This window comes from Triticum urartu, chromosome 6A (assembly GCF_056163025.1).
Source record: "Triticum urartu cultivar PI428250 chromosome 6A, HENAU_Tu73, whole genome shotgun sequence".
Lineage (NCBI taxonomy): Eukaryota > Viridiplantae > Streptophyta > Magnoliopsida > Poales > Poaceae > Triticum > Triticum urartu.
Window position 1 is genome coordinate 314,103,877 of NC_141878.1, and position 72,089 is coordinate 314,175,965.

Here is a 72,089-nt window from a genome sequence, read left to right on the forward strand (position 1 = left end):
ATCGAGCTATGAATGAAGCAAGATGTGGGGCATATGAAGACCTCTACTAGAGCTTAGGCATGAAGGAAAGTGAAAGGGACATCTATAAGATGGCCAAGATCCGAGAAAGGACGACGAAGGATCTCAACTAAGTCAAATGTATCAAGGATGGAAGATCAACTCCAGGTGAAGAACAAGGAGATTAAGCATAGATGGCGGAAGTACTTTGACAAGTTGTTCAATGAACAGAATGAGAGCTCTACGATTGAGCTAAATGACTCCTTTGATGATACCAGCATGCATTTTATGCAACAAATCCAAGAGTATGAGGTAGAGGGGCTTTAAAAATGTAGAAATGAGGTAAGAATATGAGCCCTAATTGTATCCCCATTGAGGTGCGGAGAAGCCTTGAAGACATAGTGTTACTATGGCTAACTAAGCTTTTCAACCTCATTTTTCGTGCAAACAAGATGCGAGAAGAATGGAGGCGGAGTATATTAATACCGATCTTCAGGAACAGGGGGAATGTTCAAAGTTGTACCAATTACCGTGAAATTAAGTCGGTGAGCTATACAATGAAGCTATGGGAGAGAGTCATTGAGCACCATTTGACAAGTGTACCAAAAATCGGTTTGGTTGCATGCTTCTGAGGTCGACCATGGAAGCCATTTTCTTGGTACGACAACTTATAGAGAGATACATGGAGCAAAAGAAGGTCGACCATGAAAGCCATTTTCTTGGTACGACAACTTATAGAGAGATACATGGAGCAAAAGAAGGACGATATGGTGTTCCTTGACTTGGAGAAGGCCTACGATAAGATATCATGGAATGTCATGTGGCGGGGCATAGAAAAACACAAAATCCCAACAAAGTACATCACCCTCATCCTCATCAAGGAAATGTATGATAATATTGTGACAAGTATTCAAACAAGTGATGCCGACATTGATGACTTCTCGATTAAAATAGGACTGCAGCAAGAGTCGGCTTTGAGCCCTTATCTTTTTGCTTTGATGATGGATGAGGTCGCAAGGGATATGCAAGGATATATCACATGGCGTATGCTCTTTGTGGATGATGTGGTGCTAGTCGATGATAATCGGGCGAGGTTTAATAAAAAGTTAAAGCTATGAAGGAAAACTTTGAAATCCAAAAGTTTTTGGCTTAGTAGAACTAAAACTGAGAAACTGGGCACACGGGGTGCGGTTTCAATACTATTGGGCACAAGGAGGAGGAGGTTAGCCTTGATTGGCAAACAGAACCTGAGAAGGGCACCTTCCGATATTTGGGGTCAATGCTACAGAAAAAATGGTGATAACGACGAAGATGTGAATCATCGAATCAAAATAGGATGGATGAAGTGGCGCTAAGCATCTACCATTCTCTGTGACAAGAGTGCCACAAAAGCTAAGAAGCATGTTTTATAAGACGACAATTCGCCCACAATGTTGTATAGCGCTAAGTGTTGGTCGACTAAAAGGTGACATGTTCAGTAGTTAGGCATAGAGGAGACATGCATGTTGAGATGGATGTGTGGCCACACAAGAAAAGATAAGGTCCACGTCCACAATGATGATATGCATGAGAGAGTTGGCATAGCATCGATCGAAGATAAATTTGTTCAATATCATCTAAGGTGGTTTAGACATATACAACACATGCCATTAAAGTGTGCTGATAATGTGAAGTGAGATCCGATAGACCAAATTTAACATAGGACAAGTCCATAAAGAGAGATCTGAAGGACTGAAATATTACCAAAGAACTAGTCATAGATAAGGATGCATGGAACTTAACTATCCATGTTCCAGAACTATGAGTTAGTTTCGAGATTTTATGGGTTTTTAACTAACTTGTTTGGGACTAAGGTTTTGCCATTCTTTTTTAATACAGTATAGACGTAAACGCTCATACATACGTATATTCACTCACTTCTATGAAAGCAAGCACGTATATTCTACCCCTATGAGCACCTTCTAGACTAAACCGGCACATCATCTTGAAATTAACGAAATCATCACAGATGTCTTCATAGTCGACGGTGTTGAACATGTGTACATGTACGTAGGTCTGGGTTTTGTATGCCGCACATGTAGTGTCTCTCTCCCCCGGTATGTACGTGTATCTTGGGAGACAAGACACCGGTCGCACCCCTTGTACCTATATATATGTGCCTAGTGCACGATCAATAATTATTGATGCACCAAATCATTCTCTACATGGTAACTATCGCAAGTCGATCCTCCCGCTTCCGCTAACCCTAGCCGCCGCCTCGAGCCCCCGCCTCACGCCACCGCCCCTCCTCCCCACGTGCCTTCTCCTCCCCGCACGCCCTACCCTCCACGCCGCGCCGCTCTCCCACCGCGTCGCCCGCCCTCCATTGTCGCGCCGCTTCTCCCCAAGCCGCGCCGCCCGCCCTGCACCGCCGCGCCGCATCTCCCCAAGCCGCGCCGCCTCCCTCCCCACGACCTCGCAGCCATATCGTCCAACGCCTCCACCTACTCCAACCCCTTCGTCGTCGACCCTGCTGAGATCCGTGACATCAACGTCCATGCACGCATCTCCGTGGTCCTCGACGCCTCCAACTCCACGTACTTCACGTGGAATGCGTACTTCTCGCTGTTCTTCCGCGAGAACAACCTCGTGGATCATGTGGATGGCACCGTAGACTCCCGCGCCATGGTGGACGACGCCGAGTGGACCGCGATCGATGCCACGATCATTCGGTGGTTCTTCACCACCATCTCCAAGGACTTATTCCACACAGTCGTGAGCGCCGGCGACGACGCCCGTGCCTTGTGGGTCAAGCTGAACGGCCTCTTCACCGACAACAAGCTTCGGCGCCGCGTTTTTTTGCAGCAGGGATTTTTTGATTGTCACCAGGATGAACAGTCCATTGATGACTACTGCCGCCGTCTGAAGACATTGACGGGATGAGCTCTGTGACATTGGAGCCAAGGTGGATGACGACCTCCTCCTCAGCACGCTCACCGCCGGCCTCAACGAGGACTTCGGCAACGCCGCCTCCAACCTCACCTTGATGCCGGAGCCCTCCTTCCCCAAATTTGTGGCGTACTTGCGGTTGGAGGAGCGCCGGATGAAGGGGGTCAAGAAGCGTGTGCAGCATCACGCCCTCGCCGCCGGCACCTCACGTGGTGCCCCTCCACAGGCCGCCCCACCCGCGCCGCGCTAGCAGCCCCCCCCCCCCCCCCCCCGCGCACCTCCGGGGTATTTCCCCCTCCCGCCCCTCCCGCTGCCCCCAGCAGCCGGGCGGCGGACGCCGCGGCAACCGCCGCGGGGGCGGCCGCAAGCAGCAACAAGCGCCGGGGGGCCCTCGTCAACAGCAGCAGCAGGTGACTCCCCCATGGATGTACGTCACCAACCCGTGGACCGGCGCCGTCCATGCGTACTCCATGCCGGTTCCTCGGGCTCCTGCTCCGGGCGTCCTTGGGCCTCGCCCGGCGGGCCATCAGGCTCTCTTCGCCGCGCAGAACGCCACTCCCTACAGCGGCTACGGTGCCCCCCCCACCTCGCCTGCGCCCGCCTACGGGTCCGCGTCGGCCTACGGGGTCGCGCCCGCCTACGGCGCCACCGCCGCGTCAGCCTTCGGTGCAGCTCCCGCGCCGGCCTACGGAGGGTTTTACCCTCCTCAGGTACCGCCGCCGTGGGACTCGGCCCTGCTCGCCGCCTGCACTCCGCCCCGTCACTGAGATCTTATGGTGGCGGTGGTGACTGGTACATGGACTCGGGCGCCACCGCTCACATGACTGCTCATCCCGGTAACCTCACGTCTGCCACTCCGGTTCATACTCCTACCCGTATCACCATTAGTAACGGTTTCTCCCTACCCATTACACATGTCGGTCATATGTCTTTTCCGTCTACTTCTACTCCTGTCCATATGTCTAATGTTCTTGTGTCTCCTGACTTAGTTACTAATCTTGTTTCTGTTCGTCGCCTTGCTCGTGAGAACCCTATCACCGTTGAATTTGACGATATCGGTTTTTCTGTGAAGGACGCCCGTACACGGAAGGTACTCCACCGATGTGACAGCCCAGACAAGCTTTACCCAGTGCACCCCTCCGGCGCCACCACCACCCGTCGTCCCGTCGCCTTCGCCGTCAGTGTCGATCTTTGGCATGCCTGTCTTGGTCATCCCAACTCCACCGTTATGCGTCAGATTCTTCAGAGTTTTTCTTTCTCATGTAATAAGGTCGACAATCATACTTGTGAGGCTTGCCGTCTTGGCAAGCACTTTCGTCTTCCCTTTAGCGAGTCTACAAACATTTCCACCTTTCCGTTTCAGCTATTGCATAGTGATGTTTGGACGTCCCCGGTTGCTAGCAACACGGGCTATTTATACTATCTAGTGATATTGGATGATTTTTCTCATTATGTGTGGACATTCCCTCTCCGTCGCAAGTCCGACGCTCTCGCCACACTCACAGCCTTTTATTCATATGTCACCACACAGTTCGGTCGTCCCATTCTCGCCTTGTGTAAGTGCATCTAGTGCCACCCCTAGTTGGTTTTGGAGTATTGACGACAAACCTAGTTGAGGGACTAATGTGTCTGTGAGAATTGTAGGATAACACAGGTAGAAGTCCCTCATTGATTCGGTTTTCCTACCAGAGATGACCCCTAAAAATGTATGAAGACATTGAAGTCAAAGGTGGTATGTGAAGATATTCACATTGAAGTCTATGACAAGAGAGGACATCACATGAAGCCTATGGAGCTCGAAGACTTAGATCTTTCGTAGTGATTTTTCTTCTTTATTGAGTCATAGGAACCACCGTACTGTTAAGTGGGGTCCAAGAGAACCAGTCAGAATGACTGAAGTGATGCCTAACCAAAACCTATGTCTTCGAGTGAAGACTATGAGAGCGAATCTTGTCCAGAGTCGGACAAGTCAGCTTTGCTTGTAGCCCAAGTAAAGTTGCCGTGTGAGTTTGAAATCTGACCGTTGGAATACGTGTCAGTTCCTTAGTGACCCAGGGTCATTTCAAACAAATCAGGTCGGGTTGCCTAGTGGCTATAAATAGCCCACCCCCTACAACCATAAATGGTTGGCTGCTCAGAGTTAGTATACGGCTTTTGTCGTTTGAGAGCAACCCACCTCGAAGCCTTTGAGAGAGAATTCCTTGCGAGGATAAAGCCCTAACCACCCAGAGCCAAAGAGAATTGGGCATCACTTAAGTCTTCTTGTCTGTGTGATCTGAAGACTTATTACACTTGAGGACTGTGAATCCTCCAGCCGGTTAGGCGTCGTGTTCTGAGCATCCAAGAGACATTGTGGATCGCCGGTGAACGAAGTCTGTGAAGGTTTGGGAGTCTACCTTGAAAACTTACCAGAGTGATTGGGCGAGGTCTGTGTGACCTTAGCTCAAGGGGAATACGGTGAGGACTGGGTGTCCTGAGCTACGTGTTCAGGACTGGGTGTCCGGGACTGTGTGTCCTCGGGTTTAAATACCTAGCCGCCCCAACCAGACGTACAGTTGTCACAGCAACTGGAACTGGTCCAACACATCATTGTCTTCAACGAGTCACTGGTTTCATCCTTCCCTTCTCTTTACGTACTGTTACTCCTTGTGAAGTCATTGTATGATTGCACTATCTTTTATCTTCACTGAGTGACTGCGTGTTCTGTTTGGCTTCATAATATCTTCCTACCTGATCCTTACTACATTGGTGCTATTAGTCATTGTGCTTTTACTCTATTGAATACTTGACTATGGCTTGCCTAGTGTAGTCTACCTTCCGCTGCAGGGTAATAGGTTTATTTCTATCGTTTGTCTTCATAACTTCCACGTTTTGAAGACTTTCATAAAAATCGCCTATTCACCCCCCCTCTAGTCGATATAACATACTTTCAATTGGTATCAGAGCAAGGTACTCCCTTGTTCTATGTGATTCGGTTTAACCACCTGGAGTTTTAGCTATGTCGACTGTAGGGATAATCAAAGTCTCCGCTGCGTGCCCCGTCTTCGATGGAACTGAATATCCCTACTGAAAGAATAAGATATGCATGCATCTTGAAGCCATTGACGTCGACCTATGGTATGTCGTCAAGAACGGCGTTCGCAAGGCCGGAGAAGGTGTCACTGCTGTTGACGTCAAGAAGTTCGTTCAACTGGACTCTGCTGCCAAGAATATCATCTGTGGTCATATGACCAAAGGACAGTATGGCCGCGTGAGTGCTTTGGAAACATCTAAGCTAGTCTGGGACTGGCTCTCCAAGGTCAACGAAGGCGTCTCAATCTAGAGAGATCAGAGAATCAGTGTCTTTCGCAACCTCTTCAACCGCTTCAAGAGAAATGACAATGAGAATGTCCAGCTCACATTCGATCGACTCACTGACATCACGAATGAGCTTCAAGCCCTTGGCGCTACTGAGATCACCAAGCATGAAGTCGTCAAGACACTACTGAGATCACTTGACAGTTTGTTTGACACCCTAGCCCTGATGATTCAAGAACGTCCTGATTTCAAGACACTCGATCCGTCTGACATACTTGAGAGGCTCAACACGCATGAGTTTCAGCTTTCTGAGAAAAGAGATATCTATGGTCCAAACTATGGGCGAATTCGTGCCTTGAAGGCAAAAGCTGTCTCCTCATCTGAAGAAGAATCTGACAGCAGTTCTGATGATCCTGAAGACATTGGAAGGGAACTTGCTATGCTTGTGAAGAAGTTCCAAAAATTCACCAAGAAGAAAGGCTTCAGAAAGTCTTCCCGATCAAGCTCAAGGAATGATGAAGTTTCTGCTCATGACTACAAGAAGAAAACATGTCACAAGTGCAAGAAACCTGGCCACTTCATCTCTGAGTGTCCGCAGTGGGACAATGAGAACAAAAAGAAGAAGAAGAGCAAGGAATATGACTCTGACGACAAGAAGAAGAAGAAATACTCAAATTCTTCTTCCAAGTCTTCTTCAAAGTCTTCATCACACAAGAAGAGCTCATCTGGCAAGGCACGTGCGTTTGTTGGCAAGGAAATGGATTCAGAGGAGGAGTCCGCTTCTGAGGAGGCGGAGGTGGAGTCTGAGGAGGAGTCTGATTCTGGCGTCGCAAGTCTGGCTACAGCATACGTTGCCAAGTCCATCTTCAACACTGAAGACAATGACCTCATCACCGACGCCGATGCAAATTACAAGGACTACTCCGCTCCTACCTACTGCTTCATGGCACGCGGTGCCAAGGTAAACACACGCACTACTCACTATCAAACATCTAGTGACGATGACTCTGATTGTGGTTCAAAACCCAGCTACAAAACACTTGCTAAAATTGCAACTGAACAACAGAAAGCCATGGAACATATTCAAAAACTGTTAGACAAAAGCGATGATCTGTTAGGCGCTGAAATGACTCGTTCTGAGTCCTTAATTGAAGACATAAAAAATCTTCACGTTAAGTATGAGGAACTTGAAAGTCGTCATGAAACGCTCTTAACAACTCATGAAAAGCTTTCCTATGATTATCTTCAAAGGAAGCAAGATCTTGAGAAATTGAGAGCGGCTCATGAAGATCTTCAAAAGGAAAATGAGTCACTTCGCTCCAAACAGATCAGTTCCGCTCAGGAAGGATTTGAACCACCATGTCTTAAGTGCATTGAGCGTGATAATGCTACTACTATTGCTGAATGTTCTACTGCTGCTACTGTTGCAATATCTTCAACTGTTGATGTGGGAACTAACCCCTCTGCTGAGGATTCCATTGCTATTGCTGATGAGAATGCTAGGTTGAAGACATTGCTTGAAACAGGGATGTACAAAAGTCTTAAAGGGCATAAGACACTATGTGATGTCCTCAAAAAGCAGATCTTGAACCGAAACCCGAGGAAAGAGGGTGTTGGGTTCGTAAGAAAAATGAATGCTGATGGCTCTTACTGGAAACCTGAGCAGTACCCCAAAACCACATGGGTTGCTGCAAAGGAATCTTCAGCAGATCTATCCAATCTATCTAGCTTCACTTGTGCAAACCCCATTGTCATTGATGATTCCTTTGATGCAAACTATAAACTGTTTAAGAATCAGAATGGTGAAGTGTTTGCCAGGTACATTGGTACTAACTGCAGGAATGGACCGCCTATGAAGAAGATCTGGGTTCCAAAAATGTGTCTGGAGAATCTTCCTGTGAATGTCATCATGACACCACACGTGAAGAAGACAAACCTTAGACCACAGGCTTCATACGGTCCAAAGGCTTCATACAGATAGAGGACTCACCTGAGTCGCACTAACGCAAATGTTTTGTAGGGAAACCATACTCAGGCCTATGAATATGAGCGCGGTTCATCAAACCGCCATGTTCATAAGACCAAGAACTATTCTGCTTATCCTTATGAGTACTATTGTCCGCCTGCAAGACTTTTTGCTAGGGCTCCAAAGCCAAAGTTCTCAGACGCTGCACTTAGACTTATTGCTTCTAAGCCACCCTTGAAGATGTGGGTGGCTAAGAAAGCTTAACTCTCTTTTGCAGGGAAAGGTCTCCAGCAGAAAACCAAAATCGTCTGATGCTATTGCTCGGGACCTTAAACATCTTGTAGGGCGCAAGATCAAATGCCCGAATGGTCTTACTATGTACTTCGTTCCTGAATCGCTTGCTACTCTTCCTATCAATCCTAATCTGGATCTAAGCTTTCATAACCCACTGGTTCGTCAAATGTTTTTGCTTCACAATTCTCTTCGTGAAGCCTATCCCCCTAACTGCACTGTAGGGTACGACACCAGCGTCTTCAGAATGGATTATTGATAGTGGGTGTACCAACCACATGACTGGCAAAAGAAGCCTTCTTATGGACTCAACCTTACATCCATCCGACAAGAGTCACATCACATTTGCTGACACTGGTAAAAGTAAGGTGTTGGGTCTAGGTAGAGTTGCAATCTCAAAGGATCAACACATGGATAAAGTCATGTTTGTTGAATCCCTTGGCTTCAACTTAATGTTTGTCTCAATGCTTTGCGATTTGAACATGATCGTAATATTTGGAAAATATCGCTGCCTTGTACTAATGGAATCTGACAAGTCTCTAGTGTTTGAAGGGTATCGAAAAAATGATTTGTACGTGGTAGATTTTTCGGCAGGACCACAGCTTGTCGTATGTCTTCTAGCAAAGGCTTCAGAATGCTGGCTTTGGCATCGGAGGCTAGGGCATGCTGGCATGAGGAACCTCCACACCCTTGCAAAGAAGAAGCATGACATAGGCATCGAGGGCATCAAGTTCAAGAAAGATCACTTATGCGGTGCCTGTGAAGCAGGGAAGATGACAAGGGCCAAACATCCCTCGAAGACAATCATGACAACCACTCGACCCTTCGAACTGCTCCACATGGATCTTTTCGGTCCCACTCATTACTCAACTCTTACTACTACTGCTTGCCTCTATGGCTTTGTTATTGTTAATGATTATTCTAGATATACTTGGATGCACATAATTCTCTACAAGACTGAAGTGCAGGATGTCTTCAGACGCTTCGTCAATCGAGCAATGAACAACTATGGCGCCAAGATAAAGCACATCAGAAGTGACAATGGCACTGAATTCAAGAATACTGGCCTTGATACATATCTTGATACCTTGGGCATCACACATGAATTCTCAGTCCCATACACGCCACAGCAGAATGGCGTCATCGAACGCAAGAACAGAACACCATTGAGATGGCCCGAACGATGCTTGATGAATACAAGACTCCAAGAAAATTCTGGCCTGAAGCCATTGATACTGCATGCCATACAATCAATCGTGTTTATCTTCACAAGCTTTTGAACAAGACATCTTATGAGCTCCTTACTGGCAAGAAGCCAAACGTCAGTTACTTCAGAGTATTTGGTGCTAGGTGCTGGATCAAGGATCCACATCACACTTCAAAATTTGCACCAAAAGCACATGAGGGTTTTATGCTTGGATATGGAAAGGATTCGCACTCCTACAGAGTCTTCAATCTCTTTCTCTATAAAGTGGTTGAAACAGTGGATGTGCGATTTGATGAGACTAACGGTTCACAAAGAGAGCACCTGCCAAATGTGCTAGATGAAGTTCCATCCAGCGAATCAATCAAGCTAATGGGAACTGGAGAAATCATACCCTCTGAAGCTCAACCTGAAGAAGAGGAACTTATCATCTCCGCACCTGATCAACCTGAAGACAATGCTCAGCAATCCCACTAACACTGACAATGATCAGCAAGAGCAAAATCTTCGCCCTGTACATCCTCGTGTTGCCAATGAAGTGCAGATTGAGAGAATGATTGGTAGCATCAATGCACCTGGTCCGCTTACTCGTTCAAGGGCGACTCAGCCGGCAAATTTCTGTGGGCACTTCGCATTCGTCTCAATAACAGAACCCAAGAAAGTTGAAGAAGCCTTCATGGAACCTGAATGGATTCAAGCTATGCAAGAAGAGCTTCAACAGTTTGAGCTGAATAATGTATGGGAACTTGTTAAGCGTCCTGATCCTCGGAAGCACAACATAATTGGCATCAAATGGATATACCGCAACAAGCAAGATGAGCATGATCAAGTTGTCAGAAACAAAGCTCGTCTCGTTGCTCAAGGGTATACTCAAGTGGAAGGCATTGACTTCGATGAAACATTTGCTCCTCTGGCTCGACTTGAAGCCATACGCATACTGCTGGCCTATGCAAATCATCATAACATACTTCTATATCAAATGGATGTGAAGAGTGCTTTTCTCAATGGCAAGATTGAAGAAGAAGTGTATGTTGCACAACCGCCTGGCTTTAAAGATCCAAAACATTCTGACATGATATACAAGCTCAACAAGGCACTGTATGGCCTCAAACAAGCCCCTCGGGCTTGGTATGACACACTCAAATACTTCCTGAAGAGCAAAGGCTTCATACCTGGTTCCCTCGACCCCACTCTCTTCATGAAGACATATGATGGTGAACTGTTTGTGTGCCAAATATATGTGGATGACATTATCTTCGGCTGCACCAATCAGAAGTACAGTGAAGAGTTTGGATATATGATGCAAGAGCAATATCAGATGTCCATGATGGGAGAGCTGAAGTTCTTCCTCGGTCTTCAAATACGACAACAACACAACGGCATCTTCATATCTCAAGAGAAGTATCTCAAAGATTGCCTGAAGAAGTTTGGTATGCAAGACTGCAAAGGCTTCACGACACCAATGCCAGCCAAACATCATCTGGGTCCCGACGACAATGGTAAAGAGTTCGATCAAAAGGTATACCGCTCCATGATTGGTTCTTTACTATATCTATGTGCATCTAGGCTAGATATTATGCTTAGTGTTTGCATGTGTGCTCGATTTCAAGCGGCATCAAAGGAGTCGCATCACTTAGCTATGAAGCGAATTCTTCGATATTTGGCTCACACCCCAACTCTAGGATTATGGTATCCAAAGGGCTCAGAGTTTGATCTGGTTGGATTCTCGGATGCTGATTATGCTGGTGACAAGGTGGATCGCAAGTCTACATCGGGCACATGTCATTTTCTGGGACGATCACTTGTATGTTGGTCTTCAAAGAAGCAGAACTATGTATCTCTCTCCACTGTTGAATCTGAATACATTGCTGTTGGATCTTGCTGCGCTCAGCTTCTGTGGATGAAGCAAACACTCAAGGACTATGGCATTCATCTGAAGCAAGTGCCACTCTACTGCGACAATGAAAGCGCCATCAAGATTGCCAACAACCCAGTTCAGCACTCGAAGACAAAGCACATTGAAATTCGTCATCACTTTCTCAGAGATCATGTTGTGAAGGAAGACATTAATATCATACACATCAACACTGAAGAGCAATTGGCAGATATCTTCACCAAGCCCTTGGATGAGAAGAGATTTTGCAAGTTACGGTGTGAGCTAAATATCTTAGAATCCTCAAATGTCCTGTGATCAAGCACAAATCTTAACACTTATGCATATTGATGACTTAGATGTGCAACACACGAAGTAAAGTATATCTTCAATCAATGAAGACATACATTCTAAGTGTGAATACATTAATGTGGAATTTGACTTCGGAGCGCCATGATAATTGTGCGCCGTGTCTGGGTCTAATACTTCCTATACGGTGGGTAACGCCACCACCAAATGTTCTGTTTGAAGTGTTTCACTCATGGTGTTACATTTGCTATGTCTTCACATTTGGTTTGGCTTAAATCTCGACATATCTTCATGATTATCTTCACTATGTTGAATATATATAAATATACTAGTGTTCTGTCCTCTACAGCATTCACTTATAGCTATGTCTTCTTGTTGAATCTTTTGAACTAAGTGAATGTGATCGGACCCTAACCTCTCTATGCTTTCTATCTCAAACTCTATCTCTCCAAATCATATGCATTCTATTGAAACTGTCAAATGTCTTCTCTGCGTCCTTGTCAGCAGAAGATACAGAGACAACCATTAAGTCCGTTTTCAATGCTCATTCCTCCACCTGAAACCCTGAGAAGTGGGAATGACCACCCGACAATCCAGGCGTGTGTGGGACGTGGAAAAAATCCCAATATGTTGCATGATGGCCACGTGTTCCTCAGAAGCGAGTCGCCAGGGGCACCTGTGTAATAACGCAGTGCCGCCCCTGTACCTATAAATACACACCTCACAGCAGTCATTATCTCTTCTTCCACTCTCGCACGAACCCTAGCGCCACCGCTAGCCCTCGACGACGCCAGCGACGAAGCACTTCGCTGCCGCAACCTCTCCGACGCCGTCTTCACGCCGACCGCGGACATCGCCTTCTCCATCGTCGCCGTAGGTGTCCTCCGTCGCCAAGTTAGGGCACGGACGATCGAACTGCTCGGCCTCCTTTTCCAGTCCGTCTAGCAGTTCTTCGTGTGGTAAATAAAACCTCCTTTTTACGGCCTCTTTGATCCTATAGCTTTATCACTTTCTACCACAAGCAGTTTCTATTCACACAAGTTGGATCTCTTTCATACTGCATCTCATAACATGCCTAGTATATTCACTTATGCTTCACAAAGTAGTTAGATTCCTCACTTGTACTGATCTGTGGATTCGTATAAATCTGGAACCAACTCCTTATCTATGAGTGAATGTCTTCGCATGATGAGGTCAATGTCTTCTAAACTGACTTATCTTCAAAATCTTCTGAGAATGCATATGACCTCTTCCCCTTCCCTCGCACCTTAATGCTGTCACAGGTACATGTCCGTGGGAGAATCCCTTGGTTCTCATAGTCTGCATTCATTTGCAGAATTCTTACAGCATCACATAAATTCTCCCGAAGCCAGTTCCTGTTTGTCCAGCAAGCGAAAACCTTTGAAGCCTCTGAACGTATTGAAGCCTTTCAGATTAAGGTTCATGGCTTCAGAAAAATCAGCAAGGAAGAGTGGCAGAAAGCGTCGTGGAGAAATTTCAAGAGATCTGCCTGATGACCTCTCAGAGCTGTACAAGACAGATCCTGAAGAGGATTACAATCAGCGCAAAACGCGAATCCAATGGATTCGACGCTATTGGGCAGAACAGTGGTTCAAGTACAGATTTGTGACCAAGGAATATGCTGAAAAGAATGCCATCAAGCGACCATGGGGAGACATCCTCTACAAAAATCTTCAACCCAGGACCAGAGATGAAGCCATTGAATAAGGCTTCTATCCCTGCATGGTCCGTGGACCACAGCCTGTGGATGCTGACCCATCGTCCCTGCTATGGTGTCGTGACGACATTCTGTTCAAGCGCAACTTTCAGTTTGCCCAGAACTCAGCAAAGCAGAACAAGAAGACATTGGGACTAGACTTCAAACCTGGTCCTTCTGCTCCAAGGGATGACGGCACACGTGATGCAGAACCCAATGTCGTCGGTCCTTTCTACAACCTTGAAGGTCTCATCACCCATATCTTGGTTCAAGGGACAGCCGTGAATGAGCCTGCAGATGATGCTGAATTAGATGAAGCGCCTGCAGCGCCGAAGCCAAAGAAGCAGCCTAAAGCTTCAAAGTCTGCCTCTGCTCCAAAAATCTCACGGGCGAAGCCTCTGGCAACTGCACCTCCTGAAGACAGTGTGCAGTCTGAAGAGTTGTCACGCATCTCCAAGCCTCAGAAGGTCAAGATGCCTCTGCCACACACCAGCCAAGAGCTAACAGCTGCTGCCATTCTGCGCAATGATGCCATTGATCTGTCAAGTGATGAAGATCTTGTAGATGACGCTCTTGAGCAACTCATCAAGAGTAAAGAAGAAGCAGAAATCTTCAATGATCTGCCTCTCTTTGATGTAACAATCATCCACAACTTCATTGATGAATGGTTTGACACGCCAAACATCAACTTCGAAGATCTGCAACTACCCATTGGCCTCAGTGTCGCCTTCCATGGCGCCATTGCTTCAGAGCTAGCTATCGCCCAGCGCATTGTTGAACTGAAGCAGAAGATTGACTTTGAAAAGGCTCAGTTCAAGAAGCATATGGCCAAGCTCAGCGTGCAAGAGGTGAAGAACTTCAAGATTATGCTGCACGAACTCAAGGAAGCCTTTCTCAAGAAACGTGCAGAAGCTCAGGGTTCTCGTGAGCACATGAAGGTTCTGGCTGACAGATGTGTGCAAGCCTATAATAAGGCTGAGAAGCGCAAGGCCCTTGGGCGTCCTGGCATCGACCCCAGAATGGCTGCAAAGAAGAAGAAGAAGCCCGCTACGGCTGAACCTGACGCACCAAGGCAGGAAGCAGATCCCATTGTCTTCCCAATTAGAATGACTGGCTCGAAGCCAAAAAGCCGGTCAACCGCTTCAGAGCTGAAAAAGACAAGGACTGTTGAGGCTGAAGTCAGGAAGAGGAAACATCCTGAAGCCTCTCCTACTGCCCCCTCCAAGAATAAGAGGAAGACCAAGAAGAAACGGGCTGCTCACACAGAGCCCCTGATTGTTGAACCCATTTCCATGGTTCGTCCTGACGCTGAACGCCGACTGACAATCCATGAGCCTACTTTCACAGAGGCTCATGAAGCTAAAGACTTTCCAGCAGCTGATCCCATCGCTGCTGAAGACATTGGTCACCATGACCATGTAGAAGATGGTGCAGTCCTTCCTCAGCTCGAGCACAGCGAACTCATCAGCATTGGTCGTCCTCTGACGCCAATTGCTCAGGATGCTTCATGGGCTGATCGCCCACAAGAGGAAGAAGACTTTGAGGCCCAGCCAACTCCAACTACACAGGCGTCGCCTGTGTTGCGCAGGCTTCGCAAAGGACCAAAGCCTCAAGTCTCTGCGTCTGAAGCTGAAACTGCTGAAGACATTCCGGCTGCATCAGCCGATGAAGAAGAAATCCCACAAGCTGCTACTCCCCGTCCCACTAAGAAGCGGTTCTCGAGGAGAACGTGATTGTGACCGACCCTCCAGCTCGTCAAGTGGAGGTTGAAAATCTTGAGGCTGCCACCACCAACACCACTGAAGCCACTGACGTTGTCATGGCTGAAGCTAATGTGGAGCCCTCCCCAACAAAAGCACCAGAAGCCAGCGAAGCCACTGATCCCACTGCTTCTGTTCCTGCGCCTGCTGCCGGTCCTCAGTTCGACTATCATGTTGAGCACAGGCCTCAGGTACAGAAGCCAATCCCAAGATTGCCCAGGTTCCCAGGTCCTGCATCAGCACCTGGATCCTTCAATATCAATGGCTTCAAAGCAGACAACACATTCTTCAATAGCTCCAGGAACCCCTACTCAAGGGAAAGAATATCATCTGATCGGTTCTGGAGCTATCCGCAGCGAAGCTATTACTCTTGCATTCTCTGCAATCAAGGTCGCATCTTCCCACACAAGCGTCTTGACATTGAAGCAATAGCTGGTCTGCCCTGTCTAGAAGAAGCTCTGGATTGCTTCAAAGAAGTTGGATTGCTGCCGTTCGTCACTGACCAAGAGCATTGGAATGAAGAGTTGTTGCTCCAATTCTATGCCACACTTCACATCCGCGGGTATAACAGAGATCCGAAGATTTGGGTCCTGGAGTGGATGACAGGAATCGTTCATCACGAAGCCAAAGCCTTTGACATCATTGAGCTCACCGGTCTACCCACTCCCTGCGATCTCTACGAATCTGGCTGTCAACTTCATAGTGAAGCTGTGGAGAGCATCTTTCAGAAGTCTGAACCTAACATGAGTCAGATGCTCAGTATGATGAAGCCATTACCCCAAGATGCTGCATATCCCAAAGAGTTCTTCGTTGAAGACCTAGAGTATCTGCCAAGGACTATTTATCACATCATAAGGCGAACTCTCTGGCCCATCAAAGGGCACTCTCCACATGCCAAGCTGGAAGGTGCAATGAAGACTTTGGTCTTCTATATTCTTCATGGAAAATGCTTCAATGCACAAGACTTCTTCATTCGCCAACTTGCCGCATCAGGCTCTGATCTGTTTGGCTTGAAGTTCTACGCCTCATGGATAATGCGGCTGATCAAACTTCACTCCGCTATCTCATATCAGCCATCTGCTTGCAATCATCGGATTTTTCTGCCTGATGTGGATATGTCTATTGAAGCCATCTATCCTGAGCCTGCCAAGGAACCTCTAAATCTTCAAAATGCAGAGCATCAAAGTTTTTCTCAGAACATTGAAGGAGTTGAAGCAGTCACTCGTGTGTATCCTTTGGCTGGCACTACACGTGCACCACATCCTGCTCTCACTGAAGCCACTGACAGTACAACTGCCCCACGACCCAAGAAGCGCACTCGTGTTCTTAATGACCGAGAGCTTCTTGTGGCTCTTCATCAAAAACAGGATAGGCATCATGACTGGCTGAAGCGTCAAATGCAAAGCCTCTTGGTGGATGTTAATCGCATTCGCAATCTTGCCACCAAAAATGCCTTTGTTGCTTATGAAACTTCTCGACGCACATGGAAAGGGCTGACGCTGATGTGTTCTAAAGATGATCTTCAAGAGGATGGCTTCTCTGAGCGCTTCAAGTTTGACTCCACACCTCCTCGAAGGGCAGTGCTGCGACGAACTCCATCTCTTGAAGACTCTGAGTTCTCTTCCTCTGCTGCCACTGTAAATGCCATAGACCAAATTTAATATAGGACAAGTCCATAAAGAGAGATCTGAAGGACTGAAATATTACCAAAGAACTAGTCATAAATAAGGATGCGTGGAACTTAACTATCCATGTTCTAGAACTATGAGTTAGTTTCGAGATTTTATGGGTTTTTAACTAACTTGTTTGGGACTAAGGTTTTGCCATTCTTTTTAATACAGTATAGACATAAACGCTCATACATACGTATATTCACTTATTTCTATGAAAGCAAGCACATATATTCTACCCCTATGAGCACCTTCTAGACTAAACCGGCACATCATCTTGAAATTAACGAAATCATCACAGATGTCTTCGTAGTCGACGGTGTTGAACATGTGTACATGTACGTAGGTCTGGGTTTTGTATGCCGCACATGTAGTGTCTCTCTCCCCCTGTATGTACGTGTATCTTGGGAGACAAGACACCGGTCGCACCCCTTGTACCTATATATATGTGCCTAGTGCACGATCAATAATTATTGATGCACCAAATCATTCTCTACATGGTAACTATCGCAAGTCGTTCCTCCCGCTTCCGCTAACCCTAGCCGCCGCCTCGGGCCCCCGCCTCACGCCACCGCCCCTCCTCCCCGCGTGCCTTCTCCTCCCCGCACGCCCTCCCCTCCACGCCGCGCCGCTCTCCCACCGCGCCGCCCGCCCTCCATTGTCGCGCCGCTTCTCCCCAAACCGCGCCGCCCGCCCTGCACCGCCGCGCCGCTTCTCCCCAAGCCGCGCCGCCTCCCTCCCCACGACCTCGCAGCCATATCGTCCAACGCCTCCACCTACTCCAACCCCTTCGTCGTCGACCCTGCTGAGATCCGTGACATCAACGTCCATGCACGCGTCTCCGTGGTCCTCGACGCCTCCAACTCCACGTACTTCATGTGGAACGCGTACTTCTCGCTGTTCTTTCGCGAGAACAACCTCGTGGATCATGTGGATGGCACCATAGACTCCCGCGCCATGGTGGACGACGCCGAGTGCACCGCGATCGACGCCACGATCATCCGGTGGTTCTTCACCACCATCTCCAAGGACTTATTCCACACAGTCGTGAGCGCCGGCGACGACGCCCGTGCCTTGTGGGTCAAGCTGAACGGCCTCTTCATCGACAACAAGCTTCGGCGCCGCGTTTTTTTGCAGCAGGGATTTTTTGATTGTCACCATGATGAACGGTCCATTGATGACTACTGCCGCCGTCTGAAGACATTGACGGATGAGCTCCGTGACATTGGAGCCAAGGTGGATGACGACCTCCTCCTCAGCACGCTCACCGCCGGCCTCAACGAGGACTTCGGCAACGCCGCCTCCAACCTCACCTTGATGCCGGAGCCCTCCTTCCCCAAATTTGTGGCGTACTTGCGGTTGGAGGAGCGCCGGATGAAGGGGGTCAAGAAGCGTGTGCAGCATCACGCCCTCGCCGCCAGCACCTCACGTGGTGCCCCTCCACAGGCCGCCCCACCCACGCCGCGCTAGCAGCCCCCCCCCCCCCCCCCCCGCGCGCCTCCGGGGTATTTCCCCCTCCCGCCCGTGCCTCCCGCCCCTCCCGCTGCCCCCCAGCAGCCGGGCGGCGGACGCCACGGCAACCGCCGCGGGGGCGGCCGCAAGCAGCAACAAGCGCCGGGGGGCCCTCGTCAACAGCAGCAGTAGGTGACTCCCCCATGGACGTACGTCACCAACCCGTGGACCGGCGCCGTCCATGCGTACTCCATGCCGGTTCCTCGGGCTCCTGCTCCGGGCATCCTTGGGCCTCGCCCGGCGGGCTATCAGGCTCTCTTCGCCGCGTAGAACGCCACTCCCTACAGCGGCTACGGTGCCCCCCCCCCCCCGCCTGCGCCCGCCTACGGGTCCGCGTCGGCCTACGGGGTCGCGCCTGCCTACGGCGCCACCGCCGCGTCAGCCTTCGGTGCAGGTACCGCCGCCGTAGGACTCGGCCCTGCTCACCGCCTGCACTCCGCCCTGTCACCGAGATCTTATGGTGGCGGTGGTGACTGGTACATGGACTCAGGCGCCACCGCTCACATGAATGCTCATCCCGGTAACCTCACGTCTGCCACTCCCGTTCATACTCCCACCCGTATCACCGTTAGTAACGGTTCCTCCCGACCCATTACACATGTCGGTCATATGTCTTTTCCGTCTACTTCTACTCATGTCCATATGTCTAATGTTCTTGTGTCTCCTGACTTAGTTACTAATCTTGTTTCTGTTCGTCGCCTTGCTCGTGAGAACCCTATCACCGTTGAATTTGACGATATCGGTTTTTCTGTGAAGGACGCCCGTACACGGAAGGTACTCCACCGATGTGACAGCCCGGACGAGCTTTACCCAGTGCACCCCTCCGGCGCCACCACCACCCGTCGTCCCGTCGCCTTCGCCGCCAGTGTCGATCTTTGGCATGCCTGTCTTGGTCATCCCAACTCCACCGTTATGCGTCAGATTCTTCAGAGTTTTTCTTTCTCATGTAATAAGGTCGACAATCATACTTGTGAGGCTTGCCGTTTTGGCAAGCACTTTCGTCTTCCCTTTAGCGAGTCTACAAACATTTCCACCTTTCCGTTTCAGCTATTGCATAGTGATGTTTGGACGTCCCCGGTTGCTAGCAACACGGGCTATTTATACTATCTGGTGATATTGGATGATTTTTCTCATTATGTGTGGACATTCCCTCTCCGTCGCAAGTCCGACGCTCTTGCCACACTCACAGCCTTTTATTCATATGTCACCACACAGTTCGGTCGTCCCATTCTCGCCTTGTGTAAGTGCATCTAGTGCCACCCCTAGTTGGTTTTGGAGTATTGACGACAAACCTAGTTGAGGGACTAATGTGTCTGTGAGAATTGCAGGATAACACAGGTAGAAGTCCCTCATTGATTCGGTTTTCCTACCAGAGATGACCCCTAAAAATGTATGAAGACATTGAAGTCAAAGGTGCTATATGAAGATATTCACATTGAAGTCTATGACAAGAGAAGACATCACATGAAGCCTATGGAGCTCGAAGACTTAGATCTTTCGTAGTGATTTTTCTTCTTTATTGAGTCATAGGAACCACTGTACTGTTAAGTGGGGTCCAAGAGAACCAGTCAGAATGACTGAAGTGATGCCTAACCAAAACCTATGTCTTCGAGTGAAGACTATGAGAGCGAATCTTGTCTAGAGTCGGACAAGTCAGCTTTGCTTGTAGCCCAAGTAAAGTTGCCGTGTGAGTTTGAAATCTGACCGTTGGAACACGTGTCAGTTTCTTAGTGACCCAGGGTCATTTCGGACAAATCAGGTCGGGTTGCCTAGTGGCTATAAATAGCCCACCCCCTACAACCATAAATGGTTGGCTGCTCAGAGTTAGTATACGGCTTTTGTCGTTTGAGAGCAACCCACCTCGAAGCCTTTGAGAGAGAATTCCTTGCGAGGATAAAGCCCTAACCACCCAGAGCCAAAGAGAATTGGGCATCACTTAAGTCTTCTTGTCTGTGTGATCTGAAGACTTATTACACTTGAGGACTGTGAATCCTTCAGCAGGTTAGGCGTCGCGTTCTGAGCATCCAAGAGACATTGTGTATCGCCGGTGAACGAAGTCTATGAAGGTTTGGGAGTCTACCTTGAAGACTTACCAGAGTGATTGGGCGAGGTCTGTGTGACCTTAGCTCAAGGGGAATACGGTGAGGACTGGGTGTCCTGAGCTGCGTGTTCAGGACTGGGTGTCCGGGACTGTGTGTCCTAAGGTTTAAATACCTAGCCGCCCTAACCAGACGTACAGTTGTCACAGCAACTGGAACTGGTCCAACACATCATTGTCTTCAACGAGTCACTGGTTTCATCCTTCCCTTCTCTTTACGTACTGTTACTCCTTGTGAAGTCATTGTATGATTGCACTATCTTTTGTCTTCACTGAGTGACTGCGTGTTCTGTGTGGCTTCACAATATCTTCCTACCTGATCCTTACTACATTGATGCTATTAGTCATTGTGCTTTTACTCTATTGAATACTTGACTATGGCTTGCCTAGTGTAGTCTACCTTCCGCTGCAGGGTAATAGGTTTATTTCTATCGTTTGTCTTCATAACTTCCACGTTTTGAAGACTTTCATAAAAATCGCCTATTCACCCCCCCCCCTCTAGTCGATATAACGCACTTTCACCTTGCAAACTGACAACGGCAAGGAGTTTGACAACGTCACCGTCCGCAATTTACTTGTGTCCCACGGCACCATCTTTCGCCTCACATGCCCCTACACGTCCCAACAGAACGGTCGCGCCGAGCACGTCCTTCACACTCTTAATAGATGTGTCCGCACGTTGCTCTTCCACTCCTACGTGCCTCCTCGGTTCTGGCCGGACGCGCTCGCGACCGCCAGCCTCCTCATTAACATTCGCCCCTGTCGTTCCCGCTAGAACTACACTCCTCACCAGCTCCTCTTCGGTGCGGTTCCATCTTATGATGGTCTTCGCATCTTCGGGTGTCTCTGTTACCCTAGCACCGCGTCCACTGCTCCTCACAAACTCGCACCCCGGTCACTTCCTTGCATTTTTCTTGGTTATCCTCCCAACACCAAAGGTTACCGGTGCTATGATCCAGTGTCCCACCGCGTTTTCACTTCGCGGCATGTGCACTTTGATGAGCTGGTGTTCCCGTTTCAGCAGGTACCGTCACCTTCGACGTCTCCAGCGACGCGGTTCGCCCCTACCCCCACCTCTGGAGGACCGCCCAGGTTCGCCCCTACCCCCACCTCTGGAGGACCGCCCAGCCGCGCCCCGGAGTCGGCCCTACCCGCGCTCCCTGCGCCGGCGGCCCCTGGCGCTACAGCCCCTGCCGTGGCCCCTGTCGCCGCGGCCACTGTCGCTGCCCCCTCGTCCGCCCCTGCCGCGGCCCCCGCGGGCCCCGTCGCCGCGGCCCCCCGGTGGCCCTCGTTCCCGCCGTAGCCCCTGATGTCGCGGCCTCCTTGGCCGCCCCCGCCGCGGCCCCTGTTGCAGCCCCCGCCGCGGCCCCTGTCGCTGCGGCCGCACCCCTCACCGGTGTGGTCACTCGGGCTCAGACCGGGACACTTTGTCCCAGCATGCGCTACCCGTCGGACGAGTATGCATGTGCTGCGTCCACCTCGGCACCGTCTCCGCTACCCACCTCCGCTCGCGCAGCCCTTCAGGATCCGAACTGACTAGCTGCGATGCGTGAGGAGTTTGACACCCTGCAGCGCAACCGTACGTGGCAGCTTGTTGCGCGGCCTCCCCGTGCCAACGTCATCACTGGCAAGTGGGTCTTCCGCCACAAGACTCACCCCGACGGTTCCCTTGAGCGCTACAAGGCGCGTTGGGTGCTGCGCGGCTTTCGCCAGCGTGCCGGCGTGGACTTCACCGACACCTTCGCCCCGATTGTCAAACCGGGCACGATTCGCGCTGTTCTCCAGCTCGTTGTTTCTCGCGCCTGGCCGGTCCACCAGCTCGATGTGTCTAATGCTTTCTTGCATGGCCATCTCGACGAGCAGGTGTTCTATCAGCAGCCTACTGGTTTCGTCAACACCGACTATTCGGACCACGTGTGCTTGCTCTCATGTTCTCTTTACGGGTTGAAGCAGGAGCCTCGGGCCTGGTACCAGCGGATCACGGCCTTCCTTCAGCAGTAGGGGTTCCGGTCCACACGGTCCGATGCCTCCCTGTTTGTTTATCACCAGGGTCCCACCACCACGTACCTCCTCCTGTACGTCGACGACATCATCCTGACTGCCTCTTCGCCAGCGCTCCTTCAGCAGATTACAGCTCGCCTCGGCACCGAGTTCGCCCTCAAGGACTTGGGGGCTCTCCACTACTTCCTCGACATTGAGGTTGTGCGCCGGGCCACTGGCTTCTTCCTGCACCAGCAGGAGTACGCCTACGAGTTTCTGGAGAGAGCGGGCATGCTTAACTGCAAGCCTGCTACTACGCCTGTCGACACGAAGGCTAAGGTGTCCGCCATCGAGGGTTCTCCGGCGTCGGACGCTCCCTTCTACCGCTCCATCATCGGTGCGCTTCAGTATCTCACATTGGCGCGTCCGGATATTCAGTACGCTGTCCAGCAGGTGTGCCTTCATATGCATGCTCCTCGCGACACTCATTGGGCTCTGGTGAAACGTATTCTTCGGTACATATGTGGCACCACAGCTATGGGTCTCACCCTGACGGCATCACCTGAGCCTTGTCGCCTACTCCGACGCCGACTACGCTGGGTGTCCCGACACTTGCCGCTCCACTTCCGGCTACTGTGTCTACCTTGGGCCCTCTCTGATTTCGTGGTCGTCTAAACGACAACCCACGGTCTCACGATCAAGCGCCGAGGCTGACTACAGGGCTGTGGCCAACGCCGTCGCGAAGTGCTCTTGGCTACGACAGCTACTTCAGGAGTTGCTATGCGAGGTTACCAAGGCGACGCTTGTTTATTGTGACAACGTCTCCGCGGTGTATCTCGCTACCAATCCTGTCCATCATCGACGAATGAAGCATATTGAGCTCGACATTCACTTTGTCAGGGAGCACGCCACACTTTGTCGTGTTCGAGTTCTCCATGTGCCCACTGATCAGCAATTCGTCGATGTCATGACGAAGGGACTACCCACCTCGACGTTTGAGGGCTTTCGATCCACTCTCTGCGTCACCGGCGACACTTCGACTGCGAGGGGCGGGGGGGGGGGGGGGGGGTGCGGGGGTGAACATGTGTGTACATGTACGTAGGTCTGGGTTTTGTATGCTGCACCTGTAGTGTCTCTCTCCCCCTGTATATACTTGTATCTTGGAAGACAAGACACGGTCGCACCCCTTGTACCTATATATATATGTGCCTAGTGCACGATCAATAATTATTGATGCACCAAATAATTCTCTACAAATGGAAATGTATCCTCCTGCTGAACCGACATCGCCGAAAGAACGAAAATAAATAAAAAATAATGCGAGTACCTGTTCTAATAGGCTGGGACCACCAATAATCGACATACAGGGCTTTACGGGGTTGTTACGGGCGAGCCAGTTTGTGATTCGTCAAAAATCTCTCAGTTTGTGATTCGTCAAAAATCTCTCTGCCCCCCTATTTCAGGTGGGGGGCCATCCCCCAACTAATAGCATGTCTCTAAATCACCTCCTCCGTAATCTTCTGTAGAAACAACCCGTATATGTAGCATTACTCCTGGGACCACTATCTTCTTAATCTTGTTGCCGTTGTTGAGTGACGGACCAATTACTCCTGTAATTCCCGTGGGCTCATGACTCGCGCAAATACAAGGTACGACGCTTAGCACGGGCTGCCACCAACAACCGAGTGACAAACTTACAACCCCTACGCAACAGCAGACTGAGACACAAAGAAAACCCCTTACTCCCGGCAACATTTATAGCCCACAAATATAATCCGACCACTCAGCCTGCCAAGCTGGTAGTTCAAAAATTTCTCAGACTCTATTGCTTTGTAATCCCGGATACTAAAGCGTTAAGGCTGGTGTAGCCTTACCAAGAACTTCCTCAGGGCTCTAACTAAGGGGAGAGGATTCTCAACATGCACAGCATGGCCACTTTCCGGGACAACGATCATTTCACATAGCTCCTGATTGCTACGACAATCAGCTTCACGTTCGCCGTACTCTCTTGTCTCGCTGCACATTCGCTCTGCTATCTCTTTAAATTTTACGTCCTTCTCACCTGCAATGATGAGGACAGGCTTCTCCAAGTGTTTCAGGTCTTCCCACAGGGACCTGATACATGGAAACTTACATGAGGTTGCATTTCTTCTCATGCAAAATGCAATGCAATGCACCTATGAAAATGTTTGTCACCTATGCTATCAGTGCGCCATGTTTTACTAATTCATCGGTACTGATAAACTGAATATCTTATGGCCACATGAATATTGCTAAATGGAAATCTTACTGAGAGCAGAAGCTAATCTTACTTTTGTCTCCCTATGCTCGAGTCAGCCAGAACCTTCGATAGATCCGTGATGTTACTGTGTTTTCTGCGTGTCCTCACTAGGGAATCAAACTGTGGGTGTTCTCTTAGACTGCAACAGAAAAGGTTCCAAAAAGAAAAGGCATGTCAAATACTAGTACATGTTATGCAAAATTTCTTCCTACCGTAGAGTCAAGAAATCAAATAAGTTAATTCCTCCACCTGGTCCACATTTTTCCAGAGTACCATGTCTTGATAAAACATTCCAGTCCATAAGTCAACAGGAATTGAGCTCGTGATTTATCAATAGCAGTACGTCGTCTTCTACTTGCTTCATGTCTCAATCCAGGACTCCCCGATATCAAAACAGCTCCACTAATCTGTCTTGACAAGACTACCTTAGGATCATTCAAATAAAGAATGAAACAAACAAGCTGCAATCTTGACAAGATTACCTTTAGATTTTCATTTAGTATCATCTGGAGTGCAATCCTTGCACCCATTGAGTAGCCAACAACAACCACCTCTCCATCAGTTATATTGCATATCAACTTCAGCAACAAGTCTGCAACTGATTGAATTGTAAGAGAGATTTGATTGAAATTTTCATCATCATGCTGCAGAATTTGGGACTCTCCATGGCCAGGAAGATCAACGGCGATGACCCGTGCACTGGGAGAGAGAGCTTTCATCATGGGAGTCCAGTCCTCACTTGTGCCAAGAAATCCATGAAGAAAAAGAATAACCTTATCCTACATGGGTTAAATCATGGCACTGGTTACTGCAGCAGCACTATCCTATCTCCTAGGGGGAAACAGTATATCTTGTACAACAAGGTAGGCACATAAACCACATTCTTTTAAGTAAGTTGAGCGATACTTACATTTGTACAATCACCAGCCTCTTGAACCTTAACTACATAAGAAAAATGATCCCCATCGACTTGGATAGAATATGAGTTTAGTTTTTCTTCACTATATGTTTTTTCAATCTTCTCATCATTTATATTTAAGTGGTGGAGATAGCCATGGGCATTTTCCACTGAAGCTCCCATTCCATCACCAAGCGGGGGAACAAGAATTTTTAACTTTTGTTCTGATACATCTTCTGTTAACCATTGATATGTTCCAAACCCATGAGCCACAGTTCCACATGAATCATATCTCTTTAGTCTGGAGATTAGGTCATGTTGCCTGTCAACATAATATGCAAACTGTATGTAGGTCGCCAAACCTACAGAACTCTCGTACGCACTACTGATGATAGCCATCTTATCATGCATGTGAGCCCACTTTGCTATATGAGCTGCATTCTCAAAGCCGCCAACAACACTGGGTTTTATAACCTGACCATCAAGATGGAAACAAGGTGAAATATAGAAATGAAAGGAGAAGCTTGAGAAATAGCTCACAGAGTTTATACTTACAACAGCAACTATCCCTGGATGTACAAATTGATGAAGCTTTTGGATTGGATCCCCCTTAAGGTTGTCGATACTCTCGTCCAAAGCAACAGGCAAACCACTGTTTTCACAGAACTTGATGAGATCATGTACAGAGCTCACTGGTTCCTGTCAAGTAAGAAACATGAAGATTCCCAAGAAAGAACAAGATGAATGTCGCTTGGGAAATGGGAGCTCTATAATAATAAGGTGCAGCAAAAGGAAGTCGAGTTTCACATTTTCTCTATTTTGAAGTTTCTAATACAGCAGATGAATAAAGTGTAGGTTACCTCAATGTATTGCAAACAAAGGCTTTTTACTCTGGATCCAAATTCAATTGCTTGCTTGTATGTCCATTTTCGATTTGCATCGGCACGGATATTGATCTTATATCCTACAACCTCTCTTATTTTTTGAATAACAGCTGCATCTTCAACGGGACTTGCACGACGTCCAACCTTCACAAGAGATTTTAGAAATAATTTTCTTCATATTGCTTGATTAGCAGATATAATATTTTGAAACAGAAAAAAGTTCAATTAAACAAGTGGAAGAACTACCTTCAGTTTCACTGTGGTAAAGCCTTCATCAACAAGTTTAGTCACAGCAAGTGCTACCTCCATCGGAGTACCGTCGGAGTCTAAGAGTGCACAGATATGTATGCCTGCAGAACTGTTCTGATTATATTCCACCAGACTCTGATCTCTTAGTAAGGGGTTGGAACCAGTGAGAATTTCAGATAATCTACATTTCCGCTGTGACGCCAGCAAATTAAGAATGGCCATCTCCAGGCCACACTTGACACTTGGAAATACAGAAGAAGGCTGAGAAGGAAAAAGAAAGAGAGGAGTTCAATCTCTTGAGATGTCAGACATGAATGGTCACCAAGTTTCTCGGGTTATCTTACAGGAATCCCAATGTTTGTCCATATCCAATTGGAGAAAGACCCTCTCAACAAAGGAACAACATCTAGCTCACAATCTTTCACTCTGTGAAACAGAAACCTAAGTTGCTCTTCAACATCTATTATATCCTCCTGGTGAATTTCGATTGGTGCAACCTGTTATATGAAATGTATAAAAGATACTTAAGTTTGAAGTACTCCCTCCGATCCATATTACTCGTCACAGCTGTACAACTTTAGTACAAAAAAAACTGAAAAGGCATTAACTCGAATAACCTTACTCTGTAAGATGTAAAATAGGAAGGTTGTCACATCCCATTTTATAAATTAGGATGTTAATAGAATCATTTATTGCGTACCATGGTTTCAATACATTTTGAATTTTTTCAGAATATTCAGATATTTTTCACTGAAGAAAATTAGTGAGAGAAGATAATATAACTTGTTCAAAATAAAAAGAGTTGGAAAAATGTTGGAATATTATTTGGAGTTTATTAAGACTAATTTTGGGAATTATTCAGTTTATTAAGACTAATTTTGGGAGTCATTCAGCTTGTGCCACCCATTCAAGGTGGAGACGCACTAAGCCGACCAAGCCGCTGCAATCAGCAGACTACTGCACAGAGACAGGGATGTCTCGATGCGAGAGCGCCAGTAACCAGAAAATGGAGAAAGGGAAGAGAAGTGGAATTTCCATGCGCATCTCAAAGCATTGAATGGCCAAGATAGCAGTTAACCAGCGATTGGTTGATAGATTTGTTTTCTCCTATATATATACACACACATTGATACACACCTATAATATAAGATGATCCAACGAGCCTTAACAGGCTCCCAAGACAACATTGATACATCCAATTTTACCTATATATATAAATGTGCATGTGGTAAATATGCAGGAAACCCCTCATACAGTGTGAAGAAAATATACAGGCTACATAAAACATAATATAACTCTAACATACACTACCCCAACTTGTTTGGGACTGAAAGGCTTTGTTGTTATTGCAACTCAAAATGGCAACTTAAGTTAGCATAAATAAAAGATGCCATATAAATTGTAGTGGTGATAAAAACAAACCTCACCAAATCCTACAATGTTGTCATCCATACGTAGCTTCAGAATGAAGCCTTCATGGAAACAACTGCTATCTGAAATTCCTGAAGTACGAGGCGCAGAAAGCTGGATTCTGTGCAAAAGAAGGTTTGAGGGTAATGCCAGGAATGAGTGGGCTGCATATTAATTGGTTACGGACATACCTGTACAACATGTACTCTATTGCATGAATTTTCGTTTTGTACATGCGATCTAAATCACTCGTAGTGCTAGAATACGGATCCCCGAGAAGATAATCCAGATAGTGGGTTGCAGTATTATCAACGAACATACTTATAGTTCTGCAGAACAAGGAGAAACATATAAACTCACAGGGTAGACTAAATTACTGTTAGAACAGATTTGAATGTAAACCTATGAAAGTTGGCATTCTCATCAATCTGGTTCTCTACTTCCACCACACAATCAAGGTGTTCTGCATGGGTCTTCACCAATGTATCATGAAGTTCTGCTTTTGTTTGAACCAAAAAATGCTTCACTCTGCAACACAACCGGTGACATCGGTGAGACACAAAATTTTGCAGTCAACACTAGGAAGTACTTCATCATATAACAAAGCTGACTCCGTAACCAATTATGTAAAACTGGCAGAAGTCTTAACAGACACCATTTTATCAATGTTGGTGTGTGTGTGTGTGTGTGTAATACTCTGGTTGTACAGGGTCTAAACTGAAAAGAGTTAATAAAAAGGAGAGGGTGTGCGGGCGGGCGGGGGGGAGCGGGGCAGATATTTTCCCCCCAAATTCAATATGGTATCGGAGCTAGGTTTCCAAGAGGTGGTGGCCGCAGCGGCTGTGGAGGAGTGCTGCTCCATGATGGCTGGAGGTGAGGGGGAGAATTACCGAAAAAGGCTTTCGCCCTGCTTTATAAATAAAGCAACCACCGAGCACAAAGTTATCAAGGTACCAACCGAACAACACACGCACACGCACACAACGCCACCGCAGGCAGGGTCCAACATACACGCAAACGGACAAAACCCAGATTCAGCTGTGGGCACAGCACAAGCCCAACACAAGCGCACGACACGCACAACACACAAATGGCAGTGGTGAGGTAGAGAAGATCTAATCCGGCTCCGGTGGTGGTGGGGGAAGCGGTGGGGCCATCCGGAGAGCCATCGCACGAAGCTGGGTGATGATGGAGGTGATGGCATCTTTCTCCCGGGGACAGCTAAGCGGCCGCCAAAGCTGCAAGTAACCAGACCATTTGAATACGCTGAATCACAAGCTTATTCCTAACAGTCCACAGCGTCCAGGCAAGCACCCCGATGATCAGCCACCTAATGTGGCGAACCGAGGGTGCTAATGCCTGGAGTTCGGCGAAGAGAGTGGGGAAGTTGTTGTGGTCCCAGCTTCTATTTTGCGGAAACAGCTCCATAGGAACTACACGGACACGCAGGTGAAGAAGATATGGTTCGAATCCTCTTCAGGCCCGCAGAGCGGACACCGCCCATCACCGGCGCCGTTGCGTTTCAGGACCTCCACGCCGGACGGGAGGCGGCCGCGGATCCAATGCCACAAGAATATCCTAATCTTCAAGGGGAGCCGGATCTCCCAGATGGTGGTGAGCGCCTCATGGCCCAGCGAAGGGGCGATGGCCTGGTAGAGAGATTTAGTGGAGAATTGCCCAGAAGGCTCTAGACGCCACCTGGAACGGTCATCTTCTATCTCAAGATCAGGCTCGTGTAACGCAATGCAGTCTAACAGCTCCTGCCAATCAGCGTTCTCAGCCGGGCCAAACGGTCTCCGGAACGCGAGTTGCCCTAAGTCAATAAGGGCCGTTGCGACAGAAATCCGCGGATCAACCGCGATGGTGAATAGGTCGGGAAAGCAGGCCTCGAGGGGCATGTCCCCAGCCTATCTACCGAACCAGAACCTCGTGGCGGTGCCAGATCCAACCGCGATCGAGGTTCCGATGCGGAGGACAGGAAGGAGCTGAATGATGGATTGCCAGAACTGGGAGCCCCCCAGACTGCTGGCAGAAGGCGAGAGGCTGGCCACGGAGGTATTTCTGCTGAATGAGGCGAAGCCACAAGCCACCCTCTCCGTTGGCAATCCGCCATAGCCACCGCGTCAGGAGGGCTATGTTCATGCGTTTGGAGGACATGATCCCGAGACCACCCTGGTCGCGCGGTATACAGATCTCCGACCACCGAACCATGTGGTATTTCTGCTTATCGCCCTCGCCGGCCCAGAAGAAGCGCCCCTGAACTGTGGCAATCTCATGATGTAGAGTCTCAGAAAGGCTGTAGAAGCTCATGATGAATAAGAGCAGGCTGGCAAGGGACGAGTTAATGAGCATCGTCCTGGCCACCTTCGAGAGCCATCGGCCCTGCCAGGGCTCGATGCGGTGTTGTAGCTTCTCCACCGTGGGTCGCAGCTCTGCCACCGTGAGCCTCGGATCACTAATGGGGATCCCCAGATAAGTCGTGGGGAAACACCCAAGCTGGCAATTAAGCCGATCCGCGATGTTGTGCCGTTCGTCTTGGGAGTATCCCAAGACCATCACCGCACTCTTGTCGAAGTTGATCCTGAGGCCAGACATCTGCTGGAAGCAAAGCAGGAGGAACTTCAAGTTCATGATGTCGCTCGCCGAGCCTTCCACCATGATAATGGTGTCATCCGCATATTGGAGAAGGGAGATCCCGTTCCCCTCAGCAAGATGCGGGACTATGCCCTTAATGTGGCCCGCGAGCAAGCATTCCTGAAGGAACGGCCAACTGACCGTGTCATATGCCTTGTGGAAATCCAGTTTCAGGAAGACTGCCTTGAGGTGTTTGGTGTGAACCTCATGGAGTGCTTCGTGAAAAACCAGGACTCCGTCAAGGATATATCGGCCCTGGATAAATGCCGACTGATCAGGGTGAGTGATCCGGTCGGCAATGGGGGCCACCCTAATGGCGTACCCCTTCGCGAGGATGCGGAAGATGACATTAATCACGGTAATCGGCCAAAATTGGCGGATATCCGAAGCCCCGATCACTTTGGGGATGAGGGTGATTATCACAAAGTTCAGCTTATTGAGGTCGATGGACCCAACAAAGAACTCCTCAAACAGGGACATCACCTCCGGCTTGATTACCTCCCAGAAGGTCTGGAAGAATTTCACTGGGAGGCCATCCGGACCGGGGGCCGAAGAGGGGTTCATGCCCTTAATTGCCGCCCACACTTCAGCCTCGGAGAACGGGGCCGTAAGGGCCGCGTTGTCTGCATGCGAGACACAACTGTGGGCCGGCCAAATGTCTTGCGCAAGGGCAAGACCTCCTCGAGGGGAGGCAGAGAATAGGTCTCTGTAAAAGCCGTCTACATGGGCCCGGATGTCCTCCGGCCGCTGCAGGAGGGTCTCTCCGTCCTAAAGAAGCGGGATGGAGTTACGGCGTCGCCGGCCGTTAGCGATGGCCTGGAAGTAGGCGGTATTGGCATCCCCCTTGAGGACCCAATTCTGCATACCCCGCAAGCGCCAGTAAGCCTCCTCATCCGTGTAGATGACCGTGAGCTGGTCTTCCAGGTCGTACCTAAGCCTCCATTCCTCGGCTAAGAGGCCTGCGGCATCAGTCCGCAGATCGAGGGATTGGATGGCCTCAAGTAGGGCTTTCTTACGCTCGCGGCTGTCCCGACCCGCGTTAGCACCCCATCCTTTCATGAATTGTTGTGACCGCTTAGCACAAAAGTGCCAGGAGTCGACGGCCGAGAGGGCTCGATGAGGAGCATCACGCGCCTCGCGCCATCGGGCGGCCACCGCTGCGACAAACCCAGGTTGGCGCAACCAGAAGGTTTTGAAGCGGAAGCGGGGCGGCAGGAGGGGACACTCGTTCTCCGAAGAGAGGAGAAGGGGCACGTGATCGGAACCAATCCGCGTAGTCGCCCGGAGCGATGCTAGGGGGCAATGAATGTCCCACTCAGGAGAAGCGAAGACCCTGTCTAGGACTGAGCGGGTCGGCTCCACTTGTCGGTTGGTCCAAGTGAACCTGGCCCCGACTCTATCGAGCTTGCGAAGACCCATGTCCGCGATGCAGTCATTGAACATCTGCATCCGGGGGAAGTTGACCAAATTATTACTCTTGTCTTCCTCCGTCCGGATGAGGTTGTAGTCGCCGCCCACCACTACCGGTAGCTGGGCGGCTGCCACCTTCCTACGAAGTTCAGCGAGGAAGGCCTCGGATCGGCGGTGATCGGCCGGGCCATACACCGCAATAATCTCCCATTTGAAGTTTAGGGCATGCTCGAATATCTCCATGCTAACGAAGAGCTCGCCCCGGTCCATGCTTCCAACCTCAAAGGTGGCATCCTTCACCCCTAGAAGGATACCACTCGAGTGGCCCGTACTCCCACTAGAAGGGAGCCAGTGCCAAGCAAATAGGTCGGAGCTCAAATGCTCGAGCTCCGACAGGGAAAATTCTGTACGCATCGTTTCTTGGATGGCCACAATGTCAATTCGCTCGGTCCGCATGTACTCTATCAGTTGGCGGCGTCGGCCGTCTTGGCCGAAGCCACGAATGTTCTAGAAGAGGGTCCGCATCACGAATCCATTGAGAGGTTGCTTGACCCCAAGACTCGTGATGCACTCTAGGCGCGGAGGGCTGCGGTGCGGGAGCGGGTACGACCCCGGATCTCCACCAGATCGGCCGCCGCACGCGGCTGGATGCTCGGGGTAGCCCCGGCAGGGGCACCCGAGGAGGACTGATGGCGCGCGGTGGTCTCGCAAGACGCCCATCGAGAATCTCCGGCGCGCGAATTGCCTCAATCTGAACTAATGGGGGCGCGACCTCTCCCCTGAACACGATGGCCGAGTCCGCTGCCACCTTTACGAGGTGGCCGAGCGGAGCTGACTCTAGAGCAGAGAACAAGCAAGTAGCAAGAGTGGCTAGGATGGACTGAGTACCTGCCTCAAGGTTCCAGGCAGCGGCCCGGAGCTCTACCCGCTCGGGGATAGGCAGAGCTGGGCTACCCACCGGCATGGTCGCCTCGATCCGAGCATTGCGACGAGAGGACGTCACCGGGGACGAGGTCGATCTGCCTCGCCTGGAATAGGCCGCAGTCCGAGGCGGGAGTGGGGGGCGGCCACAGGGGTGGTCACCACAGCCGACTCCTCACCTAGGGCGGTGCACGTGGAGCTCGGGGGCAGGGTTGGAGGAGCCAAGGACCTGACGATGACCAGAGCCTGCGGGGTCGGAGCCAAATCGGCACCAGGGGGGATCAGTCACCCCCTGGTCCGACAGGGTCGGCTCGGTGGGAGGGGTCGCGGGTGGCGGGTCCCGGTCCCACCCCTCCACCTCGGGGAGTGCAGAAGCAGCAGGGAGATCAGGGCAGGGGGCGGCGAGTCGATCTCCGCAGAGGGCGCAGTGGGGATGCCAGAGATAGCACCAGCGGGGGAGCGCGGGGATGAAGCCGGGAAGACCTGGAGACTCATGTCCGACACGTCGCTGCCATCAGCGGGGAGTGGAGGGGCCGAGAGACTGCGGCCGGCCCCTGTGCCACCCCTGGCGGTGGAGACAGGAGGCTGCTCGCGGCAGGGGCTGTCCTGGTATTCCTCATCGCCGTCCTCCGAGCCAGAGTCGTGGCCGTGGCGGGGATCACGCTCGCTGCAATGACCCCTCGTGCCCCCACCACCAGGGCCACCCCCAAGAGGTTGTCGTCAGGGATGCGGGGGCGGCCGATGTGGTTGGACGGCTCGGGAGAGATCCAGAGGTCAAAACCCTGGTCGTTGAAGAACACCCGGATCGTGGCACGAAGCTTGGACGAGTCAAGGGATTTGACCTTGACCCGCACTTCCTCCTCCTTGCGGAGGGAGAGCTCATCCACCACCACCACCTTGCCGAGGATGCGGGACATGTTCCGAATGACCCTCTCCGAGCGGGCGATGTCGGGGAGGCCGCCGATGAGGATCCATGTCGTGTCTAGGACGGCCACTGCCAAGGGGTCTAGGATAGGCACAGAGATGTCCACCACGAGCTTGTTGAGCGCGAGGGTGATGTCGTCGCTGCGGGTGCCATAGCCGTCACTGACCACGTCAGAGAACACCACCGAGAACTGGTTGTCAACCAGCAGAGTGACCTGCCAGTCCCAGGAGCAGTGGTAGAGGTGGTTGAGCTCGGTCTCGATCATCTACGGAGACGCCACCCCATCCCGCACAGTGACAATCACCAGAAGCGAGGGTGGCGGGGGGATGTCAGGCACCTCGATGTGGAAGAAGCCAAGGCCTTCGATCCCATGGCCATACATCATCAACTCCGACATCGGCCGTCAGGGCATAGGGCAGCCGGATGGTCGGGGTCGGAGCACACAAAGCAGCACTGGGAGCGGGTACATGCCACCTGGGAGTGTCCAGCGAGTCCGCAGTTGAAGCACTTGACGAGGTCGGCGGCGCGGTCATCTGGGAGCAATGCGGCCGACGCGGTGGTCGTCGGGTCGTGCGGAGGACAGGTGGGCAGGGTCGCGCCATTGCCGCGGCCCAGCCCTCTCTTCTTCTTCCGCTTGGGCCCCTGCCTGCCCCGGCCAGCACCGTTGGAGTTAGGAGGGAAGCTGGGTTCGCCGGGGGGGGGGGGGGGGGGCTGGGGCTGGTACCGGCGGGTGGTGGCAATGGGAGCGGGTTGCGGCTGCTGTTGGGACCGAGAATTGACTGTGCGTGGAGGTGGAGAGCTGCTCCCTGCCGTGCAGCTGGTGAGGCTGGCCAAACGGCCAATTCGAAGGCTGGGAAGAAGGGGATTTGCAGCCGAAAGACTGCTCACGACGAAATCAATCCAAGAACCGGTTCTAAACCATGATTAGTAACTGTCAACAACCAAACCAATTAGACCCACACCCACCCATACCCGACTCGTTCGAACGTAAACCAAAACCAAACTAAACTGTAACAGCCTGAGCCCATCACAACCCGAACCAATCAAGCCCAGAGAAGAAACCCAAACTATTAGCCCCAGTTAAAGAAAAACCATTGCCAGATTTACGTGGAGGCCAGAGGCGCGCCCAAAGAGCTGCAGGATGCTCCTGACGGCAGATGTGTTGCCCAACGTGGGGTGACAAAACAGGACCACATCATCCGCGTACAGCGAGACGGATGGGATCGGGCACCGGGGATGGAGCTGCCGCAGGATGCGCAGCTCAGTGGCGCGGCGGAGCAGGCGGCCTAGTGTGTCCACAACGAGGACGAAGAGCTGGGGCGACATGGGGTCACCTTGTCGTAGTCCTTGGCGGTGCCAAATGGGTGGGCCTGGCTCGCCGTTCATGATCACCTTGGTGCTGGCCGACGAGAGCAAGATCGCGAGCCAGCCCAGGAATCTGGTGCCAAACCCATAGTGGCGCAGGAGGTCGAAGAGGAACGGCCAGCTGATCGAGTCGAAAGCGCAAGTCAGGTCCAGCTTGAGCAGAACGCGTGGCGCGCCTAGTTGATGTAGCAGGCACGAAGACTGCCGCACGAGGACGAAGTTGTCATGCAGGTTTCTTCCCGGGATGAACGCATTTTGGCTGGTGCTGACGAGATCGTTAAGCTTGGGCGCAAGGCGGAGCGAGAGGACCTTGGCAAAGATCTTGGCGACAAGGTGGATGAGGCTTATGGGCCTGTAGTCGCCGAGGCCCCTGGCATCCGCGCGCTTCGGGAGCAACGTGAGGAGCGCCTGGTTGAGGCAGCTGAATCCGCGCCCTCGCAACTCGTAGAGTTGCTGGAAAACAGCAATGAAATCCTGCTGAACTGTGGGCCAACATGTGCGGAGAAACTCGGCGGTGAAGCCGTCGGGGCCGGGGGCCTTGCGCGCGGGCAAGAGCTTAACGGTGTTCCATATCTCCTCGCGTCGAAGGGAGCCTCGAGGTCGTCCAAGTTGGCAGGCGTGATCTGCGCCTCAAGCTCTAGAGCGCACTCACGGGGTGGCGCAAAGCCCAGGAGACCATCGAAGTGCGCATACACCGCTGCGGCCATGTCGCAGGGGTCCGTGACCACATGTCCGCCGACCACAAGGCTGTGGATCCTGTTCTTCTGCCGCCGATACGTGCACTGCCGGTGGAAGAAGGACGTGTTGGCATCCCTGTCCTTGAGCGAGGCGAGGCGGGAGCGCTGTCAGGCAATGGTTCGCTCGAGCGAGGCGAGGCCGAGGTAGGATGCCTTGATTTGTCGGCGCAGCCAGTCCTCATGAGGAGACAAGGCTCGGTAGTCTTGCGCGGTGTCGAACTTGAGGAGCTCCCGAGAGATCGCAAGATTTAGGCGCACATTACCCACCGTTTTGGCGCTCCAACTTGTGAGCCCGAGCGTCGTTGCTTGCATGCGCAGCATGAGGCGGCGGAAGGGGTCGGCGTCGCTCACGGACTGCCAAGCGGCCTCCACGGTGTCATGAAACCCGTCCATGCGCGTCCAGAAGTCCTCGAAGCGGAAGCGGCGATGTGCCGGCGGCATCGGCGAGCAATCGAGCAGCAAGGGGATGTGGTCGGAGACGACTGAGGCGAGGCACCGGAGGTGGCATTCACCATGCAACCCCTCCCAGTCGGCGGTGCAAAGGACAGCAGTTAGCAGATTGTCTAACTAAAGGGTTAGGACCTAGTGATGGTGCTGTAATCTGTAGCAAGATGATGGGCATGGTTGACATCTTTAACCCATCTTGAGGGGGAGTGTTGGTGTGTGTGTGTGTGTAATACTCTGGTTGTACAGGGTCTAAACTGAAAAGAGTTAATAAGAGGGAGAGGGTCTCCAGGGGGAGACACGACAGATATTTTCCCCCAAAATTCAATAATCAACTTCCAGAATCAACTATAGTATATCCTATGTAGCTTCAGGACCAACTATTGTTACAGTGTAGTTCTAATAGCAAAATCTAGTTATAAATAAGAAAAGCGCTTGAAAATTTCACATCCATGATGCAAGTAAGCAACTAAGCTGCAACTAAATCACTTGTTTTTACCTGTGTGCATCACAGAGTTTAGAAATCGATATGTCATGTGAGGTGTAGAAGTATTTCTGCAAAATTTGGGGCGAAGCTGTTTTTGCAACTGGTAGAAGGCTGAAGATTGCACCACCATGGTTGTTGATTACAATCACTGTCATGGGTTTCCTCTGGGCCCTTCAATAATGTCAAAGAAGTATAAAAAATAAATATATCTTTCACTATCCTGAAAGAATATAATTTAAGCACATGATGATAAAAATTAGCTTCGGCTAAAAAAGATACCAATAGGGAAAATACCCCTTTGGCTCTCGGGTGCCAGTGCACCTGATATGGAAAGTGCAAAAGAAGTCAAAAATTTCTGACACTTTTTGGAAACAAACTTGATCTCCTGTTGTACTCATATAAAAAGTTCCGCGAAGGAAAAAAACTAGAAGTATGTGTTGATTTTTCGAAACACAAATTTTCGAGGACAAAAAGTGTGAATAGAAACTTGTATATAGTGTTGATTTTTTTTCACCCAGAATACCATGAAAACCATTCTTTGGCGAAACTTTTTACACGATAATAACACTTGATCATGTTTGTTTACAAAATGTTTCAGAAATTTTTAACCTTTTTTGCAATTTGGGTGCACTGGCACCCGAGAGCCAAACGTCTGCCTCTGTACCAATAGTCAATACTAATCTATGGTTTTATGTAAATGATAAAGTGAATATGAATGCCAGCGTGAAACATAAATTGTGGAAAGGACACTGGCTGCGATAGTGGATAGAAAGGTTCAAACTTTGCAGGGTGGAAAGGGACTGGTGCAGAGAAGGGTTCAAACTGCAAACCTTTGGTTGAGAAGTGACAATCCGTTCGTATCATGAAGAAAAGATACATCACCAACCACACAGCATACCTGGCAATAATGCAGCTATAGTCAAGTTCTTGCCGAAAGCCTACAATGGCATTTGGTATTCTCCAGTAAAGGTTCAGCATAAATGTCTTAGCAAATGAACGAATGTGATGCTACAGTTCACTCAAATTTAGTACTATGAGAAGTACCCTTATGTTAAGGTTATGTCAAAGTTGACTAGAAAATGCACGAGAAAAGATTATCAGCTATTCAGAATAGTTTGAGAACTACTGCTGACTGCTGACTATGATAGGTTATTTATCTCTTTCTCTCTAGGATATAACTAGGAATATCATCTCTGGGGAGTTACATTTTCTTTCACTCTTCATCCCTAGTTTAGTACAGAAAACTCCACATTTCATATTTAATATAACCAATTCAATCACACATGATATCTGTGGAGTTTTCATGCTGCTTCATGAGCTGGACAAATGACTTACATGCTTGTTTGACCCAACAGCGAATCCGATCGCTGTGCTAAGCAAACCATCAATACCACTTGCTCCTCGGTTCCCAGACACTGTTGCACCAATAAAATCTGGAATATTATGCATCATCATGTTATCTCCGTTGGTGGTATGGTCAAGCCAGCCCTTCCCAAACATGTTCAAGTCTCGAATGACCATGCTATTCCCAACAAACATGGCAGCATCACCATAAAGTGCCTCTCCAATTACATGTGCAACATATGGTTCTGTAAGCGAGAATTCCGCATGTACATGAAACATTATTTCCTGTGAAACCTGGAATAAGAAGCAGTTATCAAAACGAAAGGCAGTTGAAACCAATCAGAAGTTTATTAGTCATTTCCAGGGAGATGGAGCTCCAGTAAAAGCTCTGTTCAATATGGGCAGAACTAAATTAACTACAGCCTGCTGTTTACTTCATTTTCATCTCTCGAGTGATAATATTAAATTATTTCATGTTAGCTACAAAGTTTATATAGAAAACGTATGAAGTGTCGATACTATTTTCAAGCTTCAACGAGTGGCAAACTCTAGTACTCATTGTTATAGCCTAGATGTAACATATAAAAGCATGCTGGAGTGAAGGATTGCAAGAAACGACGAAGTCCATAGAGAACTGATTGTACATATGGAGAAGCTATGCTTATCTATCCATTATATGACCATATTTATTTCATTGCATCGTTTCAAGGTAGTTAGCATGTTCTGGTTCATACCGCTGAATTTAGAACCATCAAAATATCCTTCCATCTGCTTGTCTTCCTTTCTAAATTACATTGGCATAAACTAGCAGCAAAGTCAGCTACACTAGTCTGGATTCTGTGAGTGACAACATGTGAAGGATCATGGCGGCACGGATGTGTATCAATCAAGATGTATGAAGATGGGAAGCAGGACTCGAGAAACATTTCCATGCGTTTGCTAGTAATCCGGCTTCCAATCTGCCAGTTGAACAAAACCAAGCTTCAGAAAGTTAGAACAAAAAATATATATCACATAATACCTAGAAATGCAAAGATAATGTAAGTGGTGCAGAGGAATAGAATCAAATGAGGAGCTAAACCTGCACAATAACATCTGGATTTATCCAGCTTTTGACAGAGTCCGACAGTAGAATTTGATCTATTTGGTCTATAAACAAAATACTCTTATCAAATCCTGGAAATGAATTTAGAACTTTCCTCATTCGCAGTCCAGACAGAATGTCAGCGGCAACTGGCCAGGAAAGTTGTCTAGCTAGTAAAGCCACAGCCCACATGTCATCTTCTTTATGAATAGCTCCAACTAATAGAAGCCCTTGCTTTGCCTTCTTTATGATATCTTGAACCTCTATTACTGAACAAGAATAATTACAAAATGCAGAGACCATTTTCATTTCTAGGTATCTAGTATATGGTTCATCATTTCTAAACCACCTGTCCAATCCTCTCAAACAATCAAAACTCCAATTTTGATTGCTGTGATCTAGTGGTTCCCTAAAAGCACAGTTTATATGCACCGGACCTTGTGGTGCTTGCATTGCATTGTAGGCTGCTGAATCAATTGTTGTAAGAACCATTCTTGCATAAATCTTATCACCAGGTGGAGGGAGATTAAAAAAATATCTTACAAAGTTACTGAAATGATTGACCTGCAAAATGGATTTGGGGGGGGGGGGGGGGGGGGGGGTGTTGAGATGCGTTGTCCACAATTATAACTGAAAAATACAACCATAACATGAATTTATGTACAAACAGGATGCGAAGAAAGCAAGTAAATAAAGTAAAATAATTGAAATGCGTAAACTCCAATAGCAGTCCTGATAACTCAAAAGAGTCCAAGTTCACACTCTCTGCAATATATAGGGTTTCACTTCTATGTGATAAAACAGACACTATGGTCCTTGATACCTCTGAGTGAAATGCATTTAATTATAATATTGTGAATGAAACAGCATGACATATCTTTCTGTGCTTGGCTCTCACTTTGCAAGGAGGAGGACATCCGGGTGAAGGTGAAATCCCTGGACTCCTCCAAGCTCCGCGCCACAGTCCACGTGTTCTTCAACGACAAGGGTTTTGACCTCAAGATCTGCCCCGAGCCACCGAACCATGTCGGCCGCCCCCGCTTCTCCGATGATGGTCACCAGGGGGGTGGGCCGGATGATGCCGACGACTCCCACCACCGGCGCCCTCGCCCTTCTCGCCACGACGACCCGGAGGACGACGACGACCTGTCGGAGCACTCCCGCTCCCCCTCCCGGGAGCCATCTAACCCACCTCCGGGTCGTGGTGGCTCCGGGGCCGGGCGCACCCGGGTGAGGGCCTCCGCCCTCGAGGCCGCTCTCCGGCTGGCCGCCCCTCCTCCGGCCTCTCCATCTTCGTCGGAGGCGACCAGTGACATCTCAGTGTGGGCCTGCTCGGCCCCCGCCCTCGTCGCCCCGCTCCCCGTCCGCCGACTCCGCCCTGCACCGGACTCCGCTGAGCCCGCCGCCCTCGCCCCCCTTGGACCGATCTCCTCAGCTCCCATGGGCGGCGATGGTGATAGCCCGCTCTCCGCGACTCCGCCTGCTCCTCCACCCGCCGAGGACTCGGCCGGGGGCACCCTGGAGCCCCCCGCCCTGCCTCCTCCTCTGGTGGCCCCTGGTGGCCCCTGACGACCTACTCGCCTCTCCAGGACCACTGGTCGTGGGGGTGCCCGACGTCGTGACCACCCCTGTCACTGCGCACCCCCACGGACGGTGGCGTACGCCCGGCGGCCCCGCTCCACTTCGACGCCAGTGACAGCCTCCCGCCGCAGTGCCCGCCTCGATGCGGCCCGTCCGACGGACTCCCCGGCCCCGTCCGTCCCCGAGCGTGTTGAGCTTCGGGCGGTGGCCAGGAACCTCGAGCCAGGTGCAGACTCCATCCCCCCCCCCCAGTTCTTCCAGTTGTTCCTTTTCCGCGCTAGAGGCCGTTCCCCTTGGCCACCTCGCCAAGGTGGCCACTGACTCGGCCATCATCTTCAGGGGGGAAGTTGGACCCCCCTTAAAGCAGATTGCGGCCATTCGGGCCCGCGAGATCCTTGAGGGCAAACTTGTGGAAACACGGGCGCGCCTCCGCTGCCAACCCGCGGAACCAAACTTTTCCCACGACCTATTTGGGGATACCCATTAGTGACTCGCGACTCACTGTGGCTGACCTCCGCCCGACAGTGACCCGGATGTAGCACCGGGTAGAGCCTTGGAAGGGGAGGTGGCTCTTGAAGGCGGCCCGGGTACTCCTAATCAACTCCTCGCTTGCCAGCCTCCTATGGTTTCTCATGAGCTTCTACAGCCTCCATGAGACGCTCCATCAGGAGATCGCCAAATACCAGTCCAGGTTTTTCTAGGCAGGCAAGGGTGACAAGCAGAAGTACCATATGGTGAGCTGGCCCGATATTTGCAAACCCAAGGACCAGGGTGGTCTGGGGATCTTGTCTTCTTGGCGCATGAACATTGCTCTCCTGGCCCAATGGCTCTGGCGAATCGCCAATGTGGAGGGAGGCCTCTGGCTTACCATCATCCAAAATAAGTACCTTCGGAGCCAACCCCTAGCTTTCTGTCAGTGTTCTGGTGGCTCCCAGTTCTGGCAAGCTGTGATTCAGCTACTACCCGTGCTCCGCGTTGGCACGTCCATCTCGGTTGGCTCCGGGTCCTCAACCATGTTTTGGTTCGATCGTTGGTTAGGGGACTCCCCCCTGGCCGCTCGATTCCCGGATCTATTCGCCATAGCAGTTGACCCTCGGGTCTCTGTCGAGACGGCCCTTATTGACTTAGGGCGTCTCACTTTCCGGCGCCCCTTCGGCCCCCTTGAGGTGGCCGCTTGGGACACCCTCCTCCAGGACATCGCTCTTCTTCCGATGGACGTCGAGGGTGCCCCTGACTCTCATCTCTTGGCGACTGGAGCCCTCCGGCCGCTTCTCCACTGAGTCCTTATACACGGCCATCGCACCCTCATCGGCCCCTGAGCCCTTTAGCCTGATCTGGGACATTCGCCTTCCTCTAAAGATCAGGATCTTCCTGTGGCAGTGGATCCGGGGACGCCTTCCCTCTCGGGTAGAGGTCCTCAAGCGTAATGGACCAGGAGATGGGATTTGTCCCCTGTGCGGCACGGTGGAGGATGCTAACCACATCTTCTTCTCTTGCCCCACAGCCCAATTCATGTGGTCCTACTTTCGCGAGACGGTCGGTGGACAGTGGTGCAACACCAACTTCCCCGACTTGCTTGCAGAGATTCACGCCTCCCCCCCTCGCTACCGCCATATTAGATGGCTGTGCGTTGGGGTCCTCGCCTGGACGCTTTGGACTATTCGCAACAAGCTTGTTATTCAGAAAGCGCCTCTTCGACGTGCGACTGACGCGATCTTCAAAATGTGTGGTTACTTGCAACTCTGGCGGCCGCTTAGCCGCTCCCGGGACCGGGACGCCATCAACACCCTCCTCGCCGACCTTCGCTCGATGGCCTTCCACGTGGCGCCCCCGCTGCCGCCCCCTCCTCCGGAGCCCGATTAGACCTGCTGTTCGGGTTGCTGTGTGTGAGTGTGTTGTTTTGTTTCCAGGGCTTGTTGAGCTGTGCCCTCAGCATTAACCCTATTTGCTACCTTGTGTGTGTGTGAGACTTGTGTGTGTGTGTGTGTGTCTGGACCTTGTTGGATGTTTGGCTTGGGCGGTTTGCTTTATAATATAAAGCGGGGCGAAAGCCTTTTTCGGTAAATCTTAAGTAATTTAAGGCTATCAAAAGGTAGCCAAAATACCGAAGTAATCATGCAGTTTTAGAAAAGGAGCAGCTGGCATCAAGAAATTTGTATTTAAACATTGACTGATCATAAGCACCTGATTAATCGCTTGGTTGGCTCCAGTATCATGCAGCTCGGGAGGACGATCAGCTGTGAGCAAGATAACTGGTACGAAATCTTGACTCGCCTCCACCACCTAGATGGGAAACTTGACTGAATATTAGTAATATTATAGACTTTTTTTTTCTCTTTGAAAAATGCAGCATACAATACATGTATTAGCACAAAGGGATCATATGTATGCCTTCATAAGCCATACATTCTAGCCAGAGGGCTTCTGAAAGTTGGCAGTAGCGCATGGTTCGATAAAAAAAGATATGATAAACAGTTCCTGATGATGTAGAAAGCTGGCAGCAGTAAGAAAAGAAAAGAAATTAGGAAAGTGAAATATGCCACTCACCGAAGGGAGAAGATTTGATACAGCAGTTCCTGATGATGTAATTACTATTGCAGGCTTTCTAGAACCTCTCCCATAGCCAAGAGCATGAAATCCAAGTGAACGTTCATCATAACATGATATGCAAGTTGTCAAAGGGTGGCCTGTGGCAGAAAGTGCAAGTGGGGATGACCTTGACCCTGGAGCTATACAAAAGTACTAAGGCAAAGCACATCAGAGCATGGTAGACATGGCAAAACTATTTAGTGTGTTAAGATTACCGTGAAACCAAGTCTGACACACTCTTCAACTATAAGGGATGCCCATGCCGAATTAATGTTAGAGCAGCTCTTAATAGAAGATTCGGTTTTGTTGCTTTCTGAGCGTAGGTCCTACAGGACGCGAGAGAACAGTTTTAGCATTTGTTAACGACAACTTAAGACATCAGAAATTTCTCCTACAAAGAATAAATGGCAGTTCTCATATCTAATTAGTCTATGTCATTGTATAGTTGTATGATTATGTTTGGTGTTCTTTCTCAGAGCTGAAAATTGCTACAAAAAATGTTAGTACGCCAAGGCTATGTTTCCAAATGATAATTCATTGGCGGTTTGGTTGCAAAGGAGACTCAGGTAGAAATTTACCATGTTTGCAGAAAATAAGAAGTGTGGTGAAAAGCGAATAAATGACTGCTCGGACAACAGAAATTTCTCCTACAAAGAACAAATGGCAGTTCTGGTCAGGACAATAATTCAAAGGCACTCTTAACAGAGAGTATAAACTACAGAAAAATTCAAAAGGAAGAAAAATTGATATAGAAATTCTGTTTGCCCAACTTCGGTGTTCATTTTTAGGTGTAAACTTAACTTTACCTTTTTGGTCTGCCAATTTCAGGAATAAGTCTATTTACAGATACTGACACTGGGGCACCTACTAATTCGTTCCGCTCCCACCTTAATGACTCATAAAATCTATAAATTTGACGGGTCTTTAAACTGAAGAAATACTTTGGAGCCATATCAATGGTCTAAGGACCAAAACCTAATCCCGAATTAATATTGCAAAATCGTGATATGTACTTTCCAGCAAGATAAGGACAACGTCAAGAAGCCACAAAGAAAGAAGCACAATAATCTTTTACACAGGAAAAGGTTATTTTAAAACCAAAGCAAGAAATAGTTAATTTCAAGTAACTTACCAAGGTTAAGAGGATACCTTTTGCATGCTGATTTCAGCATCTACTTTGACAAGAACTTCGCCATCCAAGTATACCTGGAAAGGCGGGTCCAGTAAATTCAAACTTAAGACTAAGGTCTTATATGATAATAGGAATATTAGAGTATTGTGGAAATACAATAACCACTGCAGTAACTGTCAGACTGGTTCAAGATGAATGGCCAAAAGTTTGCATAGGTTATGAGCGACTAACTTTAGCATTGGTCATAAGCTAATTATTGGAGGCCGGCTTGTTTTATCTCTCGTTTAAAATGCAGACGCTTCATATTTCAAACAAAAATTCTGTTGCAACAAAGGTTTTTTGATCATAAGAATGGATGAAAGAGATAGCTTTAGATAAATAAGAATCAGTATTGCAAACTTCAACCAATAAGTAGGTACTATCATAGCGGTAACAAGTAAGACCCTGCCCTTCTTATCTTCAAATGAGGAAGCTAAATTTTATTTCAGTCTCAAAGCCACGTGAACTAATTAGGATAAAGGAGCTAGCACATTGGAATAACTGAAATAGCTAATGGTGGTATAAATATTTAACAGGACTGCGGCATCATGACAGAAGGAACTAACATGGGAAATAAATAGGCAAGAGTATGTACTTATATCATCACCAAAGTAGTTAATATACAGAGATATTTACCAACTGAGCATTCACAGTCTCTAACAAATGTGATTCTCCAATGTAATTCGTCATCATGCCTTCATAACAGCTGCTAGCTGCAGAATCATAGCTACCACATACCTACAAGGTGAAGGTGCACAAAAAAGAAGTCCAGTGGTAAAGAAGATATATGCAGACATTCTATGATTTTAAGAACGTTAAGCAACGCAGAAGATCTATCATCATTGTGCTTAGTTTCACATACCTGATTGAAACAAGATTCAAACAAACAAACCGAATCCTCAAATGTATGAGATACAAAATGATCCCAAACCATAGTTGATGATAGCACAGAATAGCCAACAAATTCGGTCAACTCAACCTGTAAATTCAATGTTGCTGAGCATCACGAATGCTACAAGATCAAATATCTATGTGATGCCTGCAAATAATACCCAAAAAACAGTTCTGTAAATTGCCAGAGCCTGTTATATGGATTGTTTGCAGAAAATAAATGTGCAGGAACACAATTCATTAGCTTTTACATGTCCCCCATCACGAAGGAAAATGATTCATTAGCTTTTACATGTTCCTCATCAGAGCTGATTTCCGTTTTTAGCACTTCAGATGTACAATAAATAAATGGTGTACAGCCAGTGACCCAGCCACTGAATCAGGATCTCTAATATGAACGCTCGATCGCCAAATTTGGTCACAGAGCATGTGTTCCATTGCCAAACATTACATAAACTATATATATGGGAAAACACATCCTACCATAAAAATATACTACTTTATCATTGTAAGTATGTTCATATACTATTATGTAGTACTCCCTCCGTTCCCAAATATTTGTCTTTCTAGACATTTCAAATGGAGTACAACATACGGATGTATGTAGACATATTTTAGAGTGTAGATTCACCCATTTTGCTTCGTATGTAGTCACTTGTTGAAATCTCTAGAAAGACAAATATTTAGGAACGGAGGGAGTAGTATATATACTACTTTATCATTGTAAGTATGTTCATATACTATATATAAGATACTTCAAAGTGAGTTACATAAAAATGGCGAGTTGGCCTATGGTTTTTATTATATTTATGAAATACATACATATTTGTACTAAAAAAGAGCATACTCAAAATACAATACATATTACCAAAAAAGTAGTATATATACTACCTAAATATTCTTATATACTGCATACTACGCGTACATACTTTCTGATTTGTATGTACTATATACAACATACAAGATGCAAGTGGTGGTAACTTGTGTATATATAATTATATATAGGACAAATGTTTCCTGCCACCAGTGGTAGTTACCCTCACGTGAGTTTTGTATGTAGTATCTGTCAAAACCAAGAATATGTACATGTAGTATGTCATGTATAAGAATATTTGGGTAGTATATATCCTATTTTTTAGGTAGTATGTACTATTTTTAGTATGTTGTTTCATACGTATGAATATGAAGGTATTTTCAAAATATACAAACACTATGGACTCACATGCAATTTTTTCGTATAGCTTGCTTCAAAATATCTTAGATATAGTATATGGACATATTTAAAATGATAAAGTAGTATATATAGTACCATATGGTAGTATATGGGACATGTGGGGTAACTACCCCCACGTGGTAGGATGTTATATATATAGGGAAAATACATCCTACCACCTGGGGGTAGTTACTCTCATGTCTCATATACAAAAATGTAGTAGTATATATATATACTACTTTCATTGTAAGTGTGTCCATATATAAGATATTTCAAAGTGAGTTACATGAAAAAATTGCAAGTTGGCCCATGGTTTTTATTATATTTGTGAAATACGTACATATTTGTACGTAAAAAGGAGCATACTCAAAATACGGTACATACTACCAAAAAAGTAGTATGTATACTACCTAAACATTCTTATATACTACATACTACGCGTACATACTCTCCGATATGATATACTACATACAGCATACTACGCGTACATACTCTCCGATTTGATAGATACAACATACAGCATACAAAACTCAAGTGGTGGTAACTACCACCGGGTTGTAGGAAACATTTGTATATGTATATATATACATACATACATACCCTTGGTGAAGAATTCTTATTCCTCACCCCACCTTCTCACGCACCCTATAGTCACCGTAAGAACCAAAATGCATGTGAGGTAATATTATGGTGTGTAGTTAAGGTCTTCTTAACACCCACCGTGAGAAAGAAATGTGTCAGGCGTGTGAGATAAGATTACCACATGCATGCTTGAGATGAAGAAATATTATAACATGCGGGTGAGAATTCAATGCATGTGAGGTAAGATTACAACATGTCGGTGAGGTAAGATTACGACATGCGTGAGGTAAAATTACAACATTCAAAAGAAACCATGTGTAGAGAGAGTTTACACCAGGGTGAAGAATTACTTATTCTTCACCCGAGATGATGAATAGACTTATATATATATATATACACTGAGACTTGAAACCGAGACACTATCCCAAAAGACCAATCTAATAGGAAGAGGAGATATGATATACTTAACACCCCCCCCCCCCCCCCCCATTCACATCGTATGTGGATATGGAATGATCAACACCTCCCCCCACTCCCGACGTTGATGTGGATAAACGATTGGGGAAAATGCAGGGACTGAGACTTGAACCCAAGACCTCAGCTCTGATACCATGTTAGATATTCCTATCAACCAACTATCCCAAAAGACCAATTTGATAGGTAGAGGAGATATGATATACTTAGGCCCTGTTCGAACTATCCCAAAAGACCAATTTGATAGGTAGAGGAGATATAATATACTTGGGCCCTGTTTGGTTCACGGGAAAGTTGCAGGAATTTCACGGGTAACACTTTCCTCTGGAAAGTTATCATCAACAGCATTTGGGACAAAGGAAAGTTGAACAGTATTTTGCAGGAAAAAATCCTTCCACGTGCAGATTCCCACCGATACCAGAGGATTGAAAAAATCCAGCCCAAGCCAATGTTTTGGCGGAAGCCCGAGGTAAAGCACTCACGGCTGGCGTGTAAGCCCTAATAAAATATTCCATGGGATGAGATGTTTGAGGTCTAGTCAAAGGCAAGGCAAATAAAAAAAACTGCAGCAATGTCCTTTTAGCTGTACACGCGTAAGATGCTTTCCTGTGTTTTTTTCCATCAACCCGAACACTCCTTCGCATGGTTCCCTCTGCCGTTTCCGATGTTCGTCATTCCTCTGTTTTACAGGAGCGTTCCTTTCCTATTCCTCTATTTCTCTATCTTCCCTTGTTTTCATTTCCCGTGAACCGGACAGGGCCTTAACAGGCTCAACCAACCCATCTTCTGCAAACATGAGTGGGCCTTAGTAGGAACTCTGTGAGATCGCAGATTTATCCTGACATCTGTCAATTGTAGTCTTGGTCTGAAGGGGACGCATTCAGGCATGTGAGTGTGCTTGAGTGTCCACCTTTTAATCACGGACAAGAGATCAAGTAATATCTAGTCACACACATAATATCACATAACTTGCTAGTGCAGGAATTTTTCTGTTGAATTTCAAATGACCTCTACATGAAATGCGTATCTCACACCAAGGTAATAAGAATTCTGCACCCACGGAAAAGCGCAGGTTATTACCTGAGGAATAAAGAAGTAAAATGAACCAGCTTTCTCCTCTATTGACAATAATTCCTCGTTATACTTCATGCCAACTGCTCCATAAGCTCCCATCAAATCTGAATCAAATGAAATATATCTGCAGGAACGAAAATGTCTAATTTGGTTAGAAAAGGTGTCGAATGCTTCGCGAAAGGGAGCATCTGTGCACGAGAACGAGAGAGGCACCTTGATATCATATCATATCCATCTTTTACTTGAGAAGAGGAACCATGCAAGTAAAGTGCAGAACCAACACCAGATATTTCAAGTTGAACTGACGGATTGGAGCTTAGCTTCCTTGATAGATAGAACTGAGGGAACAATGATGATCTCCTAAACTGAGAGCATAACCATTTGAGTGCCTTCGTACTGGGTGGAACAAGTACCTGCAGCATTTGTGTGTTCAATTAATCATCTCCTCTAGGTCTGCTGGTGTGTTCATGGAGGTGAAGGGAAATCAACCAGGTTCACAATGCTGGTAAACGTAATTAGGGAGAAGCTGCTTGTAGTCTTTCAACCTCACAAACATCGTCATATTCATATTTCATAATCAATCAAAATGCAGCGCTGCTCTTGACCGAATCAACTAGTGAATTCCAAGAACACTACACGTAGCGACAGCGCCTAAGCCTATGTTTCGGTTACACAAACTTGCGCCCGCTCACCTCGAACCGGATCACGCCGCTCCCGGCGGCAGGCGGGCTGGCCTTCACCTCCTCGGCGGCCCGCCGCAGTGCGGCAATGCCGTCAACGAGGGTGAGCGCCGGCGGGAGCCTCCGAGTGAATGACACGTCCACGGGGAGGTCACGGTCGCCGATATCATTCACCTCGTCGACGTCGATCACGATGCCCGTTCGCCTCCTGGCGACGGCGTGGAGGAGGTGGAGTGGTAGGCCACTGCCACCGCGGCATTGCCGGCGCTTGTGGTGTTTGTGGAGGCAGTAGCGGCGAAGAGGGGAGACGACAAAAGGGCGGGGGTTCGGGACAGGGAGGAAGGAGAGGGGTGAGCTCGGAGAAAGGGGGACGACGAGCATTTCCGCGACGACGAGAAAGCGAATGGCCGTGGCGAGGTAGTCGGGGTGGGCGTTTTAGAGAAGGATAAGGGCATCCTAGAACTTTTTTTCTTTGGTGAGTACATCTAAGAGCATCTCCAACCTGCGTTCAACGAAGCCGCGCGCTAAATTTTTTTTACAGCATCAAAATAGCGTTTTAGCATGCCGCATGACCGAACATCTCCAACAGACGCCCAAAAATATACTGCCCAGCTAGCAAAGATGACATCTCCAGCAAACACCTAAAATTAACCACACGCACTCGTATTCAGCTCGCCGCCCGTGGCATGCTCGCCGCCATGGTCATGGCCACGGGCCGCCGCCCGTGGCATGCTCGCCGCCGTGGCCGTGGCCCGCAGCCGCGCTCCACCCCGCCGTGACCTGCTTGCCCCGCCGTAGCCTGCTCCTCCCCTGCTCGCCCCGTCGTGGTCGCTCCCGCGCATGCGCCCGCCGTGGTTGCGCCTGCTCCGCCCCTGCTCGCCCCGCCGTGGCCTGCTCCGCCCCGCCGTGGCGCCGCCCGTGCTCTTCCCCTGCCCGCCGCCGCCCGTGGCCGTGGCCGCGCCGCCCTGCCCGTGGCCGGCTGGCGCGCGCACGCGAGGAGGCTACCGGCAGGCGCACGCGAGGAGTTCAGCGCGCGGGAGAAGTTCAGCGCGCGGGAGCTCACGCCCCAAATATCCAGCTTCCGGTTCAGTTTCTTCCGGCGCGCTCAACACTTTTTATAGCGTGCTTTATTATGCCGCGTCCGCTGGAGTGCTACTTTTAACTATGCGCGCGCTAAACTTGCGATTTTTTGGGCGCGACGCTAATATTGTGCGTCTGTGTAACGCCCCGTGACCGATGTGCCAGGTGTCTTCCAGTTATTCGCTATCGTTGCCATGTCATTTACTTGCGTGTTGCATTTCATCATGTCATCATGTGCATTGCATTATCATGTTTTCAAAACTTGCACTCGTCCGGGTTCTCTGAGTTTCTCTCCGTTGTCCGTTCTGAGCCAACCCCACTTGCACGCGCCCGCGGCATGTCCGAAATATTATTTTATAAGTGGCCGGGAAATGTTCTCGGAATGGGTTGAAAGTTGGCATGCGGTGTTGTTTTGTTGTCAGTAGACCGCCTGCCAAGTTTCATCGCATTCGGAGTCCGTTTGACGTCCCAACGGATAAATATAGCGGCAATAGTAGCCGGTCTAACGTCGGACGTTTTCGGTCTCCGGAAACAGTCGCCGGGCCTCCCTCTCTTCTCTTCTCTCAGCTCGAGACCGTCTGCACAGCCCACCTAGTCCATCCTCCTTCCCCTCTTCGCTTCCGGAGTTGCCCGATGCGATCGCACGGTCCGAAACCCTCTCTGCACAGTGCATCGAACCCCTCACGTGAGCGTCCGAAAGTTGTCCCGAACCCGACCCGGACAGTCGTTACCGTTGTGTCTGAATCATCCCCAAACATCTACAAAATGTCTCCGTTTTCTTATTTGGGCGCCCTAGCCTATTTTTCCTGACCGTCCGATTACGATCGGAGGAACGGTTTAGCCCCTGCCCTAATCCCCTTGCTATATAAAGTAGACCCTAACCCTAAAACGTAGGGAGCTGTCCCATCCTTCCTATTCTGCGCCGCCACTCAACCAAATCCTCTCGGGATCCCCTCCCGATCCTTCTCCACCCAACCAGCACCTCCGACCACCTCCCTGGATTTGCGCCGCCGACCAACCGCAGCCGCCAGCCTCCCCTGCTCATGCCCCGAGCCTCCCGTCGTCCAGGAGCACAAGCTCCATCGCCTCGCTGCCGCCAACCGGAGCAGCCCGTCATCCCCGTCCTTGCCGAACCTCGCCGCTTCGCTGGATCCCGCCGTCTCGGCCCCGTCCTCGTCGTCCATACGCGCCTCAAGCCGCGGTCGCCTTCGTCCCCGCAACCCTCGAGCTTCTCGCAGGGAATCGTTCGAGCTCCTCCCGTGGCCCTGTGTCCCTTCATCTCCGCCTCCTTCCGGCCAGCCGTCGCCGGCCAAGCCGAGCAGGCAACAGCATCGGCCACTGCCCTCCATGGAGCCCAAGGCGCACCGCTGGAGCTCCATCCCCGCGCCCGATTTGCTCCAAGCCGCGCCGCCGGCCAAGTCCCTCGACCCACCCACCGGAGCCACCTCCTTGCTGTCCCCGGTGCCGTCGCGCACCTGCTTCCTCTGCTTCGAGGACGAGGCCAGCGCCAAGTCCTCCTCGAGTCCCCTGCCTCGGATCCATGCTCGCCGCGCCAAGTTCTGCAGCTGTACAACGCCATTAGGGAGTCGTCGCCCCGCCAAGTCCCTCGCCGGAGTTAGCTCGTCCCCAAGTCCACCGCCGCTTTGCCAAGTCCCTCGATCCGCCTCTGCTCGCATGCTTCGCCATGGCCGCCGGCCTCTGTTTTCCCGCTGTGAGCAACTTCCTCCATAACCGAGGCTTCGATCTTTTCCTAGATCCGTTCTGGCATGTAGAGGTTATTTAGAGTTGCCACTATGTTCCACAGCAAGCATATCAGCTAGCCCAGTGGCCAGCGCAGCCTCTATCCATTCAAGGGGTTTGGGGTTCGAGTCCCAGCCACCCCAATTTTTGCTTAGTTCTTTCTGTTATTTTGCACTCCCACATCTGCTGCTGGGCTTGCACAGTGCATAGATTCGGCCCGTGTTGTTTTTTTCCTGCCAGGACGAATTTTCCTATTATCTAGAGAACTGCATATTTACAGTTTACCCCTCCATGTTCATGCATTAATAACTCTTGAACCGTGCATCGGTTTAAAATGGTTTAAATATGTAAAATGATTAGTTTTTCATCTAGTTTCATAATATGCCACTTTCATCTATGTTTAAAATGTTTAAAATGATGTTTGCTTATATTTGCCTATTGCCATGTTAAAATGATTTAATTCATAACTAAATAACCGTAGCTCCGTTTTTAACAAACTTTATATGTAAATGGGGTAGAAAATTGCCTAGTTTAACATGGTGCACTCATCTTGTATGTTTAACAACTATAAAATTGGGTTTAGGGCAGAACAGCACCAAACCTAAAATATGCACATGAGGAGTTTCCGGACTTGTTGCTTGTTGTTCCGGCCTCATTTAAACTTGCCTAGATAGGTAGTTTTCATTTGCTTCACCCTCTTGCCATGTTTAACAACATTTAATATTGTTGGGTACATAAACGAGATCAAACTAAATAATTGATGTGGTGCTCCGTCAATATGCAACTCGTTGCATATTGAGCTCCACTTAATTTGTAGTTTTGCTTGTTGCACTTTGCCATGCCATGCCCTCTTTAAACCGGACATGCATCATACTTGTTTGCGCATCATGCCGTGTCTATGTGGTGGTTGTTTACTATGTTGTGTGCTTCTTTCCGGTGTTTGCTTCTTCGGGTTGGTTCCGGTAACGTCGTGATTGTGAGGACCCGTTCGACTACGTCTGTTTGTCTTCTTCATGGACTCGTTCTTCTTCCTTGCGGGATCTCAGGCAAGATGACCATACCCTCGAAATCACTTCTATCTTTGCTTGCTAGTTGCTCGCTCTTTTGCTATGCCTATGTTGCGATACCTACCACTTGCTTATCATGCCTCCCATATTGTTGAACCAAGCCTCTAACCCACCTTGTCCTAGCAAACCGTTGTTTGGCTATGTTACCGCTTTGCTCAGCCCCTCTTATAGCGTTGTTAGTTGCAGGTGAAGATTGAAGTTTGTTCCTTGTTGGAACATGGAGATGTTGTTCCTTGTTGGAACATGTTTACTTGTTGGGATATCACAACATATCTTATTTAATTAATGCATCTATATACTTGGTAAAGGGTGGAAGGCTCGGCCTTATGCCTGGTGTTTTGTTCCACTCTTGCCACCCTAGTTTCCGTCATATCGGTGTTATGTTCTCGGATTTTGCGTCCCTTACGCGGTTGGGCTATTATGGGAACCCCTTGACAGTTCGCCTTAAGTAAAGCTCTTCCAGCAATGCCCAACATTGGTTTTACCATTCGCCACCTAGCCTTTTCTTTCCCTTGGGTCGGCCAGCCCAAGGGTCATCTTTAATTTACCCCCCCCCCCCGGGCCAGTGCTCCTCTAAGTGTTGGTCCAACTGAGCGATGTCCGAGGCTACCAGGGGCAACTCTGGGCTGGCTTACCCGACGTCTGGCTCATCTGAGTGTGCCCTGAGAAAGAGATATGTGCAGCTCCTACCGGGATTTGTCGGCACATTCGGGCGGTGTTGCTGGTTTAGTTTTCCCCTGTCGAAATGTCTTTTTGTACCGGGATACCGAGTCTGATCGGAATGTCTCGGGTGGAGGTCTATTCCTTCGTTGACCGTGAGAGCTTGTCATGGGCTAAGTTGGGACACCCCTGCAGGGATTGAAACTTTCGAAAGCCGTGCCCACGATTATGGGCAGATGGGAATTTGTTAATGTCCGGTTGTAGATAACTTGAACCTTAACTTAATTAAAATGAATCAACCGCGTGTGTAACCGTGATGGTCTCTTTCCGGCGGGGTCCGGGAAGTGAACACGGTTGTTGGAGTTATGCTTGAGGTAGGTTGTTATAGGATCACTTCTTGATCATAGTTTCTCGACCGTGCTTTGCCTTCTCTTCTCGCTCTCTTTTGCGTATGTTAGCCACCATATATGCTAGTCGCTTGCTGCAGCTCCACCTCATACCTTTTACCTTACCCACAAGCTTAAATAGTCTTGATCGCGAGGGTGCGAGATTGCTGAGTCCCCGTGGCTCACAGATACTTCCAAAACCAGCTTGCAGGTGCCGATGAGACCGTGCAGTTGACGCAACCAAGCTCAGGAGGAGCTCGACGAAGATCTTGTCTTTTGTGTTGCCTTCTTTCTAGTTGATCAGTAGTGGAGCCCAGTTGGGGTCGATCGGGGGACCTTTTGTCGCATTTGGGGTTCTTCTTTTATTTTGGCTTCGTAGTCGGGCCTTGATTGTATCTGATTGATGTAATGCTTTATTCATGTAATTGGGTGAAGTGGCGATTGTAAGCCAACTATGTATCTTCTTCCCCTATTTTATTACATGGGTTGTGTGAAGATTACCTCACTTGCGACATTGCTTTCAATGCGGTTATGCCTCTAAGTCGTGCTTCAACACGTGGGAGATATAGCCGCATCGAGGGCGTTACAATCTGTTGGAGATGCTCTAATACCATATTTTTATCCAAATGATAAGTTCACACGAGTTTGGTATGCGGCGTCGCCGCCCGAACTGCTTCATCCCCGTCTGATTTTCTGGTATGAATTTTGAGACTCGTTTCGTTGCCGTGTCACACTCTCGTCGTTCGGTCCGATGGGGGTTTCACCCGAACGATTTTCTCTCCATCACTCTCGACCTGTAACTTTATCTCTGTTCGGTAACGTTGCATGAAAAACTGAAAGTGCGTTATATCGACTAGAGGGGAGTGAATAGGCGATTTTTATGAATCTTCACTGAGGAATTTCAGGGTGAGGAAATTCCTGAGTGAAGAACTACTTGCAGCGGAATAAGTACTCAGAAGTAAACATAACATTGTATGAGCATGGTCTTCCTGATGAAATGAAAACAAGCACAGAGTACAGAAAGCGTAAACACAGGATAACATAGGATAAGACAAACAGACTGAAGAAATTGAACTGAGGAAATAGAGAAAGTCTTCAGTCAAAGTCTTCAAACAGATATGAACAAGCACACAACACAGAAATGAGGAAATGAAAGGGTTGAGGAAATGGAACCAGGTAGCTTGGTGAAGATAATGATTTGGTAGACCAGTTCCAATTATTGTGACAGTTATACGTCTGGTTAGGGCGGCTAGGTATTTAAACCTGAGGACACACGGTCTCGGACACCCAGTCCTGAACACGCAGCTCAGGACACTCAGTCCTCACTGTATTCTCCTTGAGTTAAGGTCACACAGACCTCGCCCAATCACTCGTGGTAAGTTTTCAGGTGACATTCAAACCTTCACAGACTTGGTCACTCGGCGATCCACAATTTCCTCTTGGATGCTCTAGACCATGACGCCTAACTGCCTGGAAGATGCACAGTCTTCAAAGGTAACAAGCGTCGGATCCATGCAGGATCAATCTCTTCAGTGATGTTCAATCACTTTGGGTTTGTAAGTGTTTGGGTTTGGGTTTTGCTAATTTGATGATTTTCACTCAAAGTCCTCGGAGGATGAGATGCTCTCAAATGACAAGTGTCAGTTTCTCTCGGAGTAGCCAACCAGCTAGTGGTTGTAGGGGGCAGCTATTTATAGCCTAGGGAGCAGCCTGACATGATAAGACATAAATGCCCTTCAATGATATGACCGTTAGGTGGGTAGATAATTTGGGACAGCTGGCACATAGCACAGCAACGGTCGAAATTTTGAGTATCAAATTCCTCGGGGCTATCATGTTCCTCACTGTGTAGGCAATCCGCACTGGCGAATTCCTAACTCCTCAATCAGAACAAATTCCTCAAAGATCAGAAGAACTTCGTCTCTGTCACTGAAGAAATTGACTGAGCTGTATGAGAATTTCAATGGCTTCACTCGAAGGGATTGGTAGGTGTAGGATTTTGAGTTGAGCATCACATGGAAAATTTTCCTTAGTATTTCCTCGAACCTCTTTAACAGTGCGGTGTTTACTATGACTCAAAAAAGAGAAAATGAAACTACGAAAACAAAATTCTTCACGCTCCATGTTCCTCGAATGAATACCAAGTCTTCAAGGTCGCACCAATTTCTTCACTTACAAAGTCTTCAGAAATCCAAAGTCTTCAATCGAAGAACTTCATTTTTAGGGGTCGACTTTCTCTGTAAATATCAAACTTCTCATAGACTTATAGACCTATGTACACTCACAAACGCAACAGTCCCTGAAAGTGCGTTATATCGACTAGAGGGAGGGTGAATAGGCGATTTTTATGAAAGTCTTCAAAACGTGGAAGTTATGAAGACAAACGATAGAAATAAACCTATTACCCTGCAGCGGAAGGTAGACTACACTAGGCAAGCCATAGTCAAGTATTCAATAGAGTGAAAGCACAATGACTGATAGCAGCAATGTAGTAAGGATCAGGTAGGAAGATATTGTGAAGCCACACAGAACACGCAGTCACTCAGTGAAGACAAAAGATAGTGCGAACATACAATGACTTCACAAGGAGTAACAGTAAGTAAAGGGAAGGGAAGATGAAACCAGTGACTCGCTGAAGACAATGATTTGTTGGACCAGTTCCAGTTGCTGTGACAACTGTACGTCTGGTTAGGGCGGCTAGGTATTTAAACCTTAGGACACACAGTCCCGGACACCCAGTCCTGAACACGCAGCTCAGGACACCCAGTCCTCACCGTATTCCCCTTGAGCTAAGGTCACACAGACCTCGCCCAATCACTCTGGTAAGTCTTCAAGGTAGACTCCCAAACCTTCATAGACTTCGTTCACTGGCAATCCACAATGTCTCTTGGATGCTCAGAACGCGACGCCTAACCGGCTGGAGGATGCACAGTCCTCAAGTGTAATAAGTCTTCAGATCACACAGACAAGAAGACTTAAGTGATGCCTAATTCTCTTTGGCTCTGGGTGGTTAGGGCTTTATCCTCGCAAGGAATTCTCTCTCAAAGGCTTCGAGGTGGGTTGCTCACAAACGACAAAAGCCGTACTCTGAATCTGAGTAGCCAACCATTTATGGTTGTAGGGGGTGGGCTATTTATAGCCACTTGGCAACCCGACCTGATTTGTCCGAAATGACCCTGGGTCACTAAGGAACTGACACGTGTTCCAACGATCAGATTTCAAACTCACACGGCAACTTTACTTGGGCTTCAAGCAAAGCTGACTTGCCCGACTCTGGACAAGATTCGCTCTCAAAGTCTTCACTCGAAGACATAGGTTTTGTTTAAGCATCACTTCAGTCATTCTGACTGGTTCTCTTGGACCCCACTTAGCAGTACGGTGGTTCCTATGACTCAACACAGAAGAAAGAGAACTACGAAAGATCTAAGTCTTCGAGCTCCATAGGCTTCATGTGGTGTCTTCTCTTGTCATAGTCTTCAATGTGAATATCTTCATATACCACCTTTGACTTCAATGTCTTCATACATTTTTAGGGGTCATCTCTGGTACGAAAACCGAATCAATGAGGGACTTCTACCTGTGTTATCCTGCAATTCTCACAAACACATTAGTCCCTCAACTAGGTTTGTCGTCAATACTCCAAAACCAACTAGGGGTGGCACTAGATGCACTTACAATCTCCCTCTTTTTGGTGATTGATGACAAACTAGTTGAAGTTTTCAACGGGGAATATAATCTGTGAAATTGTAAAGGATAAGGAATTGTCTTCATAAGTTGCAAGGGCTCCCCCTGAAGATGTACATATAAGTAATTTGCTTTTGGAATGCAAATGCACATGGCAGGTTGTACTTGTGGAGATCCACTTCAACTTATGACGATAATCCACTATGCATGTGAAAGTATATGAAGATAATGACATGCATAATGGAAAATGGACGTCTGCAGAATGATCTAAGTGCGGAATTTATCATCGTAACACAAGGTGGCAGATAAGTAGCAGACGACCATCGAGTTTAAGTGTTACAACTCAAAGAACCAACTATAGCAAAACGAGAGTTGTAAGCACGAAGCAAAATATAAAGCACCCGCCCATATGGACCCGCTTGAAGACTATTAACCTCATATGCTTCTCCCCCTTTTGTCAGTAAGGACGAAAAAGGTTTGAAGACATAGAGCATGTACTCGTTCCCATGAGGAGTAGGTGAAGCAGCAGGGGCGTTGGTGGTGTTTGGCGGTGCTGAAGAGCTTGGAGCAGAGTCGAAGCGTGCTGAAGGAGGTGGCGGTGAAGTAGCATCGTCTTCATCCTCGATCACTCTGGCATTCACAGTTGCAGCAGAGGAAGAGAACTCAGAGTCTTCAAGGGATGGAGTTCGTCGCACCACTGCCCTTCGAGGAGGTGTGGAGTCAAACTTGAATCGCTCAGTGAAGCCATCCTCTTGAAGATCATCTTCAGAACACATCAGCGTTAGCCCTTTCCACGTGCGGCGAGAGGTTTCATGGGCAACAAAAGCATTCTTGGTGGCAAGATTGCGAATGCGATTAACATCCACCAAGAGGCTTTGCATCTGACGCTTCCGCCAGTCATGATGCCTATCTTGTTTCTGATGAAGAGCCACAAGAAGCTCTCGGTCATTGAGAACACGAGTGCGCTTCTTGGGTCGTGGAGCAGTTGCACTGTCAGTGGCTTCAGTGAGGGCAGGATGCGGTGCATGTGTAGTGCCAGCCAAAGGATACACACGAGCGACTGCTTCAACTCCTTCAATGTTCTGAGAAAAACTCTAATGCTCTGCATTCTGAAGACTTAGGGGTTCCTTGGCAGGCTCAGGATAGATGGCTTCAATCGACATATCCACATCAGGCAGAAAAATCCGATGATTGCGAGCAGATGGCTGATATGAGATAGTGGAGTGAAGTTTGATCAGCCGCATGACCCATGGGGCGTAGAACTTCAAGCCAAACAGATCAGAGCCTGATGCAGCAAGTTGGCGAATGAAGAAGTCCTGTGCATTGAAGCATTTTCCATGAAGATTATAGAAGACCAAAGTCTTCATTTCACCTTCAAGCTTGGCATGTGGAGAGTGCCCTTTGATGGGCCAGAGAGTTCGCCTTATGATGTGATAAATAGTCCTTGGCAGATACTCTAGGTCTTCAACAAAGAACTCTTTGGGATATGCAGCATCTTGGGGTAATGGCTTCATCATACTGAGCATCTGACTCATGTTAGGTTCAGGCTTCTGAAAGATGCTCTCCACAGCTTCACTGTGAAGTTGACAGCCAGATTCGTAGAGATCGCCGAGAGTGGGTAGACCGGTGAGCTCAATGATGTCAAAGGCTTTGGCTTCGTGATGAACGTTTCCTGTCATCCACTCCAGGACCCAAGTCTTCGGATCTCTGTTATACCCGCGGATGTGAAGTGTGGCATAGAATTGGAGCAGCAACTCTTCATTCCAATGCTCTTGGTCAGTGACGAATGGCAGCAATCCAACTTCTTTGAAGCAATCCAGAGCTTCTTCCAGATAGGGCAGACCAGCTATAGCTTCAATGTCAAGACGCTTGTGGGGGAAGATGCGACCTTGATTGTATAGAATGCAGGAGTAATAGCTTCGCTGCGGATAGCTCCAGAACCGATCAGATGATATCCTTTCCCTTGAGTAGGGGTTCCTGGAGTTATTGAAGAATATGTTGTCTGCTCTGAAGCCATTGATATTGAAGGAGCCAGGTGCTGATGCAGGACCTGGGAACCTTGGCAATCTTGGGATTGGCTTCTGTACCTGAGGCCTGTGCTCAACATGATAGTCGAACTGGGACCGGTAGCAGACTCAGGAACAGAAGTGGCGGGATCAGTGGCTTCGCCGACTTCTTCTTCCGTTGGGGAGGGCTCCACATTAGCTTCAGCCATGACAGCGTTAGTGGCTTCATTGGTGGTGGTGGTGGCAGCCTCAAGATTTTCAACCTCCACTTGACGAGCTGGAGGGTCGGTCACAATCACGTTCTCCTCGAGAACTGCTTCTTGGTGGGACAGGGGAGTAGCAGCTTGTGGGACTTCTTCATCGGCTGATGCAGCCGGAATGTCTTCAGCAGTTTCAGCTTCAGACGCAGAGACTGGAGGCCTAGGTCCTTTGCGAAGCCTGCGTAACACAGGCGACGCCTGTGTAGTTGGAGTTGGCTGGGCCTCAAAGTCTTCTTCCTCTTGTGGGCGATCAGCCCATGAAGCATCCTGAGCGATTGGCATCAGAGGACGACCAATGCTGATGAGTTCGCTGTTCTCGAGCTGAGGAAGGACTGCACCATCTTCTACATGGTCATGTTGACCAATGTCTTCAGCAGCGATGGGATCAGCTGCTGGAAAGTCTTCAGCTTCATGAGCCTCTGTGAAAGCAGGCTCATGGACAGTCAGTTGACGTTCTTGTGGATCGGCGTCGGGGTGAACCATGGAAATGGGTTCAACAATCAAGGGCTCTGTGGGAGCAGCCCGATCTTTCTTGGTCTTCCTTTTCTTCTTGGAGGGGGCAATAGGAGAGGCTTCAGGATGTTTTCTCTTCCTGGCTTCAGCCTCAGCAGTCCTCGTCTTCTTGAGCTCTGAAGCGGTTGACCGGCCTTTTGGTTTCGAGCCAGTCATTCTAGTTGGGAAGACAATGGGATCTGCTTCCTGCCTTGGTGCGTCAGGTTCAGCCGTAGCGGACTTCTTCTTCTTCTTTGCGGCCAACCTGGGGCCGATGCCAGGACACCCAAGGGCCTTGCGCTTCTCAGCCTCATTGTAGGCTGGCACACATCTGTCAGCCAGAACCTTCATGCGCTCACGCGAACCCTAAGCTTCTGCACGTTTCTTTAGAAAGGCTTCCTTGAGCTCGTGCAGCATAATCTTGAAGTTCTTCACTTCTCGCATGCTGAGCTTGGCCATATGCTTCTTGAACTGAGCCTTTTCAAAGTCAATCTTCTGCTTCAGTTCAACAATGCGCTGGGCAATAGCTAGTTCTGAAGCAATGGCGCCATGGAAGGCGACACTGAGGCCAATGGGTAGTTGCAGATCTTCGAAGCTGATGTTTGGCGTGTCAAACCACTCATCAATGAAGTTGTGGATGATTGTTACATCAAAGAGAGGCAGATCATTGAAAATTTCTGCTTCTTCTTTGCTCTTGATGAGTTGCTCAAGAGCGTCATCTGCAAGATCTTCATCACTTGACAGATCAATGGCATCATTGCGCAGAATGGCAGCAGCTGTTAGCTCTTGGCCGGTGTGTGGCAGAGGCATCTTGACCTTCTGGGGCTTGGAGATGCATGATAAATCTTTAGACTGCACACTGTCTTCAGGAGGTGCAGTTGCCAGTGGCTTCGCTCGTGAGATTTTTGGTGAAGGGGCAGGCTTTGAAGCTTTAGGCTTCTTCAACTTCTTTGGCTTCGGCGCTGCAGGCGCTTCATCTGATTCAGCGTCAGCTGCAGGCTCATTCACTGCAGTCCCTTGAACCAAGATATGGGTGATGAGGCCTTCAAGGTTGTAGAAAGGACCGACGACATTGGGTTCTGCATCTCGTGTTCCATCAGCCCTTGGAGCTGAGGGACCAGGGTTGAAGTCTAGTCCCAATGTCTTCTTGTTTTGCTTCGCTGAGTTCTGGGCAAACTGGAAGTTGCGCTTGAATAGAATGTCGTCACGACACCATAGTAGTGACGATGGGTGTGCATCAACAGGCTGTGGCCCACGGACCATGCAGGGATAGAAGCCTTGTTCAATGGCTTCATCTCTGGACCTGGGTTGAAGATTCTTGTATAGGATGTCTCCCTACGGTCTCTTGATGGCATTTTTCTCAGCATATTCCTGGGTTACAAATCGGTATTTGAACCATTGTTCTGCCCAATATCTTCGAATCCATTGGATTCGGGTCTTGCGCTGATTGTAATCCTCTTCAGGATCTGTCTTGTACAGTTCTAAGAGGTCATCTGGCAGATCTCTAGATGTTTCTCCATGACGCTTTCTGCCACCCTTCCTTGCTGATTTCTCTGAAGCCATGAACTTTAAACTGAAAGGCTTCAACACGTTCAAAGGCTTCAAAGATTTTCACTTACTGGACAAACATGAACTTGCTTCAGGAGAATTTATATGATGTTGTAAGAGTTCTGCAAATGAATGCAGACTATGAGAACCAAGGGATTCTCCCACGGACATGTACCTATGACAGCATTAAGGTGCGAGGGAAGGGGAAGAGGTCATATGCATCCTCAGATGATTTTGAATATAAATCAGTTTAGAAGACATTGACCTCATCGTGCGAAGACATTCACTCATAGATAAGGAGTTGGTTCCAGATTTGTACGAATCCAGAGATCAGTACAAGTGAGGAATCTATCTACTTTGTGAAGCATAAGTGAATATACTAGGCATGTTATGAGATGCAGTATGAGAGAGATCTAACTTGTGTGAATAGAAACTGCTTGTGGTAGAAAGTGACAAAGCCATAGGATCAACGGTGCCGTAAAAAGGAAGTTTTATTTACCACACTAAGAACTGCTAGACGGAGTGGAAGATGAGGCCGAGCAGTTCGATCTTCCGTGCCCTAACTTGGTGACGGAGGACACCTACGGCGACGGCGGAGAGGACGATGTCCGCGGTCGGCGTGAAGACGGCGTCGGAGAGGTTGCGGCAGCGAAGCGCTTCGTCGCCGGCGTCGTCGAGGGCTAGCGGTGGCGCTAGGGTTCGTGCGAGAGTGGAAGAAGAGATAATGACCGCCGTGAAGTGTGTATTTATAGGTACAGGGGCGGCACTGCATTATTACACAGGTGCCCCTGGCGATTCGCATCTGAGGAACACGTGGCCATCATACAGAATTTTAGGGTTTGTTCCACGTCCCACGCACGCCTGGATTGTCGGGTGGTCGTTCCTACTTCTCCGGGTTTCATGTGGAGGAATGAGCATTGAAAGTGGACTTAAGGTTTGTCTTTGTATCTTCTACTGACAAGGACGCAGAGAAGACATTCGACAGTTTCAATAGAATGCATATGATTTGGAGAGATAGAGTTTGAGATAGATAGCATAGAGAGGTTAGGGTCCGATCACATTCACTTAGTTCAAAAGATTCAACTAGAAGACATAGCTATAAGTGAAAGCTGTAGAGGACAGAACACTAGTATATATATAATCAACATAGTGAAGATAATCATGAAGACATGTTGAGATTGAAGCCAAACCAAATGTGAAGACATAGCAAGGTAACGCCATGAGTGAAACACTTCAAAATGGAACATTTGGTGGTGGCGTTACCCACCGTATAGGAAGTATTAGACCCAGACACGGCGCACAATTATCGTGGCGCTCCGAAGTCAAATTCCACATTAATGTATTCACACTTAGAATGTATGTCTTCATTGATTGAAGATATACTTTACTTCGTGTGTTGCACATCTAAGTCATCAATATGCATAAGGGTTAGGATGTGTGCCTGATCACAGGACATTTGAGGATTCCAGGATATTTAGCTCACACCGTAACTTGCAAAATCTCTTCTCATCCAAGGGCTTGGTGAAGATATCTGCCAATTGCTCTTCAGTGTTGACGTGTATGATATCAATATCTTCCTTCACAACTTGATCTCTGAGAAAGTGATGACGAATTTCAATGTGCTTTGTCTTCAAGTGCTGAACTGGGTTGTTGGCAATCTTGATGGCGCTTTCGTTGTCGCAGTAGAGTGGCACTTGCTTCAGATGAATGCCATAGTCTTTGAGCGTTTGCTTCATCCACAGAAGCTGAGTGCAGCAAGATCCAGCAGCAATGTATTCAGATTCAGTAGTGGAGAGAGATACACAGTTCTGCTTCTTTGAAGACCAACATACAAGTGATCGTCCCAGAAAGTGACATGTGCCTGATGTAGACTTGCGATCAACTTTTTCACCAGCATAATCAGCATCCGAGATCCAACCAGATCAAACTCTGAACCCTTTGGATACCATAATCCCAGAGTTGGGGTGTGAGCCAAATATCAAAGAATTCGCTTCACAGCTAAGTGATGCGACTCCTTTGGTGCTGCTTGAAATCGAGCACACATGCAAACACTAAGCATAATATCTGGCCTATATGCACATAGATAAAGTAAAGAACCAATCATGGAGCGGTATACCTTTTGATCGAACTCTTTACCATTGTCGTCAGGACCCAGATGATGCTTGGCTGGCATTGGCGTCGTGAAGCCTTTGCAGTCTTGCATACCGAACTTCTTCAGGCAATCTTTGAGATACTTCTCTTGAGATATGAAGATGCCATTGCGTTGCTGTTGTATTTGAAGACCGAGAAAGAACTTCAGCTCTCCCATCATAGACATTTGATATTGCTCTTGCATCATATATCCAAACTCTTCATTGTACTTCTGATTGGTGCAGCCGAAGATAATGTCATCCACATATATTTGGCACACAAACAGTTCACCATCATATGTCTTCGTGAAGAGAGTGGGGTCGAGAGAACCAGGTATGAAGCCTTTGCTCTTCAGGAAGTATTTGAGTGTGTCATACCAGGCCCGAGGGGCTTGTTTGAGACCATACAGTGCCTTGTTGAGCTTGTATACCATGTCAGGGTGTTTTGGATCTTCAAAGCCAGGAGGTTGTGCAACATACACTTCTTCTTCAATCTTGCCATTGAGGAGGGCGCTCTTCACATCCATTTGATAAAGAAGTATGTTGTGATGATTTGCATAGGCCAGCAGTATGCGTATGGCTTCAAGTCTAGCCACAGGAGCAAATGTTTCATCGAAGTCAATGCCTTCCACTTGAGTATATCCTTGAGCAATGAGACGAGATTTGTTTCTGACAACTTGACCATGCTCATCTTGCTTGTTGCGGTATATCCATTTGGTGCCTATTATGTTGTGCTTTCGAGGATCGGGACGCTTGACCAGTTCCCATACATTATTCAGCTCAAACTGTTGAAGCTCGTCTTGCATAGCTTGAATCCATTCAGGTTCCATGAAGGATTCTTCAACTTTCTTGGGTTATGTTATTGAGACGAATGCGAAGTGCCCACAGAAATTTGCTAGCTGAGTTGCCCTTGAATGAGTGAGTGGACCGGGTGCATTGATGCTATCAATTATTCTTTCGATCTGCACTTTATTGGCAACGCGAGGATGTACAGGGTGAAGATTTTGCTCTTGCTGATCATTGTCGTTGTTAGAAGGAATGTCTTCAGGCTGAGCATTGTCTTCATGTTGATCAGGTGCTGAGATGATAAGTTCTTCTTCAGGATGAGCTTCAGAAGGCATAATTTCTCCAGTTCCCATTAGCTTGATTGATTCACTGGATGGAACTTCATCTAGCACATTTGGCAGTTGCTCTCTTTGTGAACCGTTGGTCTCATCGAACCGCACATCCACTGTTTCAACCACTTTGTAATGAAAGAGATTGAAGACTCTGTAGGAGTGCGAATCCTTTCCATATCCAAGTATAAAACCCTCATGTGCTTTTGGTGCAAACTTTGAGGTGTGATGTGGGTCCTTGATCCAGCACCTGGCGCCAAATACTCTGAAGTAACTGACATTTGGCTTCTTGCCAATAAGGAGCTCATACGATGTCTTGTTTAGAAGCTTGTGAAGATAAACACAATTGATTGTATGGCATACAGTATCAATGGCTTCAGGCCAGAATTTTCTTGGAGTCTTGTATTCATCCAGCATCATTCTGGCCATCTCGATGAGTGTTCTGTCCTTGCGTTCGACGACCCCATTCTACTGTGGCGTGTACGGGGCTGAGAATTCATGTGTGATGCCCAAGGTATCAAGATATGTATCAAGGCCAGTGTTCTTGAATTCAGTGCCATTGTCACTTCTGATATGCTTTATCTTGGCGCCATAGTTGTTCATTGCTCGATTGGCGAAGCATCTGAAGACATCCTGCACTTCAGTCTTGTAAAGGATTATGTGCACCCAAGTATATCTAGAGTAATCATCAACAATGACAAAGCCATAGAGACAAACAGTAGTAGTAAGAGTTGAGTAATGAGTGGGACCGAAAAGATCCATGTGAAGCAGTTCGAAGGGTCGAGTAGTGGTCATGATTGTCTTCGAGGGATGTTTGGCCCTCGTCATCTTTCCTGCCTCACAGGCACCGCATAAGTGATCTTTCTTGAACTTGACGCCCTTGATGCCTATGACATGCTTCTTCTTTGCCAGGGTGTGGAGGTTCCTCATGCCAGCATGCCCAAGCCTCTGATGCCAGAGCCAGCATTCTGAAGCTTTTGCTAGAAGACATACGGCAAGCTGTGGTCCTGCTGAGAAATCTACCACGTACAAATCATCTTTTCGATACCCTTCAAATACTAGAGACTTGTCAGATTCCACTAGAACAAGGCAACGATATTTTCCAAATATTACGATCATGTTTAAATCGGAAAGCATTGCGACAGACATTAAGTTGAAGCCAAGGGATTCAACAAGCATGACTTTATCCATGTGTTGATCCCTTGAGATTGCAACTCTACCGAGACCCAATACCTTACTTTTACCAGTGTCAGCAAATGTGATGTGGCTCTTGTCGGATGGGCGTAAGGTTGAGTCCATAAGAAGGCTTCTTTTGCCAGTCATGTGATTTGTACACCCACTATTAATAATCCATTCTGAAGACGCTGGTGTCGTACCCTACAGTGCAGTTAGGGGGATAGGCTTCACGAAGAGCATTGTGAAGCAAAAACATTTGACGAACCAATGGGTTATGAAAGCTTAGATCCAGATTAGGACTAATAGGGAGAGTAGCAAGCGATTGAGGAACGAAGTACATAGTAAGACCATTCGGGAATTTGATCTTGCGCCCTACAAGATGATTAAGGTCCCGAGCAATAGCATCAGACGATTTTGGTTTTCTGCCGGAGACCTTTCCCTACAAAAGTGAGTTAAGCTTTCTTAGCCACCCACATCTTCAAGGGTGGCTTAGAAGCAATAAGTCTAAGTGCAGCATCTGAGAACTTTGGCTTTGGAGCCCTAGCAAACAGTCTTGCAGGCGGACAATAGTACTCATAAGAATAAGCAGAATAGTTCTTGGTCTTATGAACATGGCGGTTTGATGAACCGCTCTCATATTCATATGCCTGAGTATGGTTTCCCTGCAAAACATTTGCGTTAGTGCGACTCAGGTGAGTCCTCTTTCTGTATGAAGCCTTTGGACCGTATGAAGCCTTTGGTCTGAGGTTTGTCTTCTTCACGTGAGGTGTCATGATGACATTCACAGGAAGATTCTCCAGACACATTTTCGGAACCCAGATCTTCTTCATAGGCGGTCCATTCCTGCAGTTAGTACCAATGTACCTGGCAAACACTTCACCATTCTGATTCTTAAACAGTTTATAGTTTGCATCAAGGGATTCATCAATGATAATGGGGTTAGCACAAGTGAAGCCAGATAGATTGGATGGATCTACTGAAGGTTCCTTTGCAGCAACCCACGTGGTTTTGGGGTACCGTTCAGGTTTCCAGTAAGAGCCATCAGCATTCATTTTCCTTACGAACCCAACACCCTCTTTCCTCGGGTTTCGGTTCAGAATCTGCTTTTTGAGGACATCACATAGTGTCTAATGCCCTTTAAGACTTTTGTACATCCCTGCTTCAAGCAATGTCTTCAACCTAGCATTCTCATCAGCAATAGCAGTGGTATCCTCAGCAGAGGGGTTAGTTACCACATCAACAGTTGAAGATATTGCAACAGTAGTAGCAGTAGAACATTCAGCAACAGAAGTAGCATTATCACGCTCAATGCATTTAAGACATGGTGGTTCAAATCCTTCCTAAGCGGAACTGATCTGTTTGGCGCAAAGTGACTCGTCTTCCTTTTGAAGATCTTCATGAGCCGCTCTCAATTTCTCAAGATCTTGCTTCCTTTGAAGATAATCATAGGAAAGCTTTTCATGAATTGTTGAGAGAGTTTCATGACGACTTTCAAGTTCCACATACTTAACGTGAAGATTTTTTATGTCCTCAATTAAGGATTCAGATCGAGTCATTTCAGCACCTAACAGATCATCGCTTCTGTCTAACAGTTTTTGAATATGTTCCATAGCTTTCTGTTGTTCAGTTGCAATTTTAGCAAGTGTTTTGTAGCTGGGTTTTGAACCACAATCAGAGTCATCGTCACTAGATGTTTGATAGTGAGTAGTGCGTGTGTTTACCTTGGCACCGCGTGCCATGAAGCAGTAGGTAGAAGCGGAGTAGTCCTTGTCATTTGCATCGGTGTCGGTGATGAAGTCATTGTCTTCAGTGTTGAAGATGGACTTGGCAACGTATGCTGTAGCCAGACTTGCGACGCCTAAATCGGACTCCTCCTCAGACTCCACCTCCGCCTCCTCAGAAGCGGACTCCTCCTCTGAATCCATTTCCTTGCCAACAAACGCACGTGCCTTGCCAGATGAGCTCTTCTTGTGTGATGAAGACTTTGAGGAAGACTTGGAAGAAGACTTTGAGTATTTCTTCTTCTTCTTGTCGTCAGAGTCATATTCCTTGCTCTTCTTCTTCTTTTTGTTCTCATTGTCCCACTGTGGACACTCAGAGATGAAGTGGCCAGGTTTCTTGCACTTGTCACATGTTTTCTTCTTATAGTCGTGAGCAGAAGCTTCATCATTCCTTGAGCTTGATCGGGAAGACTTTCTGAAACCTTTCTTCTTGGTGAATTTTTGGAACTTCTTCACAAGCATAGCAAGTTCCCTTCCAATGTCTTCAGGATCATCCGAACTGCTGTCAGATTCTTCTTCAGATGAGGAGATAGCTTTTGCCTTCAAGGCACGAGTTCGCCCATAGTTTGGACCGTAGATATCTCTTTTCTCAGAAAGCTGAAACTCATGTGTGTTGAGCCTCTCAAGTATGTCAGACGGATCGAGTGTCTTGAAATCAGGACGTTCTTGAATCATCAGGGCTAGGGTGTCAAACGAACTATCAAGTGATCTCAGTAGTGTCTTGACGACTTCATGTTTGGTGATCTCAGTAGCGCCGAGGGCTTGAAGCTCATTTGTGATGTCAGTGAGTCGGTCAAATGTGAGCTGGACATTCTCATTGTCATTTTGCTTGAAGCGGTTGAAGAGGTTGCGAAGGACGCTGATTCTCTGATCTCTCTGGGTTGAGACGCCTTCATTGACCTTGGAGAGCCAGTCCCAGACCAGCTTAGATGTTTCCAAAGCACTCACACAGCCATACTGTCCTTTGGTCAGATGACCACAGATGATATTCTTGGCAGTAGAGTCCAGTTGAACGAACTTCTTGACATCAGCAGCAGTGACACCTTCTCCAGCCTTGGGAACGCCGTTCTTGACGACATACCATAGGTCGACGTCAATGGCTTCAAGATGCATGCGCATCTTATTCTTCCAGTAGGGATATTCAGTTCCATCGAAGACGGGGCACGCAGCGGAGACTTTAATTATCCCTACAGTCGACATAGCTAAAACTCCAGGTGGTTAAATCGAATCACACAGAACAAGGGAGCACCTTGCTCTGATACCAATTGAAAGTGCGTTATATCGACTAGAGGGGGGGTGAATAGGCGATTTTTATGAAAGTCTTCAAAATGTGGAAGTTATGAAGACAAACGATAGAAATAAACCTATTACCCTGCAGCGGAAGGTAGACTACACTAGGCAAGCCATAGTCAAGTATTCAATAGAGTGAAAGCACAATGACTGATAGCAGCAATGTAGTAAGGATCAGGTAGGAATATATTGTGAAGCCACACAGAACACGCAGTCACTCAGTGAAGACAAAAGATAGTGCGAACATACAATGACTTCACAAGGAGTAACAGTAAGTAAAGGGAAGGGAAGATGAAACCAGTGACTCGCTGAAGACAATGATTTGTTGGACCAATTCCAGTTGCTGTGACAACTGTACGTCTGGTTAGGGTGGCTAGGTATTTAAACCTTAGGACACACAGTCCCGGGCACCCAGTCCTGAACACGCAGCTCAGGACACCCAGTCCTCCCCGTATTCCCCTTGAGCTAAGGTCACACAGACCTCGCCCAATCACTCTGGTAAGTCTTCAAGGTAGACTCCCAAACCTTCACAGACTTCGTTCACCGGCAATCCACAGTGTCTCTTGGATGCTCATAACACGACGCCTAACCGGCTGGAGGATGCACAGTCCTCAAGTGCAATAAGTCTTCAGATCACACAAACAAGAAGACTTAAGTGATGCCTAATTCTCTTTGGCTCTGGGTGGTTAGGGCTTTATCCTCGCAAGGAATTCTCTCTTAAAGGCTTCGAGGTGGGTTGCTCTCAAACGACAAAAGCCGTACTCTGAATCTGAGCAGCCAACCGTTTATGGTTGTAGGGGGTGGGCTATTTATAGCCACTTGGCAACCCGACCTGATTTGTCCGAAATGACCCTGGGTCACTAAGGAACTGACACGTGTTCCAATGGTCAGATTTCAAACTCACACGGCAACTTTACTTGGGCTTCAAGCAAAGCTGACTTGCCCGACTCTGGACATGATTCGCTCTCAAAGTCTTCACTCGAAGACATAGGTTTTGTTTAAGCATCACTTCAGTCATTCTGACTGGTTCTCTTGGACCCCACTTAGCAATACAGTGGTTCCTATGACTCAACATAGAAGAAAGAGAACTACGAAAGATCTAAGTCTTCGAGCTCCATAGGCTTCATGTGGTGTCTTCTCTTGTCATAGTCTTCAATGTGAATATCTTCATATACCACCTTTGACTTCAATGTCTTCATACATTTTTAGGGGTCATCTCTGGTAGGAAAACTGAATCAATGAGGGACTTCTACCTATGTTATCCTGCAATTCTCACAAACACATTAGTCCCTCAACTAGGTATGTCGTCAATACTCCAAAACCAACTAGGGGTGGCACTAGATGCACTTACAGTCCCTTAACCTATAAGTCTTCAATACACCAAAATCACTAAGGGGCATTAGATGCACTTACAATCTCCCTCTTTTTGGTGATTGATGACAATATAGGTTAAATTTTCAATGGGGATAAACATACGAAGTGTAAATACTGGAATTGGGGAATTTGATTGCAAGATATGGAAGAACTCCCCGTGAAGATGTGCATAGTGAGGAACTTGCTTTTGAAGCAATGCACACTTTGAAGAGTAGAATCGTGGAGATCTCCTCCTATATGTTGTAATTCATACACGCATTTAACGTATAATATGAAGAATTTGAAATGCATGATGAAATATGGTGACCGATGTAATTCCGCATGAGTGCATTAACATTAATGAGGAATAAGCATGCAGGAAAACACAGCAA

At 48.2% G+C, this 72,089-nt stretch overlaps 1 protein-coding gene and 1 pseudogene across 9 annotated transcripts; both read right to left on the reverse strand.

Moving 5' to 3' along the window:
• Positions 1–16,499: 16,499 nt before the first annotated feature.
• PHYLLO (2-oxoglutarate decarboxylase/hydro-lyase/magnesium ion-binding protein) lies at positions 16,500–50,374 on the reverse strand. 9 transcript variants are annotated; one of them, XM_087527890.1, is made up of 28 exons: positions 49,943–50,372; positions 49,464–49,663; positions 49,257–49,374; positions 45,879–45,995; positions 45,653–45,754; positions 44,995–45,051; positions 44,424–44,492; positions 44,061–44,171; positions 43,804–43,998; positions 43,441–43,539; positions 39,673–40,239; positions 39,326–39,550; positions 38,583–38,885; positions 38,078–38,145; positions 37,260–37,418; positions 28,727–28,852; positions 28,516–28,653; positions 28,337–28,445; positions 27,259–27,411; positions 26,912–27,175; positions 26,642–26,809; positions 26,337–26,480; positions 25,794–26,255; positions 25,366–25,662; positions 25,133–25,290; positions 24,915–25,022; positions 24,665–24,717; positions 16,726–16,977 (listed from the first exon to the last, which is right to left on the reverse strand). In XM_087527890.1, exons 1-28 carry the CDS (start codon positions 50,309–50,311, stop codon positions 16,865–16,867), a joined length of 5,052 nt encoding a protein of 1,683 aa, XP_087384016.1. In that variant the 5' UTR covers positions 50,312–50,372; the 3' UTR covers positions 16,726–16,864. The 9 variants fall into 9 exon arrangements, with proteins under 9 accessions (XP_087384014.1, XP_087384017.1, XP_087384018.1 ...); XM_087527888.1 differs by lacking the exon at positions 24,665–24,717 and having other exon boundaries at positions 16,500–16,977; positions 49,943–50,374; XM_048677578.2 differs by lacking the exon at positions 16,726–16,977 and having other exon boundaries at positions 23,918–24,717.
• Positions 33,575–34,611, reverse strand: LOC147965113 (uncharacterized; annotated as a pseudogene).
• Positions 50,375–72,089: the final 21,715 nt, after the last annotated feature.

Bases quoted from the DNA above. Each gene is read 5' to 3' on its own strand.
- PHYLLO (XM_087527888.1), bottom strand. From the start codon at position 50,311: ATGCTCGTCGTCCCCCTTTCTCCGAGCTCACCCCTCTCCTTCCTCCCT. The intron at 38,146-38,582 runs GTAAGTCATTTG...CATTATTGCCAG, and splicing joins CTGTTGGGTCAAACAAGCAT to GTATGCTGTGTGGTTGGTGA. The intron at 28,446-28,515 runs GTATGTCCGTAA...TCTTTTGCACAG, and splicing joins ATAGAGTACATGTTGTACAG to AATCCAGCTTTCTGCGCCTC.